The following is a 59,853-nucleotide window of genomic DNA, read 5'->3' as shown; positions in this document are numbered from 1 at the left end:
ATGTTTTCTTCTGCAAACCACTAAGGGATTTTTGGCTTTTCGTGCCTGGCTTATAGGATATTTCTAACACTATCAGATAGTTTTGGAGACAGCATTCTAGTTTTGTGGCGCATGAGGGTCTCAGTTTTGGATAAACAACACATTCCTTTCTACTGGAATATGGCCCCACATGCTGTCACTATGTTAATGTGGACAAAACAGACGACTTTCTAACAACAAGTTGGAACAGCAGCCTAAGTCCTTGGCTTATAATACTGCAGCTGTCTGTTCCTCTTCCTGTGGAGAAAGAAGCCACTGCTTAAGTATCCTAACAAGGGCTCACACTCTGTATCAGTTGCTCTTCTTATTTCTGTGACAGACTACCTGACATAGCAACTTAAGGAAAGTTTATTGTGGCTTACAGTTTGCAGCCACACAGTCGGCCACGGTGGTGAAGGGAAGAACATGAGGCAGCTGCACACACTGCATCTGTAGTCTGGACTCCACAGAGAGCTGAATACTGATGCCCAGCTCTCTTTGTATTTCTCAGGGACCCTAGGCCACGAGTGGTACAGTCTACAACTAATGGGAAGTGAAATAGGTATCAACATCAAGTTAATTAATATATCGTTTTTGAACAGACAATCAAGATTTATTTTCTTAGCACGTTTTGTGTTCCACGCACCTCCCATGTCCACGAGAGGCAGAATTTAGGTATCATCACAGAGAGGCTTTAATCTGTATCAGCAGAAGCGGAAAGATGCGGAAGCACCAAAGACAGGAAGAGGCACAGCTTAAATACACCCTAGAGTGACATGTTCACTTCTGATTGGCTGTTCACTCATCACCCAATATTACGCCCCGGGATGGGCAGTGACTTTGGCACGCTTTCTGCCTTTTGCACCTGCGCAGTCCATTGTTTACTAGTGGGAAAGACACGATGTCCACGCCATCTTGGAATGGCGAATGTATCACCGCTGACCACGGCTTCCTACAGTTTTGAAGGCCCCCAAACTCGGGAGATCCTTACTCAAGTCTCAGGAAATCACGGCCACTCAAAAATCACAAGACACCATACCTGGATGCAATCAGCAGAGGTTTATTAGGGAGAGTTGGCTAGCCAATGGTCAAACTGCTCGTCCACGCAGGAACAGAATATGACAAAAGGCCAGCAAGCTGAGGGGCTTTTTTATAGCACGGGGTGGGGAAAGGGAGGAATTTTTGTGTGGTTACACATGATCGGTTGCTTTACAAATTTTGAACATCAGCAGGCTGTACCACTGAGAAGACCTCAAGTGGGGGGAGGGGTAACCAAGAACAGTGGAAAGTTAGCTAGTTCTTGGAACCACCCAGATGACTTGCATCTTTCTTTGTGGTCAGAAATGTGTCTTCCTGCTTTGGGCCTTCCCCACCCACAGGTGGGTTATTTTCCCTGAGGCTTGAGGAATGTTAATCTAGCAAGTGTCCTCTGACTCAGGGATAATGTCCTCCTCCTGGAATGTATCCCGGGGCAGTGATGGCCTGAAATCTTACATTCAGTTCTGCTTTCTGGAACCTGCATTCTTTTGCTCAGGTCTACGGGTAAAGAAAAAGCCTGTATATATTTTATAAAATGGTCTTTATGATTTTTCACTCTACAGTTTCATATACACGATACAGTGTCATTGACTATCATCACTGTGCTGTACTTGGGATCCCTAGAATTTACTCATCCCAAACTTTTCAACCTGGTGCAGGTTGTGAGGATGTGAGCACTTGCTAGGATACAAACAATGGTTTGTTTCCCTACAGAAAGATGTTGTGGATAGCCCTGGTCTTGTATTTTGATGCTAATTCCGATTTCCTGGGAGGGGCTGCAGAGGAGGAGTGAATCAGTACACAGGTGACTTCTTGTGAACCTTCTGCCCACCTTAATTTGTAAAATAAAGGCTGGAGCCAGTGATTGGGCAGTAGAAGGGGAGGTGGGGCAGATGGGTTGGGGGAGGAGAGAGGGGGAAGGCGGGAGAAGGACTACCAAGGAGGAAGAGTTGGAAGGACAATGGAGGAGAAGCACGTGGCCTGGGGGAAAAAAAGGCAAGTTATAAGGGATCTCATAGCTGGGGAGTAGAGCAGTGTAATGGTAAATCTGCCCAATCTAGGCGGGCAGTTTGTATTCATACTTATTGAGTTGTATTTTCTTTGATGGGTCTTATTTGGGTTGGAGATTTACCACAACAGGAAGAGGAGCAGACAGCTGCAGTATTATAAGACAAGGACTTAGGCTGCTGCTCCAACTTGCTCCTAGACGGCTGTCTGTTCTGTTGGCATAACCATAATGGCTGTATGTGGGGGCATAGCCGTATGTGGGGGCATACCCAGTAGAGAGCAACGCAGTGTTGCTTGTACACTTTGACCATCACCTTTCCACTTCCCCTCATGCCAACTCTAGTAAACACCATTCTATGCTCTGCTCTGAGGAACACTGTGATTTATAGACTGGGTACAGGAGTGAGATAATGCAGTCCTGCTCTTTCTACGCCTGACATTGGACTTGGCCCCGTGTCCTCCATGCTGCTTCTGACAACAGGACATTTTCCTGGTGGTGCACAGCTGTAATACCAGCACTGAGGGTGTAGCAGGAGAATTGGGAGTTTTAGACCAGTCTGGATTATGTGGCAAGGAACGAAATAGGGGAGAAAAAGAAAGAAAGGAAAAGAAGAAAGTGCTGGAGGCTGGTCTGGTGTTGTGCATGCAAATTCTAAACACTGACCCCAAGATCTTGTTACTCTGACTAGCAGATCCTTGCATACACCAAAAGATGTATAAACCTTGCTTCCCAACTTAAAGCTATTGGTTAAATAAAAGTGGCTACAGCCAATTACTGAGGAGAATAGATGTGGGCGGGGCTTCAGTCACTAGGCTGGAGAGAATAGAGGGGCAGCATTTCAGTTACTGGGCTGGGGTCGAAGGTACCAAGAGGAAAGAGGAGGAAGAAGGTGGGAAGAGACAGAAAGAGAAAGGAGACAGGGAGACATGTCCAATAGTGATGACGGGCCAGGAGCCTATGGCTGAGTGAAATACCCCCTGAGGATGAATTGATGGAGCAGAAATAACCCCAGGCAAAGTTCAAACAACAAGTACGTGGGAAGCACAAATGAGGAATTAATAGTAAAACGTATAGAAGAATAGATTAGGGGTAATTCTCTCAGTAGTTAAAATTCCATAGATCCCTGCCTCAATTATTGGGAGGCTGGCCAGGCCATATCAATAACTAATAGAATTATTAAATAACATTTTAAATTACTGTTTACAGGGAGGGAGAAAAGAAGACGGATAGAGAGAGGGAGAGGGAGAGGGAGCAAAGGAGGGAAGGAAGGAGGGACTGGCCCACATACATCACTTAATGATGTCTAAGGAAAAGAAACTCCCTCAACTGCCTGAAGAACAGTGTTATGGGAATTTATCGGGAAGAAAAACCACTGCCCCAACCCCATTCAGTTTAAGCAGCCTTCATGCTTCATAGCAGTAAATGTTCTAGATACATCACACAGCATCCCGAGTGCTGGAAAGGAAGCTCCCACTATCTTAAGATGCTGGAAATGATCTAACTTGTATCCACAGCATCCTACCAATTGTAACCATGGCTCTCATAGCTAAAATTCTGACTCCTAGAAGGTGTATTTAAGTCAGCTTCTGTCAGGGGTGATAAGGCATATCTGATGAGATTGTATGCAGACCAGACTTGTCCTTCCCTCACCTTGCTGCTGATCACAGGCCAGGGCTGACCCTTCTCCCCTTCCCTCCTGCCTCTGTCCCCATGTCATACCCCTCTAGCTTGGATAGCTCCTCAGAGTGGGTGGAAGGACTCAGCCTGTGCACTGTTGGTAGACACGGAGCTGATTGGCCTATCTCTGGTTTCTTTCTTTAGTCTTAAGGGATGTCCCTCCCCCACACCATCATTTGTTCCAACAGCCTCCAGTCCTTCCCCCATCCAGAGCATAGACTTACTATGCTCTACACTCCTGAGACTGGTCTTTGGTGAGGCACTCAGACATTCTCCCGTGTTTTTCTTCCTTGCCTTTATTGAGAAATGCTGGTTTGGGTTTCTTTGTTGTTTTTCTCTTCCTCCTCAACTCCCTTGTTACACACCACTACACAACACTTGGATGGTAGCCTCCTTGATGTGGCCAGAAGCCATAAAGTAATATTGGAGGAGTCAGACTGCCTCCTAGCTCTAGAACCATGATCATTTACCCTTCTCCAGCGTGGGCAATGACTGCTGTTCCCATTGCTTCCTGTGCTTTCAGTTCAGGTCTGGCTATGAGAGCAGTCACCGGGATGGCTTGTAGGCTCTTTACTGTCTCCCTTGATGTGTTCCTGTTTATATGTGAGCTACCGTTTGACAGTCTTCCCCACCCTCCAACTGCTTCCTGAATTCTGCCCCTCTCTTGTGTCTGGAGTTCTTAGTTTGCCCTAAAGTGGGTTAAGAAAGGGTAGGAGATGACTTCCTCTCTCTGCTACAGCCATTCTTAGAATATCCCTCCAGTCAGACTCTGTGAGCCCCCATACCCTTTCTTTCCATTCCCTCTGTCACCTACCACCTCCAGCTTCAAGCTTCATGGTCAACACTTGGCTGTGAAGGGTGCTGGACTCGAGATTCCGGCAGTGGTTTGACATCGGGAGCTTTTCACCTTGGCCCCCCTCGCTTTCTAAATGCACCCTGCTGTCTGTCCACTTTACCTCTTCTAGTCATCTTCACCTCCCCCGAACCCGTGTTCCTCCTCATGGAGCAGCCTTCAGCTGTGTGTCTGGCCTCCCTCTCCTCAGCACACTCTCCTGACTCCCACTCTGCTCCTGTGGACACATTCTCCAACTTCCAGCTCTCGTGAGCCAATAGCCCCCAGAGAGCAGTTCTCAAAAGTCCGTGCTAAGTCGATCCACTGAAATCCTAAGCCCCAACGCTGTAAGTGTGACTACAGGGCAGCTGTTTCCCTCCGGTTGTACATGAAGTAAAGCAGCTGTGGGCAACCCACGAGAGCCTTACAGGGAGATAGATAAGAGCTAGTAATGTTCTCTTGTACAGGGAGAAGGGAGGGTGCCCAGAGCACAAGGCCCCTCCCGCTCCTCAGATATCACTGTAGACGTCCTGAACAATGGCCTGGATGGTTCGGTTCTTAAGTGATGTAACTGAGGCACCATGCCCTGTAACTCCAATACACTCACTGTTCACAGAGCGGGACTTAGACTCCTTTCTTGAATAGGTTTACTTTTTATCTTAGATGAATATATATTGCTTAATGTTTCTCTAGAAAATGCTATGCACATTACCTTATTTGGAAACAGTCTTCCCACTCCCAGTTCAGGATCTCATCATGGTATAATCCTAGACATAGGGTATGCCTCAGGATATGATCGCTATGTTTATCAAAGAAAAGGCATAACTGGGCCTGGTGGTGCATGCAAGTCTTTAATCCCAATCTGGAGGCAAAGCAGTTTGATGTCTGAGTTCAAGGTCAGCCTGGTCTATAAAGTGAGTTCCTGGCCAGCCAAAGCTACAGTGAGACATATCTCAAAAAAAAACAAAAAACATAGGCTAGAGAGATGGCTCAGCAGTTAAGAGCACTGACTGCTCTTCCAGACGTCCTGAGATCAGTTCCCAGCAACCACGTGATGACTCTGAACAATCTGTAATGGAATCCAATGCCTTTTTCTAATGTGTCTGAAGACAGCTACAGTGTACTCATATACACAATAAATGAATAAATCTTTTTAAAAAGAAAGAAGGCAGGAGTGGGTGAGTGGGTGGGTCGGGGAGCACCCTCATATAAAAGCAGGGGGAGAGGATGGGATAGGGGGGTTCTAGAGGGGAAAATGGGAAAGAGAATAACATTTGAAATGTAAATAAATAAAATATCCAATTAAAAACACAGTCAAAAAAGAAAGAAGGGAAAGAAAGAACACAAGAAAAACAGAGAAAAGCACAGGGGAGAAGTCATGTGGAAGATGGTGGCAGAGACTGCAGGGGTGCTCTCACAAGCAAAGAAAACCTGAAGCCACCAGAAACCAGAAAAGAAGGAGCATCCCTTGCCTCTTCTGCAGCAGTGGAGCCCCGCCCTCACATTGACTCTAGACTTCTTTCCTGCAAGTGTGGGAGAATACATTGTATTGTTTAAAGCCACGCAGTACCTGGTGCTTTGTTACAGAGGCCTAGGACACAAATCCTGCCCATTGTTCCCTATTTAACAGTATTGAGAGGCTGTGACTTTCTTATTAGAGTCCTTCATAAACAGGTTAACAATTAAATGAATGTCATCAACTGTGCATAAGGAGGTAACATTCTTTCTTGTTTATTGCATGGTGAGCTCATTTATCAAAGTCAAAGAGAAAAATAAATATTCCATCCCAATCCAAGATATGGAATTAATAAAATGCCGCTGTTGTGTGGCACGCTCCTGGCTGTTCTTACAGAATATAAGGGGAGTGTTTGGCACATCACGAAACACAATTAATCTTCTGCTAAAATCATTTGTTCCGATTTTATACTCCCTAATATTTGGGAAGAACATTCTGCTCTTCCTTGCTTCTCATGGTGAACTCCAGGAAGTGTCTCGGTGTCTTTGAACCTCAGGGCTGCTTCTCAACCAAGGAGTGCATGGCCCTGGCAGCACTGCCCACTTGCTTTTGGTCCAGGGGCTGCCTGCTACTGGCATTCAATGAGCGGGAGCCAAAACGGTTCATGTCCACTAATGTGTGAAAAATATCAGATACACTGAGGATGTTATTGTGTCAAGTGTTCTTGGAGGATCTTCTACTTGGACAATAGGTTGGGACTGTCAATATCCTTCAATGGTATCCGAGCCCTAGAGAACAGTCAAAGACTACAGACTGCAAAGACGAGAGGATATTCAGAGAAGTGCCAACTCAGTGCAATCTAGGGTCAGAAGAGACACTAAAAGAAAAGTTGACAGGATTCAAACAAGATCCCCAGACGAGCTAATAGCACTATGTCTGTCAATCTCGATTCCAAGTTGTGATAGTAATACTACAGTCATACAAAATATTGACATAGGGAGGGCGGGACTGAAAAGTGGACAGGAATTCTCTCTGCATTGTATTTCTTCCTTTTCAGGGGCAGCTTTTCTGCAAGCCTAGAGTTAGTTCAAACTTAAAAGTTTAAAAGCGAAAACCACTGTTGCAAGAGTGAAGTCCCAACGGCCTGTGAGCCTCATATCCGACCTTCGATGTAAGCTACAAGAGAGTATCTCCTTAGTATAGCTGCCAACCCATATCAAAGGGTTGATGCTTTTGACAACAGTAGAGTTTGTGTCTCTGCTGTATCACCTTTTAAAATGTAAAACTCTTAGGAGCCATCAGCTCACTTTGAATTCAGTTCTTCTTCTTCATCTGCAGAGTCAAGAGTCTACGAGTTTTAGCGTCTATCCTTCACCTCATGACAAAAGAAATCACTCATCTGAATCACCAGCAGAGGGGAAAATGGACCCATTGGGGCCCTTCCATACCGCTCCTCTGTCATATCTGCACATAGCACACAGCCATGTAAACATGTCTGCAACTATGTCCAGAACATGCATAGCATGCTGTACTCTATGACACTGAGAAAAGGCAACTACGGCAGATCACTCTGCATTCTGATGCTAGGCACTGTGGTGGCCCCAACATCTGGCATGATAACTAATAGCTTGTTCTTATATATCAGACATTAGACTATTTTGTGACTTTTTTTTGATTCTATAAGCTCAAGGCAGATAAGTAAGCACACGTTCACTGTATATGTCTGGCTTCAGAAGATCAGACGATATCCTGAACTCTGGGAAGGTGACATATCTATAGTCACATCAGTGTCCATTACCTTCCTTCTTTCTATTTACATATCTTTATTTTGTTTATCCAGTTGGCATTCTTGCTACACACCTGTAGGATGAAAGAAAGTATAGAAAATGAAGAAAGGAAGGAACTGGGTGGTGAGAAGGCTACAGGTTAAGAGCATAAGAACATGCTGCTCTTGTAGAGGACCTAAGTTGGTTCCTCCATCCACATGTAACTGACTGGATAACTCTAGTTCCAGGGAGATCCAACACCTCTGGCCTCCATGGGTATCTGCACTTGCATGAACACACACACGCACACACAACTGAAAACAAAAGTAAATTTAACAAGAAAGGGAATAAACAGCTCAATTTGTTTTGTATGGGATCATCAGTTTGATGAACTTTAACACGGAGGAAAAAAAAAAAATCTCAGGAAGAACATGGAAGACTCGTTCCAAAATGCAAAGGGCTGTTTGAAACGTGTGCTGTTCCGTGAGGGGAGAATGGAGACACTGGGTGGAAGTTCACAGTCTAACCAGCTAGTCCAGTTAAGATGGCTGCCTACATACATGGGGAGCTTCTGGTCCCAGGGAAAGAAGGATAAAGCTGAGGATAAGAACTTGCATAGCCTTGAAGAGCCCTTCTGATTCGGCTCTGCCACTGGCTCAGACCTGTACACACACCATACGCAGTCCTTACTCCCCAGTGCCGCGGTTGGAGGCTGCTAACAACATAGGCGAGCAAATCTGAAGGCTTTGTGGGATGAGAGGCTGACTCACACGGATCTGTTAGGTGCTGACAGCGTCCTTCAGGGACAGGAGAGACCTATGTAAAATATATAATGTGGAAGGCATCTAAGTTCCTGAACACATACATCTCCCTCGAGGCCATGGCCCCTCATCATCTCTGAGGGGACGGCTGTGAGAGAAAGAGCAGGCACTGACCCACTCACTCGCTTTTCTTTCCTTCTGACTCTGTTGTTCCTCTCATTTGCTTTGTTTTGTTTTGGGTTGGGTTTAGGTTTTCAATCTTTTTTTTCCTCTGAAGTTACATTGGATTCCAGGAATTACAGGTCTAACTTGGTAAACATTTTATGACAAAAGACCAAAACTACCCCCAAGCAGCAGTGAGCCTCGCAGGACAGAAGACACTTTAATGAGATTGCCCCCTGTACAAGGCCCTTTGCTTGTACTACAAAGCTGGCCATACAGAACAAAGATTCCAGTCACCTGGGTGGCTCTCTTGAGCCTTCAGCCATTGGGTCACAATGAATTCTAGGCTTCTCTCTACCTCTCTGCAAGTAATGAGTATGCTTTACAAGACAGGTGTGTGTGTGTGTGTGTGTGTGTGTGTGCGTGTGCGTGTGCGTGTGCATGTGTGTGTGTGTGTGTGTGCGCGTGTGCATGCGTGTGCATGTGTGTGTGTGTGTGCGTGTGCATGTGCGTGTGCGTGTGTGTGTTCTGTCTCCCCAAACAATTTTGGCAAACAAGTAATTCATGGTGTACCTGAACAGTAGCCTAAGATACAATGGGCATAGGACAATGGACTCTTGTTTCTGATGGTTGTCATGGTGATATTGTGATATATGCTGTTCTTTACATAATAGGAGTCCTTTCTGAAGCTGGCAATGAGCATATTTGCTTGCAGGCCCCGCCCACAGACAACCATGTTACTGGACTTAGATGCATCCCAAGCACCAGAATATTAACAGTTCATTCTCTGATCTGATGGAGTATAAAAGTATTCTATTCTATGAACACTAGCCACATGCAGCCATGCACCACTGCATTGTGATTATTCCAGTGTGTGTGTGTGTGTGTGTGTGTGTGTGTGTGTGTGTGTTAAAATATTCCTGAGCAACATCATTTCACTTTTCATTTTTTATTATTTTTTTTAATTATTCTTCTCCCGTATATTACATCCTGACTGCAGTTCCCTTCTGGATATATACTTTTCCCCACTCCCACTTCCCCTCTCCTTCTTGCTCCAGACTCGCTCGCTCCAGGTCCCGCTCACTCTGGGTCCCACTTGCTCCAGGCTTGGCTTGTTCTGACCCAAAGTGCACTGTCGATATCTTCAGACACCCATATGAGGGCATTAGATCTCATTACGGATGGTTGTGAGCCACCACATGGTTGCTGGGATTTGAACTCATGACCTCCTGAAGAGCAGTCAGTGCTCTTAAGTGCTGAGCCATCTCACCAGCCCTGGATATATACTCTTAAGCATTAAATACATACCAGATTTTGAAGAAGAGCTTTAAAATAACTTTCATAATTTTTGAATCGGCAAAATTGTGGCCTGATACTTGGGTATATTATCGTAAATAATATGTCATTAAAATCAAACTTACCTGTTTCTTTGTGCTTTTCAATGCAGTCACTAGACACTTTTTAAACTACTTCTGCGGCCTGGGTTATTCCCAATATTAACTGCTTAGACTCCCACAGCACTGGAGCATGTCTTCATGGGAGTGTAGCTGTGTGACCTCCAAGTGGATCGGTTTATGCACACAGATATCACTGACTACTCTTCCCCTCTCTGTAGCCTCATCTTCATCTGTACCCCCTTAATCTCTGTAAGCTTCTACTCCGTGCCTTTATTTTGATTCTTAGAATACGTTAGATTTTTCTCACTTTAAGGTCTTTGTCCAAGCTCTTCTACTGAAATGAAATTGTCTTTCTCCCTTGCCCAGTCTCAAGCAGGTTACCTCTTCATCAATGTCATGTCAGGAAAGCTTTTAGTATCTTTCTGTCTAGACGGATCTGGTCAGCATATTCTCCTAGACCCCACTATAATTTACCTTTGTCACATGTACCTGGGTGAAATGATTAATCTCTCATGCAGTTGTGTGTCTCCTGTATCTCATCCCAACAAGTTGTGATTTCCTTTTTAATATCTATTACTATTAATGATTGATTGATATAGATTGATTGGGGCAGGTAGCTTATGTGGCATGAAATGTACAGAGAGATCAGAGGACAATGTATAGGGATTGGTACTCTCAGTCCTCATGTAGGTCCTGGGGACTGAACGTAGGTAATAGGCTTTCTGAGGATTCAACTTGGGTCGTAGGCTTGGGAAGGCTGCACATGGCTCACTACATAGCAACAAACGCCTTTAGCTGTTGACTAATCTCACCAGCCCTACACTGTGCGTTCTCTCCTGACCTTGCTTGATAGGTTTTCAGTCCATTTGTGACAGAAGATGAAAACTAGGATCTTGCAAGACCTAGTTATACCTCCAAAAAGTTTGCATTTGAACACTTGGACTCATCTTAGAAAACACCAAGAGCTATGTAGAGGTGCTGGCTTACTTGGTAAAGTACTTGTCTCCCAAACACGAGTTCCCAGAAACACATAAAAAGCAAGACACAGAGGCATGTGCCTGCACTGTGACATCAGCGCTAAGGAAGTGGATCTGCAGCTCACTGGCCAGCCAGCTTTACTGAGTCAGCAAAATCCAGGTTCAGTGACAGACCCTGTCTAAAAAAGCAAAGTGGAGGGGCTGGTGAGATGACCCAGTAGCCCCAAGCACTTGCTGCTCTTGGAGAGGACACCGGTCTCTTTCTAGCACTCACATGATGGCTAACAATTGTCTGTAACTCCAATTCCAGAGCATCTCATGCCTGTTTCTGATCCCCACTGTCACTCTACTCACATGGTACACACACATACATGCAGGTAAAACATTCATGCATATAAAATAAAAATAATTTTTGCAATAAAATAAAGTAGAGAGGGCTGCTGAGATGGATCAGTAAGTAAAGGTGCTTGCCACCGTGCCTGATAACTAAGTATAATCCCTGTCTTAATCAGGGTTCTCTAGAGTCACAGAACTAATGGAATGTCTCTATATTTTAAGGGAATTTATTGTGATGACTTATAGTCTGTAATCCAACTATGGGCAGCTGTGAATGGGAAGTCCAAGAATCTAGTAGTTGCTCAGTCCCACAAGGCCAGTTGTTTAAGCTAGTCTACTGTAGAAGTAGCTTCCAACAGACGTGCTGGCAAGTAAGTAGGAGAAGGCGGAGAATGGATCTTCCTTCTTCCAATGTCCTTATGTAGGTCTCCAGGAGAAGATGTAGCCCAGATTAAAGCTGTATACACCACTCCTGGATCTGAGACTTGTTTTGTCCAAGGTTGACCTTGAACTCAGAGATCTCCTTCCCTCAGTGGTCTCCAATTAAAGGCATGTACTACTTTGCCTGTACCTAAGATCTTCATGGCCACTATGCCTCAAGATCTCCATGTCAAGATCCAGGTCAGAAACCTGTGTCTTCCAGCCACAAGATCTGGATCACAGGTGAGCCCTACATTTCTGGATTGTAGTTCATTCCAGATGTAATCAAGTTGACAACCAGGAATAGCCAATATGGTTGAAAGAGAGAAATGACTACCGTGAGGTGTTGTCATACACCACATTCATATCATGGCATGTGCATACCAATATTCACACACATACACAGACACACAGGCACATACGAAATATGTTGAGATGAATGTCTAAGCAATTTAAAACGGAAATTGTTCTTTGAGCCATGGCCATGTCTGTGTGGAGTTTGCATTGCCAGGAGGTACGTAGGAGCTGAAGTCCAACTCTGTTCAACTTTCCTAGCGTCAAATCTATGAAGACTGCATGGGTTGAAGGTGTCCCTTTCCTAGTTTGTGCAAAGGCATAACAGGGCCCATTGGTCACCTTGTTTCATACACCCAAGGAAAAGTAGTTGCCTGAAAGCCAACCACATTGTAGATGAATCAAGAAAAAGTCCATGACAGTCCATTATCTTCCAGACAGAAACTGAATGGGTATCTGTGAGGTAAAATGTCTAAATGCATAGAGCCCTCTGAGATGCAAGGAAGGACATCTAACAGAGTCTTTAAGTGGTCCCTGTGTGACTTTATGATGTCCCGTGGAGGTCAGGAAGGGTCCAAAGGAGCCTTATCACACACATCTTGCTATTTAACATTCCCAATAATTGTCATGTTAACCCCTCAATGGCTTTCAGACATTGTGCCATTTTGTGCAAAATTAAAATTAGAATCAATACAATGAATACTCACTATGCAAAACCATTCAGGGCTCTTTCAGCACGAAGTTACATTTAAAGTTGGGGGATGAAAAGAACAGACAATCCTTTGTTCTGTTCATTCCACAGCCCCGCAAATGGCCTCTTAGCCAAAATAGCTCCTCTAATCTTTAAGTTTTAATTAGCTGCCCACAATTCATAAACCATCAAGAATTAAAATGCTGATACCTCGTTCTCCTGAGAAATGGCACACAATTAACCTCTTTTTTCTGGTCAAAGGCAGAAACTGAGAAAGGGTAATGACAAAATTAATCTATTCCAGTGGTGAGGCCACCAGAGGGTGAGACACAACATCAGCTCCCGCATCGAAGGGGTCGGCGGCGACTGGTGTGTCCGGAACTGCACACTTCTTCTTCCCTTTGTACTCCTGACAAGCTGTCTCACAAACACTGGTTTCTACTATCTAATAAAAATGTTTAATGAGTCCATAGAATATACTACCTAGCTCAGCTTTCTTCTCTGTCTGAAAGCAGGCACACTATGTTCTGGACTTCACTAAAGCGCTAAGGTTTTGGAAATGTGGGTGGAGAAGAGGGTGAGAAACTCAGGCTTCCCGGTGTGGAAGCAAAACTGACGATGGCTGTAAAGCCAGATGGAGTTGTTGTCCAGTTCCCTGATGATCGATCTCCCAGAAAGGCAGATCCTTCAGAGCAAATTACATGATAAATATTTAAGGAGAGTTAGCCACGTCCACTTAAACTTTGCAGGAAATTCATAGGGCAGAATCAAGCCCATCCTTTAGACAGGTCGTCAGTGAAGTCATCCTGAGATGATGTTTGGACGGAGGCGAGGAGTCCTTCTGCCTGGTTCCAAACCTCACCAAGGAGGAGGGGCTGTGTGTTACAGGGGCAGGTACTGAGCTTCTCTTGTATGCCTCAAAAAACAGGGACAAAACCTGTTCTGTGAGGATGAAGGGGAGATGGTCTCAGCACCCAGTGATTGATTCGCTCAGCACCTTGTGTTTGGCTCAGCACCCGGTACCTCGTGAGTACCTGCTAAGATCAGCTACTATTGTGATTTAAGTTTTCACCCCTAAGCATGTGCTGAAATCAATTCCCAATACAACAGTATTGGGATTTGTACATGTGGATTAATATTGAATTAAAGGGGGCTTAAGGTCACTTGGTCAGGCTCTCGCTGTCTTGCATCTTTTCTCTCTCCCCTGGGAGTTGCCTTCCACAGCCAGAAGGTCATGACCAGTCATTGGATCATTGATCTTGAGTTCCAGCATTCAGAACTTGTGAGCCAATAGGTACCCATTATCAATTGCCTGCTCTTATATATTTATGTGGAGTAGCGCCGTGGACTGAGACATCTGCTGTTTCGTCAGCCTTGGAAACTATCCGTCATGAGTTCAAAAGAAAAAATACAATTTTGTGTTGAAAATCTCTTAGGAATTCCAGTTGTTACTGATGTGGGAGGGTAGCCTAAAGAACTGTAATGGCTCTATTGAGATATAATACACACACACACACACACACACACACACATGCACGCATGCACGTACACACACACACATGAACGCACATACATACACACACACATGCACACACTCACCAGCCATTCAAACTGCAAGTCAATGCTCTAGTGTACTCAAGGCATTGTAACCTCCAGCACAATCTGTTTTAGGGGGTTTTCACTGCTGCTACAAAGGTTCAATAGCCTTTGCGGTTATTTTTACCTCTATAGATTTGTCTGTTCAGGATTGTTTCATATAAAAAAAAAACTACGTAATATGAGGTATTCTGTACTGGCTTCTTTCACCTAGCACAATGTGTTACCTTAATTTTTTGAAATCGTATTTCTAATGATGGTTCTTAAACACTTTAACCTCCCTTGTAACCCACCGCCCACCAGAGGTGGTAGAAAAGAAAGGATGAGGGTGGGGACCTGTTAGAAAGGTTCTTTGAAGACGCTCCCGTCTGTGTTGTCTGGAACTTGGCAGTTCAGTTCACAGGTCAGCAGCAGCAGCTCGATCCACTCACAGACGATTCACAGACACAGCAGCAGTCCAGTTCAGTAGAGACAGACAGCAAACAGGAATCAGCAGTGGTGGCACTACCCAGCAGAGACAGCCAGGTCTCAGCTTTGGCGCAAGTCAGCAGCAGGAGGGACCCAAGGGGGACACCAGGAAAAGGTCTCAGTGCCTCTCTCTGGGAAGCAAAGATCAGAGAAGACTCGAGACCAACAATCCTTGCACAACTAACGCTATAAATGAGCCTAGCTCAGCCTCCATCACTGTCCGTCAAGGGTCTATTTATACTCCCTCCGAACATCACCTGTCTTCCGTGGGGCTTGCCTCAGCAAGTGTTTTCCCTCAGCACGAGTCTTTCATTTGTCTCGGCTGACATCACTCTGCTAACCAGCCTGAGTCCCCACAAGCGGCAAAAAAGCAGAGGCACAGTACCAGAAGTTTTTTTTTTGTTTGTTTGTTTTGTTTTGTTTTGTTTTGTTTTTGGTGTTTCTCTCAATGGAGTCCCAACAAAAGGAGCCTAACCATACAATATGAGGTGGAGGTGGGCCATCACATGCACGTCATTAGCAAACAATCCTTCATCACGAGTCTTTTTTTGTGCTTGCTTTAGCAGAACATCCTTTCACCTGTGTCTGCTGCATTGAAACGTTCCTTCATGAGTCTGCCTTAGCCTTTCACCTGTGTCCATTTCAGAAAACACTCCTTCACCTGTTTGCCCCAGCAAAACACCCTCCAACAAAACTGACTTTCCAAAGAACCCATAAGTTTCCACTTAACCGTGTCTTCAGGATTCATGCATGCTGAGTTGGAGAGAGAGCTCAGTGGTTAAGAACACTGGCCCCTATTCCTGGGGTTCTAAATTCACATTCTAGCACCTACAGTGGTAAAAAAAAAAAAAAAAATTGTAAATTCAGTTTCAGGTGATCAGATGCCTTCTTCTGACTACCACAGACACTCTATGTATGTGGCACACAGACATATATGTAAGCAAAGCACTCACATAAAATAAAAATAAAATGCCAGGCAGTGGTGGCGCACGCCTTTAATCCCAGCACTTGGGAGGCAGAGGCAGGTGGATTTCTGAGTTCGAGGCCAGCCTGGTCTACAGAGTGAGTTCCAGGACAGCCAGGGCTACACAGAGAAACCCTGCCTCGAAAAACCAATAAATAAATAAATAAATAAATAAATAAATAAATAAATAAATAAAATCTTAAAAGAGTCATACGTGTATCAGGGTTTCATTCCTATTGCCTATATAAACTATATTTTGCATTTTGGTAAAATATAAATCTAATGCCAAATAATAAAATGAAAGAATACCCAGTACCAATTTCCATCTGAATAGAGATTTTTTTTTCTCTTGTACACTATGATGACATTTAAGCAAGTGATTTAATTTCTGTGACACAACAGTTGTGAGTGGCTGGTGCTCATACCCGGTCAGTGAGCCCCTGAGAAGTCAGAAGTGCCAGCATCCTAACCCACAGAGAAAGGACCCAAAATTATCATAGTTGCAGAAGACATATTGAGTATGTTGTCTTCTTACCATTTTATATTATCTCCCAGGCCTAAATCAAAGTAATTTCTCATGATAATTCCAATGGTAATCTTCACTGTCAACTTGACTAGACTTAGAAAGCATCTAGAAAACACACGTCTGGAAGCATCCATGATAATGTTTCCAGGGAGTTTTCAGAGAGGTGAGAAGACCATCATGGCAGAGGTCCATGGGCTGGGCTCCTGGACTGACTAAAGAAGAAAGTGAGAGAGGTGTATCAGCATTCGTCCCTCACACGGCTGCAGCCATGCCTTCCCTCCATGACAAACCAGGAGCCAGGTAAATGCCTCCTTCCTCCGTTTGTGTTTTTGTCAGGATTCTGACACAGTGATGAGACAAATAAGTAAACTGTGATCATCTGCATTCCTAACTCCACTGTATACAGATCTGTGGACAGAATCTAGGTCATGTCTTGGGAGAGAAAGAAGAAAGATCAGACGTGTTCTGGAGTGACGTGTTCCACAGATTTAAATTCAATAAAATGAGATGGTAATTATACCCCCCCCCCCAAACAGGGATAACATGATCTACTTCCAGACTGTTCTTTCCAAGAGAGAGCTTCAATTACAAAACAGCCACAATAAGCATACAGATTAGTCAATGTGGTGAGTTATATTAAATGTCAATGTGACAGGATTAGAATCGCCTACATCTGCACACACCTGTGAGGGAGTTTCTAGATTAGGTTAATTTCTGGGCATGTCCACGAGGGATTCATTAAACTGGGCCAGCTGAGGTTGAGAAAGGCCAACCAAAACGTGGATGGTACCACTCCATAGGCTGGGATCCTGGACTAAATACAAAAGAGAAAGCCAACATTTGTCACTCCGCTTCCTGACTGCAGACATTATAAAATCAGCTTCCTCAAGCACCTGCTGCAGTCACCACCATCCCCCACCTCCCCGCCTCCACAATGGACTGTACCCTCAAGCTATGGATCAGAGTAAACGTGCCCTGCCTTAAGAGGCTTCTCAGGGTTGGATGTTCAGAAACAACGGAGTTCCATAATTGGCATCTATAACAAGAATTCTCAGTAGTTCTATTTGTCTTCCATGCTGTGGTTAGCATGGCACATGGAGTGCCCTCGGGTTGTAGCACCTCAGAGTGGCTGAATGAACTACAGGTTACACAGAACAAAGCATAGCAAGAATGTCAGGGAGCTGGCTGTGTCAGCTACCTGCACTGGAGAGGCCACGCAGCTACGGTGCCAGCTTTATCCCTTGAGATAGGTGTCCCTGCTCTCAGCTATGTGGAAACAGGCCAGTTTCTCCTCAGTCCGGTTGGCTCAACATTTTATGCAAGTGGGTCAGAGTGTGTAGCAGAGCCCACATTAACTACTGGTGGCTTTGTGACTCCTTTAGTGAGGAATGAAATGCGTGGGTGAGACACTGATCTGAGTATAGCAAAATAGCATTAGGAGTCATTTTATTTTACTGTTTTAAACTAATGGTGTTTGGTTTTATCATAAGTCACTGGGCTGTCTAGACTCTGGTTCTTGATTGTCCTAACAGTATCAGATATGGGTTACTTCTCATGGAGTGAGTCTTATGTCAAATCAGACATTCGATGGCCACTCCCACAAATTCTGTGTCTCCGTTGTCCTATCATATTTTACAGGCAGGAGAGATTGTAGATCAGAGGTTTTGTTTCTGGGTTGGTGTCTACCTTTCTCTTTTGGCAGCCTGCAGATTACCTTCCTGTGCCAGAGACTAGGACAGAGTGGTGAGGACTCCATGCAGGCACCAGCGTGACTTCTCTGTGACAAATGGGTTGTGCAGGCGCTGTCCTTGGCCACGGGCGCCCTTGCCGTCAGATTGCAGAGAGTCAACTTTTGCTTTTGTCTTAGATTCAGCCTGGGTTGTTTGGGGATTTCCACAGGACATTCCTCCCTTCACTCCATACCCGCCCTGGCCAACAGTTCAGTTGAATGCTAGTCAGACCTTCACTGGAAACCTTACCTGACTGCAAGACGTAGCCAGTTGTTCCTCCATAGCCCCCACTGCTAGGAGTCTTCTTTAGGGTCATCCTCATAGAGTCCAGGAAGTTCCCACTGCCCTAGGCTTCCGTATGAACCCCTTAAGTCCCCCCAAGTCCAGTGCCCTCTCCACCCATCCCCTCTCCCCCCAATATGAGCTCTCCTACTCCCGTCCCCATATGTCCCCAGCCCACCCACAAAATCTATTCTAGTTTCTCTTCCCAGGAGGAACCATCTTCCCCTCTAGATGCCCCCTGCTTACCTAGTCTCTCTAGTTCTACAGATTGTAGCTTGGTTATCATTAACTTAATGGCTAATATCCACTTATAAGTGAATATATAATACCATATTTGTCCTGGATCTGGGTTACCTCTCTCAGGATAATTGTTTTTCTAGTTCCATCCATTTGCTTGCGAATTTCATGATGTCATTTTTTTAACAGCTGAGTAATACTTCAGTGTGTGAATGAACCACATCTTCTTCATCCATTCCCCTGTTGAAAGATATTTAGGTTGCTTCCAGTTTCTGGCTATTATAAATAAGGCTGCAATGAGCACGGCTGAGCAAGTGACCTTGTGGTAAGATGGGAAGTCCTTTGCGTATATGCCAAGAGTGGTACAGCTGGGTCTCGAGGTAGAACTATTCCGACTCTCTGATGATCTGCTCTATTGAGTTCTATGGTGGCTGTACAGGTTTGCACTCCCACCAGCAATGGAGGAGTGTTCCCCTTGCTCCGAGTCCTCACCAACACGAGCTGTCACTTGTGTTATTGATCTTAGCCATTCTGACAGGTATAAGACAGAATCTCAAAGTAGTTTTGATTTACAATTGCCTGATGGCTAGGGATGTTAAACATTTACTTCCATCCATTTGAGACTCCTCTGTTAAGAATTCAGAATGAGAATATTCTAAACCCTCACTTGTGCCCCTCCCTCCTCTCAGCTGTCAGGCTATTAAAACATCGGTTCCCAAGATAGGAAATCCCATGCTGGAGCCTGAAACTACAGAGTCAGTGATGGACGGGATCACAGGATGACTGGGGCCACTTAGCTATGTGTTCCTGTAACTCTCTACTTAAACCTAAACCTCGAGTCAAAACCTGATAGACTTGGGAGGTGGAAGTGTGTGTGTGTGTGTGTGTGTGTGTGTTTGTGTGTATGTGTTTGTGTGTGTTTCTGTGTGTGATTGTGTATCAGTGTGTGTGAGTGTGTGTGTGATTGTGTGTGTATGTGTACGTGTGTGTGATTTTGTGTGTGTGTGATTGTGTGTATGTGTGCATGTGTGTGTATGTGTGAGTGTGTGTGTGATTGTGTGTTTGAGTGAATATGTGAATGTGTGTGTGTGTGATTGTGTGTTTGAATGAATATGTGAATGTGTGTGTGTGTGATTGTGTGTATGTGTGTCTGTGTGTGTGATTGTATGTGTGCATGTGTGTATGTGTGTATATGTGTGAGTGGATGTGTGTGTATGTGATTGTATGTGTATGTGTCTGTGTGTGTGATTGTGTATGTGTGCATGTGTGTATATGTGTGAGTGTATGTGTGTGTGTATGAGTATGTGTGTGGGTAGGTGGGTGGGTGTGTATGTGAGTGTGTGATTATATGTGTGTATGTTTGTGTGAGTATGTGTGTGAGTGTGTGTGTATGTGTGCGTGTGTGTATGTGTGTGTGAGTCTGTGTGTGTGTGTGTGTGTGTGTGTGTGTATCTCTGTCCTTCTTCCCAATGTGAGCACATTGCTTTTTATCATTATTTGCTTCACTGGCTTACTGAGAGGATGGATGGCTAAACTCAGCTTGTTAAGGAGATATGAGGACTTGGGCTCTGGCCCTGGTCACTGACAACAGGAACAGTGCAATACCAGGACTAACAGGATCAGCCATAAGAATGCCATATAGCAGAGGTCAGGATCTTACGGCAGCAATGGCAGGAAAGCAAATATTGATTATTCTGGGAGCTGTCAGGGCCTGTGATGGCCAACAGTGGCTCTTCAGAGAGGACTCCCCACTCCAGCACACCTGCAGCAGGGCAACACCTGTGCAAATGAATAAGCCACAGGAATAATTGAGTTGATAATTGAGGGATTAGATACAATGTTGTCATGTAGCCACCTTTGTGTTGGACTGTTTGGTTTCTAATTCTCTGAACCCAAAACTTTTATTTAGTTCTATATCTCTTTTACAACTGAAAGCTTTTCTAAACCTTGTTTATCTAGAAAGTTCTTTGAAATTTACATTTAAAAATAGCAATCAAAACAAAGTAAGTAGCTTGAAAGGTGAAGAGAATTCTCCTGTTGCTAGGATATTTATTACCATGTCATGTTGACTAGCTACTATGTCATGTGTAGCTACTATGCTGGTTCACAGGTCCAGGTTCATGACCTAAATAAATCTGGGTCAGTATCCTGACAACTCAAGATCCCCCAAATGCCTCTCCTTGTCTTTTAGACCAACACAAGCACATGGCTGCCGATTTTGTTTCTCAGCACTAATGCAGAGATTAGCACAACTTTTTGCCTCCATCTATGTTGAATAAAATACAGAACAGTTTTTCTTTCCCTCTTTTTTTATTATGCAATGGAAAAAAGTAACTCAGATATAAACCAAAGGAAAAATCCTGAAGATCTGTCATGACATTAAACATAAAAGCAGCTTTGTTGTAAAAGTAACTTCTATTCTTCTGACGTAATTGTTGTCTTGGAGGCTTACTGTTGAATAAGCTCACCCTTTCTAGTTCTTGCTGAACTCTGGCTGGCTGGTTCAACTCAGCTGTTCTGGACCAAACTCCTCTTCAAGCTGACTGATTCAAACTGACTTCTCTCAGCTTCTCACTGAATTGCTTTGATTGACCTTAAACTATCCCTGGCAATCTGTTCTAATCTTGTGGCTCCTTCTCATTCTCTGGGTCACCTGTGTCTAGCTTGTTCTCTCTGCCACCTATTAGTAAAACTGTCCCTATAAAAACTGCCTCTGAACTCCTCAAACTGAACTACCACAAACTCTACTCCACCGCACATCCTCAACAAAATTACTCAACAAAACTGACTGGCTAGCTCTCAGAGATCTGCATGCCTCGGTCTTCTAGGTGCTAGAATTAAAGGTGTATACCATCATACCTGGACCTAAGCTTTTCTTTACCTGAAATTTGTTCTATACCAGGCTGGTCTTGAGTTCAGAGATCTGCTTGCCTCTGTCTCCTGGGATTAAAGGGATGTCTGTGTTCAGGCTGTATCACACAGACTTAAAAGATTTTGTATGTGATTCCTTGCCAGAGAATCTATTTTGCTGGATTAAAAGACTTTTACACAGGTTCTGAAATGACCTGCTTATCAACAGACATCAACAAGGAACCCTTGATAGTGTGTTTGTGATACAAGGCTAGGTGCTATAAGACATAGGAATGACTGGCACCCTCAACTTAGAGTCTGAGAAATTTTCATTCTCTTCTTAGGAATACAATAAAACAAGTACAGCAAAGGAATGGCACCCTGAGATGAACCATTATTTGAGCATGCTGTTCTCATAACTAGTGGAAAGTTACTGGGCTCTGAACAGGGACAACATGAGAAGATGACTCTTCCTCTGACTAACCCCTCTCTGTGTCCATGCAGTCTCCTGTGTTAACACCTTCCTTATTTTCTTGAGAAATAGCCTCCTTTAAAGCATTCACCTGGGTGTCCTTGTCTCTCAGTTTTTAATTCTCTCATTACTGGAAGTTTCCATGTGTCCCCTTTATCACCAACCTTTGAAAGACTAGTTTAAACACAAAATATAAACAGACAGAAATCACTGAAATAAATAAAAACAAAATAGAATACAAAGGCGTCTATACACATGAAGGAAAATTACCAAGTTCACAGCCTGATCACCTGCCTTCAGACATCAACAATAAACACAGATAAAAATTGTCTGGCTTGCCTTATTATAGAGGATAACCACACCAGTGGCCCTGTGGAGAGGCCTTTTGATTTACTCAGGATTCATGTGTGCCTGAATGCACGTGTTTGGTTTTTGTACACTACTCTGGTATAATTGTGATGCCCACAGTAACTCATCTTAATGGCAGTGAAGAGGTCAGCTGAGAGCCTTTGGAAGATTCCACCAGACCCCAGAGGCTGAACTACCACAGGGGGAACAGAGCACATTCCTCAGGGCTGGCCAACCATTAGTCTCGTGCTACCTCATTCCCTAAAGACCAATCACTTTAAAAGTCACACTGTTCTGCCAATCACGTTGTGCCTAGTGGCTGTTGTTCTATTCTACCCTTGAAAACTTTATAAAAACAGCCCGGACAGGCTGCCTGAGGTTGTCTTTTTGGATGCAGTCTCCTCTTGTGACCCAGACCGCAGGTCAGTCAACGGGGTCTGTAAGAGAGAGTAGGGATGGAGGGGCAAGAGACTGGAAGAATGGAGATAAGACAGTTGTCTGATCAAGGCTTGTTTATTGAAAGGCACTTGTGAGTATATAAGCACACACAGGGGAGTGCAGCTGGAGACTCTTTACAAGTGCCTTGCAGCTGGGGGCACTAAACCATAAGTCCAGGACATGTCTGAGAAAAACAAGATGTTTATCAGAGTGTGCTCAGCTTTTGTGGGCTGTTTGCAAAAACATCATGCTAGAAAAACAAGTCTCTTGTCAGGGTGGAAAAGTATCAACCTGCAAATATACGGCCCAAGATAGCTGCAAAGATGATAGCCTCTTTCTGCTAGGAGCTGGCTCCCAACCCTCTTGCTTTTGCACTTATCTCTAGCTCTGCGAGGTTCACTCAGGGGGTCCCTGGTAGCTAAGGCTAGTCAGAGTCTTACAGCAGCATGCAGCAAAGGATGCTTCAAGGTGCTCCATCATGCGTGGCTTAATGTCAGAGTCTGACAAATGCTAGATGATTTCATCATTGTGGAAACATCAAAGAATGTGCAAGCTAGCTCAACCCCAGTTAAGTGATACAATGTTACAGAACCACTAGTATAGGAGTGGCCACCTATGCTAGATAGCTAGGTCGGTTATTTTTTGTCATCTTGACACAAACTAGAGTCCCCTGGGAGGAGGGGATCTCTGTTGAGGAACTGCCTCTATCACCCTGGTCTATGAATATGTCTAGAGGGCATTTGTTTGCTGATTGTTGTGGAAAAGCCCAACCTATAGTGGGCAGTGCCATCCACTGGCAGGTCATCAAATAGGTAGCCAGTGTTTCTATGTGGTCTTTGCTTCAGTTTCAACCTCCAGGTTCCTGCCTTGAAGTTCCTGCACCAGTTACCCTCTGGGATAAACCTGTAAGCCAAATAAACACATTGGTCTCCATGTTTAATTTGGTCGGTATTTTACTAAATTAGGACAGTGGCACATGGTGGTTTGTAGCGTTAAGTTGCACCAAGATAATACGAATCATTCCAGTGAGCTGATACCATTTGTCTCCACAGTCTTCATAAATCTTGCTTTTCCAGCCGTGATCGTCCCTTCCGGAACCAACAGCACCAGTTGTAACAGAGCCCCAAGACCCTCCTTAGCACAATTGACTCCATGATGGAAGTGCCACTCAGGCTGTCTTGTCTCTTAACAGCACCACCAAACAAAACTTTAAAACAGAGGGCTAATCCATCAAAACCTATAGATCTGGAAAAGTCCCCAAATGTATGGCCATCTACTTTATACCTATTCACTGTGACACTTTAAAATGACTCTCCTCTTCTTTAAGCTAACTTCTCTAGGCTGAGTTAGTCAAACCTGAATAAAATTCTCTATGTATGGAAACACGGAGAATATGAGCCTATGGGGGTCATTCTTATTCAGATCACCACATGGGGTGAATATATTGTTTATCTATATGAAATTCCTGAAGAATAAAAAAAAATAATTATCTATGGAGAGGAGAGGGGCAAGGGTGAGAACTATGTAAATACAATCCTTATCTATGAAATTCTTGAAATTTTTACATAAAAATATTCTCTATATGGATTTTTGGTATATAAAAAAGAAGCACTATTTGATTCCTATGCCTCAGGCTTCATTTAAATATGTCTCAGGATTGTGTTGGCTTTTCTCAAAAGCATGCATGTGTAATACACATTTGTTTATTTATTTATATTCATCTGCGTTTCCAATGTTGAAGGACTGTTGTCGAGCACAAGAGGATTGTTAACAAAGAATGCTTAGCAGCACACTTGGCGACTAGAGAGGCCCCTGTCACTGGTGACCGCCATTTTCCTTGGAATGCCTGAGGTCTGTCAGGGATGCCGTGCTCACTGCACTTTGGAGCACTAGGATGTCGTTCGCTGGGACACCCACACACTCCTTAATATCCTTCAGTGAGGAACTCGTAGGGAGGCAATCCGCCCTCACAGCATGCATTAAGGACGATTGTGGAAAATCCATATATTCCTAGAATTTGAGGCAAATTCAAGCAATTGTATTTCTGGGCAAGTTTTCAACAGCAAACAAATTGAGATGTGATGATTTTATGATTTTAGCATGATCCACTGAAAGGGAGACAGTTTAGCCAAAGCTAATAAAAGGGGCATGATGCGTGTGCACACACTCATTACACCAAGGTCCTAATTACATACACAATGCTCGTCTGGTTTTACTGTGTGTAATGATTATAATAGCGTCTGCATGTCATAGTTCTGGCCTCAAATGAGCAGCGTATACACAACAATTAGGAAGGAAACGGTTACTCCAGGGTTTATTTATATGTCACCTTGGACCTTTCTGAGGAACTCTGAGGAGGTAGGCACAGATTCGACGTTGACAAAAGGACTGGACTGGGCACTTGTTCTCATGACTATTTAATGAGTGCGGTATGCATCCATCTGAAAGCACGTCCTTTCTAAAGTAAGAACCTACCTGGACAGTCTTCCCTTTGCCCTCTATGGCCTCCTTAGTTACAGAACGCTGTGGTGCAGCTACCTGGAGTTAGAGGGACAGCCCAGGAAACACAGGACTCCTAAGAACTGATCGTGTATGGCATCTATGTGAGAAGCCAGCACTCAGGGAAAGACAATAAAAGTTATCAGGTTACAGCTATAGACTTTAGTTTTATGGCAAAATACATACAGTGAGACTATAAATAAGTTGGCGGTGTGCAGACCAGATATAACAACAGAACTCCGAAGGGAGTGTCCTACAGTGGAGCTCAAGTTTGAGTTACAAGAGACCCAGCTGGGAGGAAGGGTGTTTGTTCCCCTTGCCCTGGGCTCCATTGAGTAGCCTCTTGTGGGACATTTCAAACTAGCTCCAAAGGATGCTGACGAACTGGGCTCTGGTCCCCGGACCACGCAGAGAAACTCCTGTCTAGACTAAATACGGTCGCTTACTTAAATGTTAGGAGCTATAAAGCTACCACCTCTTTATCATTAAGCAAGTGAACCTGCCTGGGCCACCTCAATGACAGTGCCGCCCTCTTGCATCTCTAGCAAAATCCTGAAGCAAGCACGTGAGCGCACAGTAGGATCAGCATTAGAAAGTGGGAAACACAATGACATTTGGACATGTCTTTCTCGCCTCCAGGGCAGACCCAGCCTGTTCCCCAACAGGACAGGACCCTCCTTTCTCACACCAGATTTCCCCGACGGCCACCGCACACCGGACCACTTTCCCTGTCCAAGCAGCCGCTGAGAAGCCTTTCCAGGCCGGGCTCCGCATTGCGCATGCGTAGCAGCGCCTCCGCCGATACCCGGAAGTGCCTAATGCCTGTTGCCAACCGTCAGGGGTGGGTGGTCGAGAAAAGGGGATTGTGTTTCCTACTATCCCAAGTCAGCGAGTTTGAGGTGAATTCAACAGAGGTCATTGTATGGAAGAACCTTAGGAAGTTTTATTCCCGTCAGATTAAAACTAAAAACCAGCTGCCGAAACCCGGGATCGAACCAGGGACCTTTAGATCTTCAGTCTAACGCTCTCCCAACTGAGCTATTTCGGCGCTGTGCCTGCTTACTTCAGAGGATGCTATCCCTGAGTACTTCAGGTTCAGTAGTCCCGCTGTACTCTGTCAATAATTAACTTCAGTTCCGTATTTTTGTTTGCTGTGTTTGAATCAGAATTATTCCGTCTCACTTTTCCCAACCAGAAATGCAAGATCCCGGTCCCTTCCTGAGACCTGTTCGGCGCGCGCAGCCGGAGCGCAGGAAAAAGCGAGGATACGGGTTCCCACCATCCAGGTTTGGGGGGGGGTCTCCTAGGTGAACAGGTCACACATTTGGACTGTGCGGGAATGTTCCAGATCTGGCTGGCTGGCAGTGTTTGCCTAGGGCTATTGGTTGACTGAGTGGCTGGGTCCCTGGAGGCCAAGAATCCTCTGTCCAGCCCCAGATGCAGCATCCGTAGAGTCCCTGAGACCCGTGTCCTGCAAAGGCTCAGTTACAAGCTCTTTGAGGGGAACCTGTTGGCAACGCTTGGGCAGTTTGTGAAAGAAGATTTAATGTCAGCGCTCCCTCGCGCCACGCCGGCTTCTGAAGCACCCACTACCTAAACCCTGCATCTTATTCAGGTTCTGTTTCCTTTTTCTCTCCGATTAGATAGCACGAATCTCAAGGCAGTTTACTTTCTCTTGACGACCTTTTAGCCTACTTACCAGACTTTTTACCTAGAAGCGTCGCTGTCAATTTGGGTTGATGGATGGATGGATAAAAAAACGAAAACAACAAAACAAAACAAGTGTATACAATCTCTCTGTGCTGACTTGTAATTTTCCTGAGAACTCGAAGCTCAGGTTATGGTTTTCTTCTGGTTATTTTCTGGCGCGTGACAGTTTCAGATAGAATCATTAGTACTAGAATTGAAAGACAACTTGAGTTTGTTTAGCCCAGTCAGCCACAGCAAAACACCACAGATTGTGTAGTTTACACACACGGTTTGGCTGTCTTGCTTCCCCAACATGCACCGCCCAGTGCATGTGTGTACATACAGAAAGCTACCTCTCCAAAAAAAGTCATACATACTTTGGGATATGACCCCATTCTTAGAATTTCTTTAACCTTAAGTGCCTCCTAAAAGCTTTATATCCGAATACAACCACATTTAGGGTTAGCCTTGGATATAAGAACTGAGGAAAGTCCATAATTCAGTCCACACTAGACAATTTGGTCCAAACAAACAGCTGATCCACAAAGCAGGTTCTTCACCTTGCATCAAACACTTGCAATTTGTAAAGTTTGAATCCGTGGCCTACAGTGTGCCAGGCACGTGCCCTACCATTGAGATATAATCCCACTCCTTAGTTTTTTGTGACAGTTTCTTGCAAGTTAGCTCATACGGCCTTGAGCATGCTATGCAGTCTGGGCTATCCTTATCCCATGCTCACGCCTCAGCTTTCTGTGTATTGACATTATAGACAGATACATGCCTCTGCATCCAGACACTTTTAATCTTTAAAGAGACCCTATTTTAATTTTAAAAAAATTGATATAAGAGTCGAAGTTCAAAACCAGAACTAGGACCCACAGTTGCTATTATGTGTTTTTTTGTGACTGCACGACTATGCATCTTGATGTTTTTCTGTGTGTAGAAAGTAACACCTTCACTTGATGAATGCAAAATCATTTCTCCAAAGTTCTATGTTAAAGCTGCAACCGACGGGAGACGTGTTAAAAAGTTAATAGATCGAAAATATCATCAGTGTGTCAAATCGATCCAAAAGAACTTAATTTATCTAAAGCCATTAAACCGTGGGTCGATGGAGACCTTATTGGGTTTTTTTTGTTTGTTTTTGTTTTTGTTCAATCACATACATCAATATAAAGCCTCTGGGTACACTCGCCAGGCCAGAAACAATTAAGTAAATTATACTCAAGAACAACCTACCAAGCTGTTTGTATGTTCTAACCCAATCCTCCCACACCCATCCAACAAGAGTCTCACTCACCTTTGTGGATTGTGCACGATGCCCTAAAGGTCAGAAAACTTGGATTCCAGAACCTGAATGCTATAGACTTGGGCACTTTTACATGCTTCTTATCTTAATTGCTTGTGGCTTGCAATTAATGATGCAGTGGGCCAGCCTTCCAGCTGTTTTCATCTCCCCATCTGCATGCCTCTGCCTCCTACTATCCAGAGGTAAGGATAAAGCCTAATTATTTCCTAAATCCCTTGTTAATAATAAAAAAAATGGGGGGTGGGGGGTGAGTCACAGGGGCTGGAGAGATGGCTCAGTGGTTAAGAACTATACTACTGTTGCTGAAGACAGGGGTTCTGTTGCCAGCAACTACACGTATCTGTTTCCTTTTCAACTTTTTAGGTGCTTCAAGTAGCTGGGATTCCAGGCTGTGTCATCAGGCTTAGACAAAAACAACATTTCTTGAGATCCTCTTATCTGACTAGAGATATGGACTAATAATAATAATAATAATAATAATAATAACCCTGCTATGAGCCTCCTTGTTATGGGAACCCAACAAGAAGGCAGTTGGTACTTGGACAAGACACTGCACAGGCATGATCCCAAAAAGTCATACCTTCTATCGCTCTCTCTCATGGAATTGCTCTCACTGCCTGTCCCTCCTAAGTCAGTCCATCGCCCTTTGTCCCCAGCGACCTTTGACTTAGAATGACCCTGCCTGCAAGTGAGTTAAAATAATTCCCACCACTCACCCACCACTCATCTGCCACAGGCTGAGTCAGGATGCACATTTGCCCTGTTTGCAGGGACTGCCCATGTAAGGGACCAGAAAGCAACATTTCACTCTGAGAATGATTGACACTTGCTTGTTCACCTCAGGCTCTTTCAGATACAGTGATCAGTGCTGTGGCCACTGGGGAATTGCAATTGGAGTGTGCAAGCCACACTCCAATAAATGATCCTATGTGTATGTTCACACAAGCAACCCAAGCAAACCTAGTGGGGCTTGATGGGACACACACACACACACACAGAGAGAGAGAGAGAGAGAGAGAGAGAGAGAGAGAGAGACAAAAACAGACACAGAGAAAGAGAGACACAGAGTCAGGCACACAGAGACAGACACAGAGACACAGAGACAGAGAGACAGAGAGACAGACATGGACATAGAGACAGAGATAGAAACAGAGACACAGACAGAGACAAAGAGACAGAAAGATAGAAACAGAGACAAGTCACAGTAGGAGAGAGGTGTTGGGGTTCAACATGACTGAAAGGGGAATGAGAGAAGGTAACAGAGGGGTAAACACAACCAACACATTTATATATTGTGCTGTTCTGTTTTGTTTTATCAGCATGACAGAAGCTAGGGGCATCTGGCATGAGGGAACTTCCGTTGAGAAATGACCTCCATCAGACAGGCCTGTTGGTGAGTCTGTGAAGCATTTTCCTGATTAATGATTGACATGGGAGCACCCAGCCAATGGTGGGCAGTGCCATCACTGAGCAGATGGTCCTAGGGTAAGCAAGCCACGGAGAGCAACTCAATAGACAGGACTGCCCCATGGACTCTGCCTCATTTCCTGCTCTGGCTTCCCTTCATGAAGGACTGCAGCCTGTCGGTTGGAATTTAAACCCTTCCACTCTAAGTTTCTTTTGGTCCTGGCCTTGACCGCAGCAATAGAGAGCAAACTAAGACACACATGTATGAAGTTGTAAAACATGAAGTAATAAATACACACTGGCATTCGGTCCTGTCAATGTGCTATATTGGCAAACTTTACGGCACTAGAGAGAGCTGGTGGAAAGCCTTGCTATCACATGTGGGTCAGTGAAAGCCCAAACTGGATACTGAGTCCCAGTGACACGTGTTTAGTGACAGAAGTGGGACTAGAATTTGGTTTCAGGCCCCCAGTCAGAGCTGTCACACTGTATCATAGCTCTCAGGACAAACAAGCATGCCATAATTTATGATTCATAAACTTTTAGAGATAGTCGGCTCTGCACCAGAGGGTTCTGTAATCATGGATTGAAAATATTTTGAAAAGCAAAAAATCCTAACTTATATCCCTACTGGACATGGATAAACTGGTTTTTTTTTTATTATTGTTTTTACCCTAAACAATACAGTACATTAAATTTAAATGTCTTTTATATTATATAAGGCATCCTAAAGTAAGCTGGGGAAGTCCTAAAGTATGGGAAAGGATAGATATATGTTACATGTATATGTATATAGATACAGGTTCTGTTGGGAGCCAACTTTTAGCAGAAAGCAGCTAGATTATCTTTGCAGCCATCTGGAACCATGTACCCTGATAAGAGATTTGGTTTTCAATAGCCTACAACAGCTGAAGCACACTCTGATATCCCACATATTTTGCATTGCTGTTTACTGCCCCCAGCTGCAAGGCGCACGGTGCACGTGCTGTCCACGCTATAGACGCCTGTAAGGCTTACGTCATATCAATACCTGCAAGGCACGAGGTATCCACGTGCCTACAAGGCACGTGGCAAAAGCGTATAAATACCTCAGAATTCCCTTCAATAAAAGAGACTTGGTAAGAGACTTGATCACACCCTGTCTTGTCTCCATTCTTTGCGTCGCTTGCCCCACACTCTCTCTCACTAGACCCTGACCGGAGCAGCAGCTTGGGCCAGGACACAGTGGCTGCCAAAGTGTTGAGGCAGAGTGTGGTACTCAACATTGTGGCGCCCCATGTGCACCTTACAGGCATATGTGGCCTGGATAGCACGTGGACAGCACGTGAACCGCATGCCTTGCAGGCGTGGCTACCACGTGCACCTTGCAGCTGGGGGCAGTAAACAGCAACACAAAATATGTGGGATATCAGAGTGTGCTTCAGCTGTTGTAGGCTATTGAAAACCAAATCTCTTATCAGGGTATATGGTTCCAGATGGCTGCAAAGATAATCTAGCCGCTTTCTGCTAAAAGTCAGCTCCCAACAAGGTTCTATGTAAAGAAAAAAAAGAAAAAAAAGAAAAAAGCAAGTCTCCAGGAGCGATCATGTAACATTTGGAGACAAATAGTCTTCATCACTGAATTCAATGCCAAATCTTGCTACCTACACCAAACTAGAATATCTGGATCACATGAAGAACTTTTATATAAGCTTAGCTGAGACTCTTTAGGACTGTCATTAACTAAGAATCTGGACCCAGGGCTGGAGAGATGGCTCTGGCTCCCCTTACAATCCCCAGAACTCGCACAGTGGCTCACAATACCCGTAACTCCAGTTCCAAGGAATGGAATACAATGCCCTCTTTTTTTTTTTGCCTTCTACAGGCACCAGACTCATATGGGGTGCACAAACAGGTATGCAAGCAAAACACCCACCCACATGCATACAATAAATGTTTTTAAAAATCTGGATCCTCCATGGGCCAAAATTCTCCCTAAGGTTTTAGGTGTGGTTAATGGATCATGAAGGAAAGAGAAACATGTCTTTTGTGATACAACCACTGGTAATATGTTGTGTCCCTGTAAAACCAAAGCCAAACTTTCCACCCCCCCCCACACACACACACACACTCCTGTAGGCAACCTTAAAGAAGCTCATTCTGACTTTCTCTGGATCTTGCCCTCCTCTCTTTCTCTCCATGGAGCTAGTTTGGAAGAGGAGCGGCATTAGCAGAGGTGGGAGGGGGACCAGAGAGGCGTACACATTTGTGAATATTAATTGGACTACCATAATGCCGTAATGAAATCTATCATTACATATTAATATATGCACATTTTAAAAAAAATAGGCCTGTGAGTAAAAAAAAATAGTTTTTAAACTAAGGTATAAATAAATGGAGATGTTTTACACACACACACACACACACACACACACATATATATATATATATATATATATATATATGAACAGAGTCAGCCATTGGCAAAGCTTGAATCTCAAGTATTGCAGTCCATGTGTCAAAGGTTTGGTTGTCCACATGTGACGCTATAGGGACTTGGTAGAACCTTAGGAAGTGAGTCCCAGATAAGCAAAGTTAGGTCACTAGGGCGTGTGTCCTTAAAGGAGATACAGAGATACCAGCTCCCTCTCTGTGAAGTGGGCAGCCTTTTTTGTCACATGATACACCTCAGAGTCTTGCCTTGCCACTGGCCCCAGTGCAGTGTGGCCAATGGAACACCTATCAAAACCTCAGAATTATGAGCTCAGATAAACCTCCCTTTCTTTGATCAGCTTCACAGCATTGGAAAGCTGACACTACGTTTTGGAAAGGTCTTGCCAAAACATAGAACAAAAATTCAGAAACTGGACAAACTAGTTACCGAGACCATGGAGGAATGGCCAGGTACAAACAAGAGTATTTCATATTCTCTAAGCTATCCAGCCTGTTGTCTGCAAGATATCAGTTTAGAAATGAGCATCAAGAAGATGAAGAGATGGCCTATGTCAATCAGACAGATGTGTTAAGTGGCTGTATCTAGCGGACTACAAACATGCTAGGAGGATAGGGACCTGTCGTCTAGGGGCGCAGTTTTCTTGGTAGAACGCTGACAAGCATGCACAAAAGCCCTGGGTTCAATTCCCAGCGTCACACAAAACTAAACCTTGGTGATCCAGGCAAGGGATGGAAACAGGAAGACCAGAAGTTCAAGGGCATCAGGTCCAAGGCAAGGACAGGGTCAGTTTGGTCTGTGAGAGCCTCTCTCTGGGAAAAAATAAAAGGAGGGGCTAACAATAGTAAGGTATGGGCCTTTACTGAACCTAGGTGTGGGGACAAAACTTACAGGGAGATTGAATATGTTATTAAAGAGTGTGAAAATATTTAGTACTTTTAAATGTGAAAATGTCATTCTCGATATATAACATGGTAGCATTTAGGAGACCAGTGCTGAAATATTTAAAGGTGAATTGTCATTTTTTTTTTTTCTTTTCTTTTGCGACAGGGTCTCACTATGCAGCTTTAGCTGGCTGGAACAGGATCTCTCTCTTTCTCTTTGTCTTCTCTGTCTTCTCTCTCTCTCTCGTCCTCTCTCTCTCTCCCTCCCCCCCCCCCCGACCTCAAACTTGGAGATCTGCCTGCCTCTGCCCCTGCACCCTGCCCCCTGCCCCCTGCCCCCATCCCCTGCCTCTGCTGAAATTAAAGGCGTGCAGTGCCATACATGGCTTCAGTAAATACCTCAAACATATACACACAGAGATAGAGCAAAATGTTAACACTGTCGACTATAGATGGAAAAATGTGTCTTAAATGTTGTTTGCCTTTAATTTTGCATAATACAAATCCGAGAGAGAATGCAGAAATCTCTGTGTTAGAAACCTGTGTTCTACTGACTGCTGAAGAACTCTGTTCACCAGTGGTCTCAGTAGCCTGTGTGCAGTAGCTATGTCTTGCCACGTATAAACCAGGACCAGATTTATGGCATCTTCAAATCAGAACTACATGGTCTGATAAAGGATCTTTATCTTGTTCCTTCTTTCCCAGGGAGACTCTTATCAAAGCTCCCAAACCAAAGCTGTCTAACTTACTTTTTAAACAAAATCTTAAAAAAAAAAAACCAAAAAACAAAACATCTAACCGAGTTCTTATTTTATAAGGAATCATCTTTATTGAAAAATAACACAACTAAGTGAAATTTCCCTGCTTCAGAAATTCAAAACACAGAATTTCCAGATCTTGTAGCCAGGCCCAATATATTAGACAATCAACCCTTTCTTTAGCTTTACAAGGTCAACTTAATAATCTATCATGGCACTGGCACATCATGGGGATAAAAATGTCTTCTTTGCCTTTTATTCTTAAATTTTAATTTCCTTTTCGAATCAAGCCTTCTGTTGTGACCTTCACGATTCCTCAGGAAAATCAGATGGCAGTGATTAGAATTTTGCAGTGGCCGAGGCCCTACAATGAGCGCCTTGGCCTAAGCTGCCACAGTCACAACTCCTGAGAATTCAAAACTAATTTAATTTCAGCTGTGCGGTGCATTATTCGTTTTTATGATAACTGAGATATCTGCAGAGCAAGTCAGAGGCTGTGTACATATTTAGAATTTGGGGAGGGTGAAAGAAACATCTAGAAACAGCAGATTGCTTTAAGGGGAGCATGTGTTTTGAAAATATTAAAAGCTTAGACCTTCTGCTTGGTAGGTAATATTCAAACAGCTGAAATGGACATTTCCTTCTGAAAGGGTTTTTTTTTTTTTTTTTTTTTTTTTTTTTTTTTTTTGGTTTTTGGCAGAGAAAAAAGTGCTTTATATTTTCAGCTCTGTGTGTTTGGTTCTTTAATGTGTCCTTCTGGGGATCAGTTGATGCATATTGGGTACAGCCTCACTGAAAAATTACAAGCTGCTCAGTTGCTAGTGAAAAATCAATTTGAAAAAATTAAAAAAGGGGAATGTACCCTACCAAAGGATCCCCCATAAATTTTAAATTTTCTAACTTGGGATTCTGAAGGAAAATCTGCTGCAGATAGATTCTGGCATCCTGATACCAAAAAGAATTTTGCAACAGTCCTCTGGAAAGACCCATTAACTGGAACCTGGAATGGGCCAGATTCAGTGCTTACCTGGGGAAGAGGTTCTGTTTGCATATATTCCCAAACTGCAGATGCTGCACATTGGCTGCCAGAGAGACTAATTAAACAAATAGACAACAATAACAAATCCAGGGAGGAGAAACCCCCTGAGAAGCGTATTTTTTCTTTGCAGGAAATATGAAGGAAACATGAAAATACTAAATATTGCCTTCAAACTGGAACAGATCAACGAGTAAACCTGACTTGGGAAGTTATCAGTGCTGAAGAAGACATCACCACCCATATCTCCAGGGTGGCTCTATTGGACTCTTGATTCCCTGACTTATGATTTACTGGGGAACTAGATTGTTTTAGATTTAGTGGGAATTTAGATTGTTTAGACCCAGGAGAAAACCCACTACCACAGTTACTATAGTTGTTTTTTGGGTTTGAGATTGACTAGAGCAGGAACAAGGATTTCCTTACTTGTTTTCTTTAGATCAAATCTATGATCAGTTTTGTATTTCTATAGATTTAGATTCTGATATAAGACATTTATAAACAGAATAGAAGAAGCTTACACTTCTTACTCCTCTGATAGAGGGAGTTATGTGTTGCCCTTAAAAAAGAGTGTTGCTGTCATACTGACTGTTCAGGCATTGTTAAGTCTCTTGTCTCTTGGGTTGATACAGTTCAACTGACTGATGGCTTTTGTATGATAACAGATATACGATATTCAAATGAAACCCACACAGGTCCATTATTACAGGTTGGAAGTAGGGGATTGTAAAACCTCTGTCATCAAAACTAATGAGGTATATCCCCTAACTTATGCGCTAAGCCGGATAGTCAAGACAGGTAAGAGAGCATACCGAGACCCTTGCCCCTAAAAGAAGGGAGGCCTCACCATCCTAAGACAGGAGCTCAACCAATGGCTGTTGAGTATCCAATGACGGGAAAGGGAGGCTGGGGTCCTTCGTTCCAACCTAGGACAGGCATGGTTTCCATAAGTTTTCCCAGCCTTCCCTTTTGAAAAAAAAAATTTTAAAGGGGGACCTGTTGGGGGCTGACTTTTAGCAGAAAGTGGCTATCAGCTTTGCACCCATCTTGAGCCATATACCCTGACATGAGACTTGGATTACAATAGCCTACAACAGCTGAGCACACTCTGATAACATCTTGGTTTAGATACTCAGGACTTTCCTTGGGTGTGTGAGATTAAAGGTGTGTGACTTAAGAGCGTAATTTAGAGATCAGATTTAGAGACAAGACCTAAGGGCATGATTAAAGGTGTGACTTAGAGGCGTGGCTTAGAAGTGAGACATATAAAGGCGAGAGGCAGACAGAAGAGAGATGAGATCAGAGAATCAGAGAAGAGACGGAGAATCAGACACTTTAGGGAGAACAATTTGGAGTAACAGAGATTGAGTACAACTAGGAACTAGGAGGAGTACAACTAGGAACTAGGAACTAGGAACTCAAGACTTGGGACTTGGACTAGGAAGAGAGACTGAAGAATAAACGGGATTGAAACACACTCTGTCTGGTCTCCATTCTTCGAGTCCATCCTCACTCTCTCTCTTGCTGAACCCCGACCCTCGGACCGGAGCAGCTTGGGCCAGGATACAATGGCTGCCAAGCGTGGAGTGGAGAGGGCTGCAACATTTTTGGCAGCCCAAAGTGGGGCAGCTTGGGCCTCAACAGAGTTCAATAGAGCCACCCTGGAGATTCAGGTGGTGATGTCTCCTTCAGCACTGATAACTTCCCAAGTCACTCATTGATCTGTTTACTCGTTGATCTGCTCCAGTTTGAAGGCAATTGTGAAGCATCTTCATGTTTCCTGCAAAGAAAAAATACGCTTCTCAGGGGGTTTCTCCTCCCTGGATTTGTTATTGTTGTCTATTTGTTTAATTAGTCTCTCTGGCAGCCAACGTGCAGCATCTGCAGTTTGGGAATATATGCAAACAGAACCTCTTCCCCAGATAAGCACTGGATCTGGCCCATTCCAGGTTCCAGTTAATGGGTCTTTCCAGAGGACTGTTGCAAAATTCTTTTTGGTATCAGGATGCCAGAATCTATCTGCAGCAGATTTTCCTTCAGAATCCAAAGTTAAAAAATTTAAAATAAAGAGCGTGTGATTAAGGATGTTTCTGGGGGATCCCTTGGTAGGGTACCATTCTCCCTTTTTAATTTTTTCAAATTGACATTTAATTAAGGGTTTGATGTGCCCTTTCTACCATACCTTGGCCCTGTGGATTATATGGAATACCCGTTTTATGTAGTATTCCCAATTTCTCACAAAAATGGTGGAAACTGGAGCTTGTTGTATAACCTGGGCCATTGTCAGTTTTTATCTGTTTAGACACACCCAATACAGCAATTGTAGCAAGCATATGATTGATCACATGCTTGCTTGCTTGCTTCTCCAGTTTGTAATGATGCATAAATGAAACCACTGTATGTATCTACACATACATGTATATATTTTTGCTTGCCAAATTCATTATAATGAGTAACATCCATTTGCCAGATACTGTTTGGTATCAGTCCCTTTGGATTTACACCCAAATGAGGAACTGGTAAAAGTTTAACACATGATTGACATTGTTTGACAATTTGTCTAGCTTGTTCTCTGGTAATTTTAAACATAACTTTTAAAGTTTTAGAATTAAGGTGATGTAACTCATGAGCCTTTATGGCCTGATCCAAGTTAGATAATCCCTCCTTCACTTTTTCCTAATCCTTTCCCTGGGGGAAAATCCAGAGTTTATCATTTGAGCCGTGATTACTTCATTAGGGCTGTACATAATCAATCCCAACTGGGATAACAGATCTCTGCCCCAGAGATTAATGGGAAGGCCTGAGATGACATAGGGTTGTTCTGGAAAGTGTTTTCTGAGAGCACAAAGAAGACATGTTCCTGAGCTAACCAAGGTTGTGCCTTGTGTCGGCAGCTGTACTTGGTAATTTGTAAGAATCACCCAGCTGGTACTGTTTTTGAAGTCATGAAGAGTCATGAGAGCAACTGAGGCTTGACACTGTGAAAGGCCATAGAAGGCCATTGGTGAAGGTGCAACATCAGTGGCAGTTGAAGGCCCAGGACTGAAGGGATCATGCAAAAAAGCTGAGACTTGGCACCATAAAGAGATCCTATGAGGAGCTATTGGTGAAGCCTAGATGCAGCAGAAGCCCCCAGTGTATTGGAGATCCCACTACCATGGGATGACAAGAACAGCAGCAGCAGTAGAGTTAAGCAGAGCCTAGAGTGCTACAGAGAACAGAGCTGGAGAAGTGATCCACACCCTTTGGAGGAGCCCAGAAGATCATAGGTAGATCCCAGACACTGGAACAAGAAGTAGTGGAGTTGAAGTTGCCTTGTAGACCCTAAGATGTTAAGACTCGCCAGAGCCCTGGGGAACCTGCTAAGGAAAGCTGCTAACAGGGAGTGGAACCAGCCCAGGAGAAGAGTTGTGCTGCAGTCAACAAAGCTAAAAGGAGTTGGACACCAGACATGGAGTTTGGAGTTTGCCCAGCTGGTTTTGGTCTTGCTTTGGTTCAGTACCTCCTATGACGTTTTCGAATGGTAATGTATACCTTGTAATGTTGGAAGTAGCTGATCTGCTTTTTGTCCTTGTCTGAAGAGTCTGCCTGAGGCTAAGGTGAAGAGATTTAGATTAATTGCATTGACAAAGAAGTCTCAGAAATGCCTAGCATAGGCTTTGTCTTGTAGTTTACTCTTATGAAGAACATTTTAATCAAGCAGAGCAAATTGAGAAAGGAAAATAAAAAATGTATAGTTTAAGGATTACAGTGACACCGGGAAGTGGAATAGAATTCTGTGTTTAAGGATATTAAATGGAATTAAGGGAGTGGTGACCCTGGGGCAAGGTCCCACCCAGCTAGGCTTATTGTTTATGCATTTGTGGTTGTAAAAGGAACAGTTATTTCATGTTGGGTGTTATGATGACTTGGTGTTTTCATTTAGCTGTAAGATTATGATTGTGTCAAATTGACAAGGGATGGACACCACAGTCTCCATAGAGTCACGTGGCTGTATGACTGGCTCAGTCAGTGGCACTATTAGGAGGCGTGGCCTTCTTGGGGTAGGTGTGGCTTTGTTGGAAGGGTGTCACTGTGGAAGAGGTCTTTGAGGTCTCCTACACTCAAGCTGCGCCTAGTGTGATATACAGTCTCCATCTGGCTGGCTTTGGATCAAGACGTAGAACTCTTGAGTCCTCTAGTGCCACGTCTGCCTACATGCCACAGGATGATGATAATGGACTGAACCTCTGACACTGTAAGCCAGCGACAATGAAATGTTTCCCTAAGAGTTGCTGTGGTCATGGTGTCTCTTTGCAGCAATGGAAATCCTAAGACAGACAGGTTCTCACCAAGTTGGTGGGTATGAAATCTACATTCACAACAGAGCAACCTTTGCTTTGTCCACCTAGTAACAGCTCAGTTACTTTTCAAAGTTACATTGAAGTCTTTAGGGCAAAGAGATTAAAAATGCATGATTTTGTTTTTAAATTATAACAAAATAAAAACACATCACTAAAAAAACCACAATCTGCATTTAATATATTAAAATATATTGACACTTTCATAAATAAAACCATTGTAAATAGTAGATACATGATAAATTTTCTGATACAGGTTATATAAAATCAACAACTGATTTTAAAAAATGTAAGAAATTTACATTTTACCTTTAAAATCTGTTTTAACTTAATTTTACAAAATTATCAAAAGTTTAAAAGTGCTACATAGTCTTCCATTTTGTTCAATTTTCACATCATCAAACCCAGGAAAATAGTCAGGACAGAAAATCTGAGACCACCAGGTACTGGGAAAGGCTGGGAGAAGTCTGAAGCAGCTCAGAATGCCACCCACAAACTACCACTTCCTGCCTTTGTTCCCAGAGCCAGGGCCCTGTCCTGCCCACGTCTAACACTTCTGCTGGACCACTGCCTGAGTTCTAGGAGAAGTTTCCCAAGGGAATCTCCACAGTGAATTCTGAACCAATACTGGAGCTGCTGAAGACTCTGCATCTGACCCAGTGCTGAGGGCAATCACTCTCAGCCCAGGAGAGAAGATGGCACTTCATTTAGGCACTTAATTCACATCACTGGCTGAGGTAGGATGGTGTCCTCTTCTCTGCAACTGGCAGTTATATAAACGGTGGCTGCATTGGAAAGGGCTCTAATGCCTTTTCTGCATTCTTCCAGTTGTGAAAATTCTCTCGGTACCACTCAACTGGCAAGAAAATCAAGACAATGAAAAATTTTAAAACAGACTCAATTAGCCAGCATTTCCTGAGGTCCTGAAATGTCAGCAAAGGCCCTTCTTCAAGCTGCAGTGAAGATCAGCAGGAGACTCATCTCAGAAAGTCTGCGTAGCAGTAATGGGTGTTTTGTCCTGCAGCACCCCCACCCCAAGGGTAATGTGAAAGTCACTCAGATTTTAGTAATTTCCAGAGAGACCTAAGTCATTTATGCTGGCTTTAAAGTTATTGTATAAAAAAAAGAGACGCTTGTTCATCTAACATGATGACAGCTTTCTCTACAATCAGGTGACATCAGTTTATGGTGTGTACTACTATTAGGTGACATCAGTTTACAGTGTGCACTATCAAGTGAGATCAGTTTACGGTGTGCACTATTATTAGGTGACGTCATTTTATGGTGTGCACTATTATTAGGTGGCATCAGTTTACAGTGTGCACCGTTAGCTTTCCCAGGAAGAACTCTAAATTTAATTAACAATGGAAGTTTCTTTGCCTTTGCTTTGTTAGTACCTGACCCAAGTATTTTGTATTTAAAGTTTTGAATCAAGACTTTTTTGTACATTTAGGTAGATCCTTTCCTACAAATACAATTCCAAATAAGAGTTTTTATTGCTGTTTTGTTTTTCTCTCTTCTGAGACAGGGTTTCACTAATGCAGCTCTAGCTAGCCTGAAATTTATTATATATACACCAAGCTGGCCTCAAACTCAGAGATCCTCCTGCCTCCACCTCCTGAAGGCTAGGAAGGCATGTCAGGGTCCAAATCGTTTTGAAACACACACACACACACACACACACACACACACACACACACACACACACTTACTTTACTAGGTTTTCCTGTACATACTGAATGTACAGAGATTTTCTTCAAACCTAAGAGCCCATTGACCTTAACATGAGCCACTATTTTCCAGATCAAGGGAGAAGCTGCACTAGGAGGGGATCTGGTATCAAGAAGGAAATGAAGAGCCGAGCACCCAGAGTCGGAGAGGCAGGCCTCTGACGTCACAGACTCAGAAGAGCAGTGAGAGGCGAGCCCACTGAGCTCACAATGCTCGGAGACAGCTGTCAGACAGGAGGCAGAGCAGCTGGGCCTGCAGACAGTTCCTCACAGTGCCCTGCTCAGTCTCTAGTGGTCTGGAAATAAGCGGCCTTGGCCTCCACCGGTCTCCACTGCTCCCCAGATGATCACGTTACTACACACCTGTTTTCTTTATTCCTTCTTCCCACGGCACTTTGGGCTTCCATCCTAAACTGTGAATTTTTTCAGACTTCATTGGATATCTCATGTCATTGTGAGGTCTTGGAAAGCAAAGATTTAAGATGACACTGTGAATACACATGTGCATATCTAAGACAGAGTGCACACTCACACATCTTTATTGTGAATACACGTGTGCATATCTAAGACAGAATGCACACTCATACGTCTTTATTGTGAATACACATGTGCACATCTAAGACAGAATGCACACTCACACGTCTTTATTGTGAATACACGTGTGCATATCTAAGACAGAATGCACACTCACACATCTTTATTGTGAATACACGTGTGCATATCTAAGACAGAATGCACACTCACACATCTTTATTGTGAATACACATGTGCACATCTAAGACAGAATGCACACTCACACGTCTTTATTGTGAATACACGTGTGCATATCTAAGACAGAATGCACACTCACACGTCTTTATTGTGAATACACGTGTGCATATCTAAGACAGAATGCACATTCACACATCTTTATTGTGAATACACGTGTGCACATCTAAGACAAAATGCACACTCACACATCTTTATTGTGAATACACGTGTGCATATCTAAGACAAAATGCACACTCACACATCTTTATTATGAATACACGTGTGCACATCAAAGACACAGAATGTATACTCACACATCTTCATAATTCATATTAGAACAGAATCACCCTAGTGACATGCTTATTGTAGAAACATTTTATAAACATATAAACTCCCTAACTACCAACGCCTGACATGCTCAATAGCCTATCCTTTCTAGAATTTATTTCAGCCATACTCTGGGTGTAAATGCAGTACCTGACATATAGAAGAAAAATAAATGTTTGATGAGTGAATAAATAATCACACAAACATAAGTAACTCAATTCTTGAGTGCCAACCTAGGGCAAGATGCTTTGTCTACTTAGTAATTATAGCTTACAATACTTTCCTAAGGAGATAACCTCTGGGTTTCACAAGGCACAAAACTCCACACTGGGAAACGGTCCTTACAACTTGAAGCTCACAGTTAATAATTATCCTTAATTTCTATGAGACTTATATTAGGAAGAAAATTCACAAGTTAAAATATTTTTCTAGTGAGTACATACAGTTTACCATTGAATAAGAACCTACGACTTCACTATCTTCTCCGTATGTTCCAACTTGTCATTCATGTAGTCCACCCATCTGTCACTCACAGAGCCCATCCACTTGTCACTCATGGGATCCACTTACCTGTCACTCACGTAGTCTACCCACCTCTCCGTTTCAGAGTCTGAACTGGTCTCTTTTATCTGTCAAATGAAGCAGACGCCTGAGCCATCTTATGAAATGAGAGGCCAGAGCAACAACTGTATTTAATAGCTGACAGAAGCTGATGAGAAAGACAAGTGCTTCAGAGTGGGAGGGATGAGGAGGACAGCAAAGGTTCTACCATCCTTCTAGCCTGCGCTCGCTCCACGGAGCTCATAAAGAACCCGGACTACAAAAGCACGGAGACGTCGAAAGCCTAGGATGGGCATTCATGCTGTAGCCTCAGACTTGTTTCTGTTTCCCCTCACTGTCCTGTGACTCTGACAAGAGCGTTTCCCACTTCTGAAGCTTGGTACACCTGACAGCTAGAGGACGCTCGTTCCCTCCAGAACTAACTCCGTTTCACATGAAGGTACATGGTACACATAATTATGACTTGTTTTCCCTTCAGGTCAGTTTTAGTTAAGTGAATGGTACACTAGTGATTCAGTGGTCGTTTGCATGAGAAATGTCCCCCTATTCGATTTTTTGTGTATTTGAATCCTTGGTCCTCTCTTTCTGGTACTGCTTGGAGATCTTACAGAACCCTGCAGGTGAGTTAAGTGCATCACTGAGAACAGGCTCTCAGGTTTTATAGCCTCACCCCACTTCCTGTTCTCTGTCTTCCTTCTGCTTCCTGTTTGTGGGTGAAGATGTATCTGGCCCCCGACACACACACACCCCTTACAGACTCTAGCCCTGTCCCCGCCCCCGACACACCCCTGTTACAGATTCTAGCCCTGTCCCCGCCCCCGACACACCCGTTACAGACTCTAGCCCTGTCCCCGCCCCCGACACACCCCCATTACAGACTCTAGCCCTGGAGAATAATCTAAGCCACGATCCACCTTCCTTAGGATACTTGGGGGGGGGGGGGGGCTGTCACTACAGCACAGGAACGTAACTAATGCAGATGCTAACTAAGTTCCTCATTCCTGCCATGAAGTTGGGTACAGCCTTGCCAACACCCTCTCATAGCAGGCATACCAGCTGTATTAGTTCTTTTGCAAGCTGGACAACGGACATCTCAAAGTTGGTCCCAATGTTGTAGATCTCGCCTGGCTCTCCCTTTGTGAGGACAGTGAGAAAGGCTTCCACCACATCAGCAGCATAAAGGAAGTTCCTTCTCTGAAGCCCTGATCCGTGAATACAGCTACATGGATTAAAGAAGGCAGAATTATAAAGTGCAGACAGGAAGCTCCCAAGCAGGAGGAAGCCACAGCCAGTGCGACTCTGGGGAAGCCAATTCCCAGAGGTCCTGGAAATCTCTGAATGAACAAATCAATTTCCTTCAAATTTCTTCTATGATACCCAAACTCCTGAAGGATTCTTAATTTAAAAAGTGGAAAACATGGATCTCTAAGAAATCTCTGTTAATTTTATACCATAAATTCATTCTGAAGAAATACCTGAGCTGGACAGGGTTGTACAGAACTGTAACTCCAGACACATGGGGACTGAGGCAAGAGGGTTCCATGTTCAAGGCCAGGGTAAGCAATTACAAAAGTTACAAATGAAATCACAGGGCTGGGGAAAAGCTGGGGAGCGACTGGGGGCTGCAGCTTGTTAGCAGTGCTTGCTAGGACAACAAGACCTGCTTTCAAGCTCTAGAACCTAAGAATAATGGGTAAGCAAAGGGGAAGATCTTGGTCTTATATTAATCATTTAAAAATATGAAATTATACACAGATGTCAAATTTTTATTTTGAAACTCAAAATTCTATAGCAGATAACTTGGGAATTTTCCCTGAGTAACTGCTGAGGATGCAGTTTAGTTACTGAGAACACCACATTATGTGGAGACGGCGATCCTCAGCTGGCAGAACACGGAGCCCAGAGCCTCTGTGGTTCCAGGATTACTACTAACACCATCAGCAGAACAGATGGCACATGAATGCAAAAGTAAAAGCAACGTACCACTTCCTGTTGTGCTGCAGCAAAGAGATGAATTTTGGAATAACCTAAAAAAATATTTACATGTCATTTCAGACTTTGAAAATGACATCAATATGAATTTAAACTTGTAAGATTGATACATTCCAATTCTTTTAACCTAAATTCATGAAAAAATGCAGTGTTTGGTGAGTAAAAGAATTCTAAGGTAGTTTGTGATTTCATAAAAACTTTATAATCAAATTCAGAGGGAGCCTTCAGGGACAGTTTGAGCCAGCACTCACTGCCGCTCTGGTGACTGCTCAGATACAGGCAGGCAGACCTCCCTTCTCGCCCGTGTGCCAGCACCGGCTCTCCACAGCACTGCCTGATGAGCTCTGACCTTCTGTAAGCCCTGACACACCCGCAGTCTTGGGCTACATGGTGCTTCAGAGTCCAGGAGTACAGGTGCTTCATGTCCACACACATCCTCAGACTGGACCCCTAAAAACCCTGTGTTTTCATTACATCCCCACGTTCAAGACAACGGCTAAAAGACCTAAAGGCATGGCAGCTGCAGTGTGCCAAGCTGATGCTGTCTTCAGGCTCACGGTCTGAAGAGATGTGCGTGCAACCTACACAGAACATGCAATTATTCTGTTACAACATAAACTACTTCAGAGAACTAACTACTCAGAGATTATTTTCAGTAATGGTACAACCAGTAAAAACCACTAAGAATTTAGAAATAAAGTTTACCTTTTCTGGATACTGATGTGGTCCGTAGACATTGCTGCTTCTGGTGATGACAACTGGGAACTTCAGAGTAAATATTCAGTATCAGTGTAAAGGGTCTGATGATCAGAATTACTTTAAAATATACAAAGTTTCAGAATACTGGGGCCTAAATGGCACACTATTAGCACATACTGAAGGGCCTGTCTGAGGCAGGTAGGTGTAGGGGTGTGTGTGTGTGTGTGTGTGTGTGTGTGTGTATAATATAGGATAGAAAAAGTTTATTTGTAATAATGTTATTATACATAATGGTTTTATTTATAAAATTATTTATTGTTAATTATTGTCCAAATTATTTGGGAATTTCACATCATGAATCCCAGTAACTTCCCAGTCCTCCCAGAGACCCTTACCCCAGACAAAAGAAAGAAGACAATGACCCATGCTCCTGCTGACTGTAAAGTGGAGAAAGCTACTTTTGCTGTATCGATGACTGCAGACCAAAGAAAGAAGACAATGACCCATGCTCCTGCTGACTGTAAAGTGGAGAAAGCTACTTTTGCTGTATCGATGACTGCAGACCTACAGTTGAGAAAGAGGGACGTAGAAGCTTCTGTGACAACCTCCACTGCCACCTCTACTCTTCAAAAAAGAGGTAAGTCTCATAAAGATGGTTCACACCTGTATTCCTGACACTTATGAGCTAAAGCAGGAGGATTCCTAGTTCACGGCTAGCCTGAGCTATACATGTTTTTGTCTTTTAAGTCAGGCCTATTGGTACATGCTTTTAATACTAGAATTCAGGAGGCAGAGACTGGTGGATCTCTGAGTTTGAGGCCAGCATGTTCTACACACTAAATTTCAGGCCAGCCAAGGCCACATAATTAGATCATAAAAAAAAAAAAAGGAGAGCATGGGGCTCAGATACAGGCAGAGGGTCTAACAGGAAGAGAAGGCTCCTTCTCCTGTGGAGAGCAGAGGAAGATGGATAGAAATGGAGGCACAGAGTGGCAGATTACACACCGATGCCTTCCTTCCACCTGATCATTCCCAAGATGGCCTGCAGCAGTCTGCAGTTAGATGGTAGACACCAAGTTGGCTCTCTTCACTGAATCAACTCTTACAAAGAAAATGCCCACTACAAAGAGCAAGGGAACAAGAGGAACCTCTTGCTTGTCTTTCTGACTCAGCCCCTAGTAACCAACAATGGCTGGTGGTACAGCAGAGGGCTGCTAATACTCGTTTTGCTACAACTCCACCATGGCACTATCAGAGTCACCAGACATAAGTCTACAAGCCTACGCCATATGAAGGCAAGACTTCTGAGTCATACAGGAAAAGCAAGTGCCAGGAAAGGAACCTTCAACCCTCTGCCTTGTAGGATTTCCATGGAGCTTCTCACTAGACCTGTAATGTTCTACCATTGAAGCAGGATGAAGTATGTTCCAGGTTAGTGCCTTCCTGAGGAACCGAACAACCTTGTCCATGCCGTCTGAGAGTTTGATACTTATAGCCCTTACTACCCACATTCCAGCCAGGTCTTCCATGCCAAAGCCAGCCTAGAATTTTAAAACTTAAGTCCAGTTAATGGTTTAAGGGTTTCAGAAATCAGGCCTGGTGAGATGGTCAAAGTACTTGCTGCCAAGCCCGATGACCTGAATGCAGGGTGCAAGGAAAGAACTAAAGAACTGGCTTCCACACGCTGACCTCTGGCCACCACATTCACACTACAGAACACACATACACATATTTACTCACATGTTAGATGACAGATAGGTAGGTAGGTCGATGGGAGGGAGGGAGGGAGGGAGGGAGGGAGGGAGGGAGGGAGGGAGGAAGGGAGGGAGGGAGGGAGGGAGGGAGAGAGGGAGAGAGAGAGAGAGAGAGATAACACCTTTAATCCCAGCACTCAAGAGGCAAAAGCAGGTGGCCCTCTGAGCCTGGTCTATAAACAAATCCCAGGACAGCCAGGGATACACAGTGAGATCCTGTCTTGAAAAACAAAACAAAACAAAACAAAAGAAGTTTCAGAAATCAGCTTTTACCTTGTATCGTTCCCAGTAAGACTGCACGAAACATTCAGCAGCTGCTTTAGATGAAGCATATGGGTTTGTAGGTTGTTTTGGTGATGATTCATCAAACTCCTAGTTTGAAAGGATACATTTGAATCATACATACTCTCTAAGTGGAAAACATATTACAAGGTCGAAGTGTGTGGCTCAGCAGTAGTCAGGGTCACGTTTAAGAGGACCTGGGTTGGACCAAACACATACACAATGTATATCCAATACTACATGGACACACTAGCAAAACAAAATGGGAAAACAAACCAAGTACTAGTGTGAAACATCAACCGCTGCATCTAAGACACCGTTTCTGACTCTGGTGGACACATCCATCATCCCAGCACTTGGGAGGTGGACGAATGAAGCCCAGAGTTGAAACCCTGTCTAAAAAAAAAAAAAAAACCAAACCAACACAGGGATATCTTGAATCCTACTTAGAAAACAAGTGCAAAGGTCCTAAAAGACTAGTGTGTGAGAAATGGAAAACAAAGTTACTGAGCTGGTTGGAGGCCACTTTAAATCAAACTTATATTGTCAACCACTTAAAACTAATTACTTATTATTAATATGTGTGTGTGTGTGTGCATGAGTTTACGTGCACCACACATATGCAGGGACCCACAGAAACCACGCAAGGGCATCCGCTCTCCTTGAACTGGAGTTACATTGACTGTAAGCAACCACGTGGGTATCAGGAGCCAAGCCAGGGCCTTCTGTAGGAGCAGAAAGTGCTCTTAACCAGTGTGCCACTGTTCCAGTCTTTTCTTTATTATTTTGGAGACAGACTGTTACTAAATAACACAGGCTAGCTTTTAACTTGAGGTCCCCCTGCTTCAGCCTCCTAAACTCAGATTATAGACCTGGCTAAAATGTCTTTACACCATTCTTGGGAGGATAAGCCACAGTCTTCGTCGATTGTTGGGAGCCGACTTTAGTAGAAAGCGGCTAGATCAACTCTGCAGCCATCTGGAACCATATACCCTGATGAAAGACTTGATTTTCAATAGCCTACAACAGCTGAAGCACACTCTGATAAATATATTGTTTATCCCACATAGCTTGTTTTGCTGTTTAGTGGCCTCAGCTATATGGTGCACGTGGTAAATTGTTTTCACCCGTGTTCTCCTGCTTGTGTTTATAAATACCCCAGATTTCCATTCAATAAAGAGAGACGGGAGGAGACGATGGAGACGGGACGAGACTTAAGACCTGACCACACACCCTGTCTTGTCTCCATTCTTCGAATCTCTTGCCCCTCCAGCCCCACTCTCTCTCTCTCTCTCTCTCTCTCTCTCTCTCTCTCTCTCTCTCTCTCTCTCTCGACCAGAGCACTTAGCCCCAAAGCGTTGAGGCAGAGTGCGGTCCTTAACAGTCGACCTTCTGGGTGGCTATTGACAGCTACTGCTGCAACAGGCTGAAGCTCACTATTGAAAGGGTCACCCAATCAAAATCATGGAATTATTTAGTTATAGAAATGACCGTCAGAATAGCCTCTACAATACAGCTAAGCTGTACTGTACTGGCACCAGACAAAACGATAGGAGGAAGAAAGCTTCTATGTCATCCTGTGTAGACTTGGGACTGGAACATTAGGACCTTCTTTAAGTACCTGACATTGCTATCAAATAATGAATCTGAAGGTCTTCCAGAGTAGAAACCAACTGCTGGCTAATACCATACCAAATGTCCACAAATTAGAAATGTTTAGGAGAGGCTGGAGAGATGGCTCAGTGGTTGAGAGCACTGACTGTTCTTCTAGAGGTCCTGAGTTCAATTCCTAGCAACCACATGGTGGTTTACAATCACCTGTAATGGGATCCAATGCTCTCTTCTAGTGTGTCTAAAGATAGCTACAGTGTACTCATATATATAAAAAGAAGTGTTTGGGAGCCCCTTTTAAAGTGACATACATCAATATATGTTTTAATTATACAAAAATATACTTATATAAGGAAATATGCCGTTTTACTGGGTAACTGTTGGGTGCTAATATACCAATCATGATAGTTGATTTGAAGATTAAAACTTCAGAAATATGAGGAACTTTCTACCTAATTGAACTTTTGACTGCCATTCTTTCAATCTATACAAGTTCACATGACTATACTAAGGTGTTAACTATAGATATTATCTTTAACCATTATAACATTTAGAAGTAAACATACAGTAACTTTTACCTGCACACAATTTTTTTTTTTTGAGGCTTTGGTTTTCTTACCAGGCTTAGGATCAAACCTAGGGCATCACATACACTGACCAAGGACCCAATGCTGAGTTAGAACCTAGCCTGTTTCCAGCTTCCCAATAGAGCATATGTTTAGAAGACAGGACTGAAGGAAAGAAAACTATGGACTAACAAACTAATGGTGCTATCTTGGTCTAAAAAGTACAATAATTAGGAATGATTTCATATGATCAGAACCAGGCATGGAGGTGCATCCCTACAATATCAGCATTTAGGAGACAGGCAGAAAGACATGAGGTTAAGACCAGACTAAACAACACAGCAGATTCCAGGCAAGCCTGGGCTACACAGTGAGAGTCTGTCTCCAAAACAACAAAAGAAGAGATCCCAGCTTCAACAACTTCTTACTCATCTTCAACATTCTAATGTGCTTCCTGCCCAGAGGAGGTGAGCAGGGGCAGGCCACAGGCCAGCAGATGACGTCATCGTGTTTTAAGACTGGGACAGTACGTGAGGTCTGCGGCTGCGTCACAGAGCAGTCAGACCATGTAAGTTTGCAGTGGTGCTAATGTTCCTCGGGTGACACTCCTCACTTGAGAAGAACAAAGAACAAAGCAACACTTTGGAGGGCAACACAATGCATGTAATTAGAGCACAGGAAAAGCCCAGTGAACTTTAGTCAGACAGACGTCTATACTGGTACCCAGTAAGTGACCTTTAGCCGGACAGACGTCTATACTGGTACCCAGTAAGCAGAACACACTTTCTGAGCTTACCTGATCGAGACTGCCTCCATATACTTCATCTGTGCTGACGTAAATAAATTTCTCCACTCTGGCTTCATAAGCAGCATTTACCAAAACATGAGTACCATAAACATTGACGTACGTGAATTCAAAGGCACGGACAAATGAAAGGTCTAAAAGAGACGAGAGAAAAGCTACAGTTCTGTTCACTGGAAAAACCAAATGCCAACCAACCGACTCGGTTTCAGATCACTCACTGCCTGCTGCTCACCGCAGCTGCTGCGGGTTAGGAAATAGCACAGGAAAGGTTGATCAGAGCCTGGTGCCCTACTTAATTGTGACTATGCATCCCACTCTTGTTTGAATGCTTGACATCTAGCAACCTGAAACCCACCAAACCCCTCCTACATAGAGCTACCCTGCTTCTGACTATATGTACACCCTCTCTGAACAACACTACAAGTTTCTCCATCCCTGAAAAGAACCACATTTAGATAGTTTCTACTCAAACACGTTCCTGATCTATCTGGATATAAAACAGACCGGCCAAGCCAGCATGGATTGGGGTGCATGTGCAGGAAGGCAAATGGTGTCCTCCTAGCCGACTTTTAGGGTCAGTTGCCTACTTACTTTCTTATACCTACTCATAATTGGGCCACCTATGATTAAAGTCAGATGCATCATGGGGAGAGACATGAAAATGAGGAGAAATGATTATCTGACCTAATCTACCAATCAGGACAGCAACCACCAAGACTGTGCCCCTCAGTGACCAGCTCCTTTCTTTATACTCTGTCAGAACACACCGTAAACTGGGCCCTTGAGCACCCTCATTCACATGGCTCACAGGGAGACTGTTAAGACAGGCATGTGGGCACAGCAGGAGGAAATAAGTGGATGGTGGAAGAGCACCCACGAGCATGTGATGCTGGTCCCAGTGCAAGCAGGACAGGAATGGGGAAGAGCCCGAGAACAAAACAAAAAAGCCTCAACTAGAAACAAAATTTAAAAATATACAGAACCTACTGGGGATAAACAGGCCACACCAACAACCTACAAATACTTTATCAAAACAAGTAAGAACACCCCTAGAGCGACATGTGTACAAGACACAAATAGTTTACACAAATAAATGGTCCTTGAGCTGATAATGCTCAACTTTACTTATAATAAAGAAAACTCAAATTTAAAACTCTCATTTAACAGACTAACTAAAATAAGTATCTGAAGAGAGGCTCAGTGGTTAAGTTCTTGTGGAGGACCCAGGTTCAACCCCAGCACCCACAGGGTGGCTAATGACCCACTGTAACCCATTCTAGGGGATCTAATGCCTGTTCTGACTGCCACAGACTCCTGCACGCATGCAGTGCACATGCACACACTCAGGAACATACACAAAATAAAACAGTACTTCAAAAATATGAAAAGGTATTTTGTAGGTGAGGCTAAGCCAGGTGGATGAACACACTTCTGCATATGGGGCTGCAGGAATGGTTCTCACCCTTCTTAGTGCTGGGGCCCTTTAAGACAGTTCCTCAGGTTGTGGTAACCCCAACTGTAAAATTATTTGCATTGCTACTTCATAACTCTAATTTTGCTACTGTTATGAATCATAATGCAAGTATCTGATATGCACAACATCTGATATGTGACCCCTATGAAAGGGTCAGTCTCCTCTCAAAGGTGTCGAGACACACAGACTAAGAACCACTGGTCTACAACAACGTATTCAAACTCGGAGGAAGGCAATCTGGTGAGATGTAGCCAAACTGATTACATTTATCCCTTAATCCAAACCTATGAACTAACCCTGTCCCCCTAAGATTTATGCTGGTGCCTACTCCCATAGAACATTAGGATGTGACTGTGTTTGGAGACAGGTTTTCCAGAGGTGATTCAGTCAAAACGAACCCCAGAATCCAGACATGTGCCCTTACACCAATAAAATTTGGATCCATAACTGATGCTAGGGGACACACACAGAAGAAAAGCTGAAGTGGAAATTTCTGGTTTCTTTGGAAAGTCATTTATGTGAAAATATTTTTTCCTGGGGCACACAGGTGAAAGGACATTTTGCTGAAGCAGATACAAGTGAAAGGATGTTTCTCTACAGCAGACACGTCAAAGGACGTGTGATGTTTAGAAGGAATATAACTCTGACTGCACAGACAGCAGGAGCTGGAGCACTGGTTCACTTTGCCCTGCCTTGCTATTCTTCACTGACGGCACACGTGGATTAGTCGGCCTTACACTGCTGTAGTCGAGCCTCACTTGTGGGGATGTCACAGAGAGAAACGCACCAAAGAACTTCACATGAGGTTCCTGCAGCTTCTGGCAGTTTCTGTAGTGGACTTGGCCAGTTGGTGAGCCTCTTCTAGATTGAACTGCCCTTGCTGGTTCGTGGGTGGTGACTGCCAAGTGGACTGGACTGCTGACTCGTATTTGGTTTGTTATTGGACTGAACTGCTGATATCCTGACAATGAACATTGGGCTCGCCCCCAAAGAACTATTTCTAAACAGGTCTACTTCCCCCTGTGTCCTAATAACCACCTCTGGTGGGTGGTGGGCTAGGAGAGGTTGAACCCTTATTAAAGTAGGTTGAGAAAAATGTGTGCCTACAAAAAGCCATGTTAGAACAAGGAAAAGGCAGAGCATGCTGGGAAACTATGAAGATAAGCACAGAACATCCTGCTTCACCAGAGATTAGGACAGTGTCAAGGGCTACTAAGGTTCTGCCAAAGAGGACACAAAGAGGCAACCAGAAGCTGCTTCCAGTGGCTAACCACAGGAGTGAATGCCGATACCCCAACAACACAACTAAGTATTTGTAATATTTTGGGCTAAGGATTAGACAGCAAATCCGTAGAGAAGAGCAGAGGAAAGCACAGGTCTGAGTGTGTAGGAAGCAGGGGCAGCAGTCTCTGCCAGCTGGTTCCAGCTGGTCTCTGCCAGTGTCACCTCTGCTCGGGTGAGGGCAACACCAGTGGCCACGTTACCGTGACTTATCTAACCAAAACCCTCCAAATCTATGTCATATTTCCCAGAGGAAAGCCTAGCTGAATTATTCAAACAGCATCTTGAATGCACACAGTGGATCAGATAATGTTCCCTGGGGTACCTACCACAAGAGGAATGATATAAAACAGTAATTAAAGGCTCAGCTCAGTCTTCCTTTCAGATTAACCATTAGTCTGAATTTGATTCAACTCAAAGTTTTTAAAGCCACTTTTAAAACACACACTTCTACACACATGAATAAAGCATGACCTATAAGAAATACCAGTTACCAGGGCCGAGGAGGTGGCTCAATCAACAACATGACTGCCAGTCAACTCAAGCGTGAGAAGCTAAGTTTGGTTCCCAGAACCCACTTAAAAAACAAACAAAGGGAAACAAAGCCCGATTCTCTCGGTCTGCGTTCAGCGTGGGGCTGTGCTTTCTGGCCCCACAGGTGTATTCCCTTTCAAAGACTCTGAAGTTCCTGCTTAGTCAACCTACTAATGGACTTGGGATTCATTCACTAGGGAAGAAGACTGCAGTCGCACTACAGCATAAGACAGTGCTTACCTACATGTGTCTGTGCGGCAAAATGGAGGACTATATCTATTTTCTCCACTTCAAACAGCACCTTCACAAAGTGAGAATCGCAAATGTCGCCCTGCACGGAAAGGCAAACATGGAAAGGTGGGGTTTCTTGAGCACTCATTCATAACAACCAGTTTTACTTTAGCCCCCCTCCAGTTCAACAGAGAAATGTCTCCTAGTCGGGCAAGCGGCCAGGCAAGGGTAAAAACAATGTACTTCTTTGGCATCTTAGAACATATGTACTTAATTCAAAATATTTCTGAAAATATGTTTCAAGTAATATTTTTGTTGAGTACTAACTTCTGCTAAATATTGTGCTGACTTTTATCACATACTTGTAAAGCTAAAACTGCTAGGAAATTTTTTTAGCATCAAGAAAAATAAACCCCTTAAAAATTTTGAGCCGCGCACGCCTTTAATCCCAGCACTTGGGAGGCAGAGGCAGGCGGATTTCTGGGTTCGAGGCCAGCCTGGTCTACAGAGTGAGTTCCAGGACAGCCAGGGGTACACAGAGAAACCCTGTCTTAAAAAAAAAAAAAAATTGAGAACTGAGCATTCAATAAAACTGGCTTTTATTTTAAGAAGAAGAAGAAGAGGAAGAGGAAGAGGAAGAGGAAGAGGAGGAGGAGGAGGAAGAAGAAGAGGAGGAAGAGGAAGAAGAGGAGGAGGAGGAAGAGGAGGAGGAAGAGGAAGAGGAAGAGGAGGAGGAAGAGAAAGAGGAGGAGGAAGAAAGAAAAATAAACCTTTTACAGAGCAATACTAAAATAGAATATAAAACAATCTCAAAATCTGGAGTGATTCTGGGAAGTGTGCCTTCACCACTAACTAATCTTACAGCAGGGACGCTCATCTGCATGTGTAAGTCAGTACCCGAGGTCTGCTGAGGCCCCCAAACTTCAGCTGGTTTCCCTCTAAAAGCAGCTACATCAGGAACTACTTCTGGAATTACCTGACCTTTAATAAGTTTGTAACACAGAAAGATTACAATTTCTGCATGACTAAGAGGCACTGACAAGTACCTGTAACAAAACTTCCATACCTGTATGAACTTGTAGTTTTGCTTGTTAGAGACTGGTTCCAGATTCTTCAAGCTTGCACAGTAATCCAGCTTAGAGAGAGAGAATATGGGTGAGGAAACAGGACAAATCCAGTCAGCTCTTTCTACAACTGTCAGTTTAGTTTAACGGTCATAAGTGTTCAACACTGATACAAGAACAAGTCTTCCTAAGAGTCTCCTGCGGCTTTACACCTTCAAAGTCTCTGACATCCTGAAAGTAAAAGCAGAAGCGGGTCAGTGTTACTTTTCAGAAGAGCAAACTTCTAAGAGAAACACTGTTGAGGTTTCTCTTTAAAAATGTTCCGGCTCTAACTGTCCTCTGAGCGGCTCCACCTAACAGGAGACAGAAACAGATGCAGAAGCCCACAGCCAAGAACTCGGGGACGCTTGTGGAAGAGTCGGGGAAGGACTGAGGGACTCAAGAGGACTGGGACTCCACAGGAAGACTAACAAAGTCAGCTAACCTAAACCCTTGGGGCTCCCAGAGACTGAAGCACCAACCAAAGAGCAAGCATGGGCTGGACCTAGGCCCACCATACATATGTACCAGATGTATAGCCTGGTCTTCATGTGCATCCCCCAACAACTAGAGGTGGAAGTGGGGGGAGAGCTGTCCCTGAACTTGTTGTCCGCCCACAGGATCCTATTCCCCAATAAGGCTGCCTTGTCTGGCCTCAGTGAGAGGCTACACCTACTCCTGCAATGACAAATGTGCAGGGGTTAGGGGACACCCCCTTCTCAGAGAGGAGGGAGAGGGAGAATGGGAAGGACCAGTAACAAGAGGGTACTGGGAGGAGGGGGGCTGATATTGGGGTGTTAAGTGAATACATAGATTAATTTAAAAAGTCCCAGCATAAGCTCCCTTCCAGCAGCTGGTAGCTAGAGAAGTTGAGTTCTTAACAGAAAAGAACCAAGCAATTGAAGATAAAAACCCTGCTTTATACATATCTTCAGCTACCATGGTAAGTAGTGAGTACATTTTAAAAGAGCTTGTTGAGGCTGGAGACACGACTTGGAGGTTACAAGCACCAGCTGCTACTCAAGACGACCTGAGTTTGGGTCCCACCACCTACCCCAGTGGCTCACAACCACCTGGGACTGCAGTTCCAGATCCAAGCCCTCTGGCCTTGGAGGGCAAGTGCACCCGTAGGCACACAACCCCCATGCAGGGCACACACCTACCCATAGTTTATTAGTTTTTATTTTTATTTATATATTTTGAGACAGGGTTTCAATATGTACTGTTGGCGCTACTGGAGTTCCCTATGTAGACCAGGCTACCCTTGAACCCACAACCTACCTCTGTTGGTTGTGATCTTTAACTAGGATTTGTTAAAAAGGAAGAGATGCAAGAATCAGAAGTTTGAGGGCAGCCTGAGCTATACCTTTAGATTGGGCCAGGTGACTCAGTGGGTATAAAGGTATTGCCACCAAGCTGGATCCTAAAAGTCACATAGGGAAGAAAAGTACTAACCCACAAATGGTCCTAGGATCTCCCTACATGCAAGAGTGCACGGATGCCCCATCCCCAAATTAATAAATGATATAAAAAAGAAATCTGTTCACCTCTTTATAACATTAAGACAGGGAAAAAATGCTGAAAGTCAATGGTTATTCTTTACCTGTACATCGTTTGTTTGTTTGTTTGTTGTTTTGTTTTGTTGTTCGAGACAGGGTTTCTTTGTGTAGTCCTGGCTGTCCTGGAACTCACTCTATAAACCAGGCTGGCCTCAAACTCTCAAATACGCCTGCCTCTGCCTCCCAAGTGCTGGGATTAAAGGTGTGCGCCATCACCGCCTGGCTACCTGCACACTTTTACCCCTGTATTTTATAAAAATAAGAAAACCATCTGTATCTTTTATTTAAACTAAAGAGATTTCAGCCATGACTACAAGACTGTTAAGACTAAAATTTCACTGTTTCTGTTTGTTTATTTGTTTGTAGACAGGATCTCATAGTGTTCCTAGGCTGGCCCTGAACTTGCTATGCAGTCCAAGGATGACCCTAAAGTTCTGATCCTCTTGCCTCTACCTCCCTAGGGCTCAGATTGCAAGTTCCACTGCAAATGGTTTTAACTATATTCTACTGCTAAAAAGAAATACACATACAGAGGTTTCTGGGAGGTAGCAATTATAAAATCAAACAGTTTTAAAAAGCCAATACCCTCTCATAATAGTAATCACAAAAGTATAGTTATATATAGAATTTTTAAAAGGTAAAGCTTTTCTTTGGCTAAAAATACTGCACTTAAAAACACTGAGTTTATAGGCCCAAAATAAAAGTTTCAAAGCTTTGCCCTAAGATTAAACACAGCAGGAACACATGACAGTACATGTCCTGAGAGGCTCGGGTGACTATGTGGAAACAGGACGAGAGCATCGTGCCCGGTGCTGCCCTTCAGTTCTCTGGCACTGCTGCTGCAAGCTTCCTGGCCTGCAGGTAAGTGGAGGTCAGATTTTCGTACCCACAGCTTGTGTTTATACTTACCTTGTCTAGATTTATGATCATATAGTTGGGATACTCTTCTACTAAGGAGACAACCACATGGGACGCACTACAAGAAGACAAGACCTTTGTGAATGACAAACATTAACTCCCTCGATTCTTAACATCCCCTAAGCTACAGAGTAATAGAAAAATAGTAAGAGGTAACTATACTTTTCCATGACAACAGAAATGAGGTAACACACCACACACCTGCACTTTTGACCCTATAAACAAACTCTCATATCTTCCTTGTGCCACTGAAAACAGTCTGGCCCTAAGAGTAAAGAAAAAGCCAGTTTAACCAAGTGATGGTGTTCACACATGCTGTGAGGGTAAGCACGAAAAATGTAAAGTCTGGTCAGAGCAACTGCACAAGTCCAGTGTCCCTGTTCAAGGACGGCGATGGAGTTATATAGCTACTAATGCAGCAGACTCACTGTCACTTGCTGTGCTTACAGTGACTTCTGCAACTGCTCTCTTAGTTGGCTTGTGTAAGCCTACAATCTCAGGAGGGTCCTGGACTAAACCCAGGCTTCCTAGGATAATAATCGTGGAGTCTGAGCTTGGTACTGACAGTGGTTCCTGGAGACCAGGGGACCCTGGAATTGAGCTATCTCAGTAAAAGGAACCTCCACATATTTTTTTTTTTTAAACACATTTTGGGCTCTTGGAAGTAAGGGCAAGCACTGACTAACTGCGAAGGTGAAGTTCATACCTGGAGGCCCTTTCCCTTCTTCTAGGACATTCTTTGTGGACCAGCCCTTCCATGAAAGTACAAGCATTTCCCCACATCTGCACGCCTGTTGATTAAGTGAATCTTGGCTTACCCTCAGCAAAGGGTCTGTTGGATTTAAAAGGCCCACTGCATGTTCACGGAAAGTAACCAAGAATCCCTGTCCCCTCCTTCCCCATGCAGGAGACACTGAGTCTGCGAGGGCAGAAGGGCTCCCTGTGTATCGCTCATGTATCCATACACTCAGCTATGACTGAAGACCTTCACCACATGGTCCAGACCTTTCTTCCTGTGGGTGCTGAATGAACATCAGTCTGCCCTCACACAGTTTATACTCTAGGAGGGGACAAGGCCATAAACAAGTAAACACAAAGGCTCAATGTAATTTCAGGTAGTGCTGAGTGGATCGGTGGCCTAGGGTGGTCCCGTAAACTAACAGCCTATACAAGAAAAAAGTGCAAATGTCCCAAGTCAGAAAGTGGCATTAACCTATTGTGCTCCAAGAAGCCCGAGAGGGTTGTGGGTGAGTAGAGAGAAGCAAGAGATTAGACTGGAAAGCAAGGCTTCGGCACATGAGTCTTCTAGATCTGGTGAAGATTTTGGACTTTTATTACAAGTCTCACAGAAACCATGACTGTAAAATTCTATACAGCAGCATCTCACTTCCTTAAAAACACCGACTTCTGTATAGGAACGCACTTTTTTTAAAGTGTAAAGAAAAACGTGTAGGGTCAATCAGGCAAGGTATAGTGGCAGTGTTCTAAGAAAAAGAGGGCAGTATCAGGCCTAAAGCAGTCAGGGGACAGCGGTGAGAGGTCAAATTAAGGATAACCTTTGAAACAAATAGAAAGGATTCACGGTAGGTGGGTACGAGCCTCGAACAAGTTGGGAATAACAAAGGATTTGTAAAAGGCTTGTATAAAAGAAAAAAAAAGGCAAGACAAAGAGTCCCGTTCCGATCCTCCTCGAGGAGCTTTAGGAAAGGCCTGAATCTGCTGGTGGGAGCTTTGTCAGACACCAGGAAGAAAATGGAAAGAAACTGACGTGTGCTTCTCAAAAACGTGACAGGTGGTAAACACCTCCGGCAGGTAGGAGGGGGGACAGCATCACCGCACTCCTGAGTTCCCCTATTTGTGGGGGAGGTGTTAAAGAAGTTGCAAATTCGAGGCGACCTCGACTCTGCTGGCCAGAAAGTGAGGGAACCTGGGCGGACACCAGGACTGTGCATGAGGACCCTCCCCAGATCAGATCCTCAAAGCCGTGGCCCCAAAGTGCCAAGACAAGGAGAGCCGCGAGGAAAGGTTAGGGTTCGTGGAGAGAAACGTCTCATCCACCAGCAGCGTTACCTACATGAAACCAGCACCCCCGGTCACCAGGACCCGCTTCGCGAAGCTGCCGGGAGGACCAGAGCGCTCCTCCCGGCTCACAGCCGACATCTTCAGTTTAGCAGCGCCAGCGCTGTAAAGCGCGGCGTCTGAAGAGCCGAGATTAGCACATTCACGACGCTTTACGACACGACACGCCCCCTCCACCACCCCCACCCCCACCCCCGACACGTTCAAAGGAAGTCGCAGAGACTTCCGGGTTCTCCCAGACCACAGTAAGAGAGGCGGGGCAAGCAATGGCACTGCGCAAGCGCAGTCTCTATTCCTCCACCTGCTCCTTGGATTAATTAGGGTCATTGGTAACTAGGTAACTAGGGTACGGAACATTTTCTAAGCAAGTGTCACCAGCATGGATTACTACTATAGGTGCCTAGAAATTCGGAGTTATGAATGGATGTCTTCATTTTTGAACTTTATGTTTCGTAGATTTCCCTGTTAGGTCTTACTCTCTTCCCTTGTTTGCTCACTC

The 59,853-nt window shown here is 43.9% G+C and overlaps 1 protein-coding gene and 1 non-coding gene across 3 annotated transcripts; both read right to left on the bottom strand.

Moving 5' to 3' along the window:
- Positions 1-26,219: 26,219 nt before the first annotated feature.
- Trnaf-gaa (transfer RNA phenylalanine (anticodon GAA)) lies at positions 26,220-26,292 on the bottom strand. Its single transcript has one exon. It is a non-coding gene; the product is annotated as a tRNA-Phe (tRNA).
- Positions 26,293-39,253: 12,961 nt separating this feature from the next.
- On the bottom strand, positions 39,254-59,488 carry Tgds (TDP-glucose 4,6-dehydratase). Of its 2 annotated transcripts, none has more exons than XM_034498444.2 (12): positions 59,350-59,488; positions 57,267-57,333; positions 54,762-54,830; positions 53,705-53,795; positions 50,167-50,309; positions 47,185-47,283; positions 45,164-45,223; positions 44,450-44,493; positions 43,520-43,685; positions 42,476-42,534; positions 41,192-41,289; positions 39,254-39,954 (listed from the first exon to the last, which is right to left on the bottom strand). In XM_034498444.2, the coding sequence occupies exons 1-12, from the start codon at positions 59,433-59,435 to the stop codon at positions 39,869-39,871; spliced, it is 1,068 nt and encodes a 355-aa protein (XP_034354335.1). In that variant the 5' UTR covers positions 59,436-59,488; the 3' UTR covers positions 39,254-39,868. The 2 variants fall into 2 exon arrangements, with proteins under 2 accessions (XP_034354335.1, XP_076786704.1); XM_076930589.1 differs by having other exon boundaries at positions 39,716-39,954; positions 59,346-59,461.
- Positions 59,489-59,853: the final 365 nt, after the last annotated feature.

This window comes from Arvicanthis niloticus, chromosome 3 (genome assembly GCF_011762505.2).
Source record: "Arvicanthis niloticus isolate mArvNil1 chromosome 3, mArvNil1.pat.X, whole genome shotgun sequence".
In the NCBI taxonomy this organism is placed as follows: Eukaryota; Metazoa; Chordata; class Mammalia; order Rodentia; family Muridae; genus Arvicanthis; species Arvicanthis niloticus.
The sequence above is the reverse complement of the archived record's forward strand: the minus strand, read 5'-3'. Positions and strand labels throughout refer to the sequence as shown.

Coding starts and splice junctions, on each gene's coding strand:
- Tgds (XM_034498444.2), bottom strand. CDS start 59,435: ATGTCGGCTGTGAGCCGGGAGGAGCGCTCTGGTCCTCCCGGCAGCTTC. Junction 47,284..50,166: donor ATGGAGGCAGTCTCGATCAG/GTAAGCTCAGAA, acceptor CTTTCAAACTAG/GAGTTTGATGAATCATCACC. Junction 45,224..47,184: donor CTTACTGGGAACGATACAAG/GTAAAAGCTGAT, acceptor TTTACTCTGAAG/TTCCCAGTTGTCATCACCAG.